Source organism: Orussus abietinus, unplaced genomic scaffold (genome assembly GCF_000612105.2).
Source record: "Orussus abietinus isolate OABI.00-Male unplaced genomic scaffold, Oabi_2.0 scaffold2, whole genome shotgun sequence".
Lineage (NCBI taxonomy): Eukaryota > Metazoa > Arthropoda > Insecta > Hymenoptera > Orussidae > Orussus > Orussus abietinus.
This window is the reverse complement of record NW_019396012.1, coordinates 3,704,340-3,775,039: the sequence shown is the minus strand read 5'-3', so window position 1 is coordinate 3,775,039 and position 70,700 is coordinate 3,704,340. Positions and strand designations below refer to the sequence as shown.

Sequence of the window (70,700 nt, the reverse complement as noted above, 5' to 3'; positions counted from 1 at the left end):
CGGGAAAGTCGATCCGTATCCTGCCCTCGGCGCCGCGGATGGGGAGGCGGGGAACGATTTCGGGCCGAGGCCTCCGACGAGCGATCGGCAGCGGGCAAGAGGTGCTCCGTGCGCCTCGAGTCTAACTCTAACCGACAAAAATGCGTAACACCTCTTGCTCGGTAGTACGCGACGCGATTCGAGCATTGGCATAAAACGTACATTTATGCGCTACTAACGGGAAAAGTGCACGACGCGGAAGCCGATACGTCAGGAGTTTTTTTTGTTACGAAGAACGCGGCCCGTCAGCCGATACCGGCAATATCGAAAGTCCGTTCCGGAGGGACTCCGGTTCGTCCGCGCGACGCGCGGAACGTACGGCGCGTCCCGCGCTTTTACGCGATCGTTTCGCCCTCCGGGGAAAAAATCCAGCGGCGGAGTCGTGCTCGCGGTCGTTCCCGGAGTTAGGGTAGGGGCGTAAACGCCGGATCGACTCTTACCCGGGGCTTTCCTCGGGACCGGCGGCTCCGATAGTCGCGACCCGACCCCGCCAATTAAGGTCGGTCCGCGCCGGCCACTTCTCGAAGTGCCTTCGGAGTCATTAGGAGGTAAACTCGCGCGAATTCCCTTAATGACGAGACTCGCGGCGGATCCGCTCGGACCCCTCCCGCTCCCCGGGCACCGGCGTAGATTCGCCCGTTCGTCCGCGCCGGGAAGAATCGGATCTCTCGCCGCGAGGAGGAGGCGCGTAAAGGACAAAGTGCTCCCGACATCTGGAACTCGCGGTCCCGTCGGGACGTAAATGGTTTAATGGACGCCAGGCGGGCTCTTCGGAGCGTCCGGGAGCGAAATCTCGGCGGTTCGGCGTTCGCTCGTCGGGCGCGGATCGGAAAGCTCTCGGAGAGCCGGGAGAGCGAGTTTTCTCGCCGCGAGCGCGTACCGGGAGGGGAGAGTTCCGTCCCTTGCAGCTCGCCGTAAACCTCTTAAGAGCTTTTTTTGAGTCCGTGGTTCGCCGCGCCGTAACAATTAACGACTTCTAAGGGGTTGGAATAGTTTCCTCGAGATATCGCCGGGCAGCGCCCAACAGCTGTAAACGTATCCGCGCGTTTACGCGTCCCTCCTTTCCGCCGCTTTTTTTCCTCCGACCGTCCGCGGCCGGTCGCGAGCTACGCCGCTCCGGCTCGTCCGGTAGTTAGGGCCTCGCCAATGATTTTCCCCGTCCTTCGGGAAAGAGCGCGTTTTCGTTTTACGAGGAGCGTCGCGTTAAATCCGCGGGATCAGCCGAAGCAACGTTTTCTCTTCGGGCACCGGTTATAAAGCCGGCGAAATATTATCCCGCGTAATAAAGCCATCTCGAGATAACTGGGCGGGCTATATCGCGATGTTCCTTGTTTGCATACGAAAGCGTAATATCCTTTGAAAATTTATCCCCCTAGGATACAATCTGCGAAATGCGAGGAGGCGGGAAAAGTTGGCGGCGGAAAGGACGCGCGGTAAAGGGCGAAATATCCGTGTCCGTCGCGGACGGACGCGGTCTTTGTCGCGAGGACGGCCGTATCTCGAAATCGACTTTTCACCCCCGAGGTCCCCGGTCCTGCTCTCGGCCCAGACCGAACGATCGAGTCATTTAATGGAGGGAAGCGACGTTCCGTGTTCGGATCTACTCATTTGCATGGCGACCCTTCCAGCGGCGTCGAGTCGCGGTATTTCTCCCCCGATTTTTTCTGCCTATTAGAGCTCCGCCGCGTTCCGAGGCGCGGTCGAAATTAGGAGGGGGCTACCGGCTTTTTCTCTTCTTTTCTGACCGTTGAACCCGCGCAATTAGATTCCTTTTTTCACGGACCTCGCTTCCTGTTGGTAAATTGCTCGTTTCCTTCCGGCGCGTTCCCATTGAATTCGCCTCGAGCGAGCGCTTTGGCCCTTCGTCCGGCCGTGATCGTTTTCGGTTCCCTCTCGCCGGAAGAACGAAATTACGCGTCCACGTTGATTCGGGAAAGGAACGTCTTGGCGGTGGCTTCCTTCCACCTTCGAAAAATGTTTCATTTAGGACGCGGCGTCGGGCTTCGGTTCGAAAGACTTTAATTAACGGAGAGCTTTTAAGTACGGCCTCTCTCGCCGCACCTGGATCGATTCCTCGGAAATGGAATCTTTAAATATGCGGACGTTTTCTACGAGGATCCGGCCGTTTCGGTCGAGTCGGTTGCCATTTCGTTTCCCTTTGCCGGTCGCCGCTGTGCGGTCCTTCCCCTTACGCGATCGTTACGATTAACCGTATTTCGGCCGTTAGCGTTCCGAAACTGCCAACGTTACGGGCGTTACGAACGTCCGGTAATAATCTGGAGCGATAAGACAAATGCGGAAGAAGTCGTCCCGCGAGGTGTTTGAAACTCCGGTCACGTAGCGGAGACATCGCGTGCAGCGTGCGCCATATAGTCCCTCGAACGTTGATTATAGCCCCAAGTTTGGAACGAATCAATCGTCCACTCCAATATCCTTACACAGGGTCCTTACACCTCGTTTCGCTATTTTCGACATTTCCGATCTCCCCTCCACCGCTTCGAGACCGGGACGAGCGTATCCCCGAAGCACCCTCGAAATCCAAATTTGCCGATGCTCCGACAGCCCTTGACATTTCGCTCGCTCCCTACGTCCACGTTTTCCCCCGAGGTGCATCGCGAGTCGGCCGACCTAGCGCCTCGAGTCTCCCGGAGTTGCCGAGTAAGGAGAACGACCCCGCGAAGCGTGACAAAGAAACAAGCGAGCGACGCGAACCTATTTTTCTCTACCCTCTAAAAAATGCGGTGCATTCCTCCGCGATTTCCCGCGACGCGTCCTCGTGCACGGAAGACGGAACGGCGCCTCGACAATGGACCCGGTCCGATCCCGCGACAGACGAGAAACCCCATTCGCGGTCGCCGGGGCCGCCCCGGAGCGGGTTAGGGTGGGCTCGAGCAGGGCGGAGGAAGAGATACAGGGGTTGTAGCCAAATAGGAGGACAATGGTCGAGGACAATGCGTCACTCCGGGCTCGCCCGCGCGAGTCCCGGGACCGTCCTCGGAGTCGCCGGCGCGGCCGGAAATCGGCCGATAGCCGGAAACGGGGCCGCTCGAGGCGAGAGCGGTCGAGGGATTTCCGGATTTCCTCGAGACCCCGCGAGATTCGTCTCGGAGCCCGAGGCCGCGTCGACAACCCGCTCACGTGCCGCGCGTCGCGGGGGGCCCGAAGAAAAATGGAGACGATACGATTCTTGAATTTGGAACGAGACGCGCGCGATCCGGGGCGACGCATTGATTTATTTACGCGGCGGCGAATTGATTCGCCCGGCGGGCGGCTCGGGGTAAATCCTCCGGCACTCGAGGGAGGGCGCCGAGATCTTCGGGCGCACCCGCGCGCGCGAGATGGAGCGGAGTCTCCTCGCGCGCGCGCAACGGTGGAATAAGTAATGGATTTGGGCCGGCCCCGATTCGAGAGGAATCGATCGATCGGTCCCCGGGCCCGCGCCCTTCCCGGGGCGCGGATATTCCGCCTCGTAGGCGTGGCGGACGGGGCCGGATAATCCGGGTTGCGAGTGCAGCAGTCGAGCGCAACGCCGACCGATGCGCCGGATAAGCGAGGGGAGTTGTCGCGGTCGGGGCGGCGGCCTCGAGTTCTGGGACGAGGAAGAGGGATTACCGCCATATATAGGCTGCCGTAATTATCGAGGCTAACCTCGTTCGTTGCTTCCGTCATTAATCACCCGCCGAGGAGGGAGTTTTCGCCGGCGGCGGCGAGAAGAGGCGCGAGCGTCTTCCATCGTGGGCGACCGGATCGTCGGCGGGTCGCCTTCCAGGAGGAATCCGCGCTCTCCCCGACGAGCGGGCAGCGGTAACGGACGACCGACGCGGCCGAGAGTTACCGACGACGAGTCGTTCCGGGGCTCGGGAGGGCAAAAGCGGGATGCTACTAAATGCGAGGAGTCGCGCGTCGGCGTGATCGACGCGACGTCGCGGAAGTTACGGACCCTGCAACGCGTTCGTTTCGGGCCGAGGCTGCCGCTCTCCGCGGCGACACGCAAAGTTCCGCCCGACAACCCGAGGCTCGGTAACAACCGGGATGACAACGGATCGTCGAAATCGCTCGGCGGAAGTTGTACCGGAGTTAATAATTGGAGCGCGGCGTTTCGACGCCCCGGGTACGGGTGGAAACGAAGGCGGCGCCCCCGGCCGACTCGGGGATGCGCTCGAAGGAAACGATTCCTCGCGTCCGGTTATCGGCGAGAGATAAACCCGAGCGCGCGGCCCTCCGGGAGCGGATTGCGCGCGGAGCGGGAGGAACGCCGGACGCGATTCGCGGCGGGCCGATAAAACGAGCGGGCGATAAATCTCGGGGGAGAACGTCGCCGAGCGGGCAATAACGGCGCCTCGTGGCCGAGGCCGACCCGTTCCGGACCGGGTCGGTCGTCTCGGGACCGGGTGGCCGTTGGCGAGTGCCCCCGGCTGGAGGAGCCCCGCTCTCGGGGGAGGGCCCGACGTGACCCGAGACCGGCGCGCGCAAACGGGACGCTTCCCGCGGGCGAAGGAGCGGATCGGTCGAAAGCTGGAACGAGAGCGACGCGGTTGCGTCCGGCCGTTCGCTCGTTTAACGAACGCAGTCGAAACGCGGGGATGCGGTGGTGACGCTTGTCGTTTGCCTTCCGGCCGCAACTTTTGCCACCGGGTTTTGCTCGGCCGAGATAGTTTGCCGCGAAATGAAAGTAACCAAAGAGTAATTTTCGCGTAATTGTTGCCGAGCGGTGCGGTCCCCTTTGGCGAGAGTGGCGCAAACTCGCCTAAATGCTCGTTTCAGTTTTGATACGCAAAGTTGGACCGTCGACGGTGGTCGAAACGGCAGGAAGGTTTTGGCGAAAAAGTTACCATGCCTCGGTTTTCATTTTTTGTTGCACTCGCGTCCCGGTAGGCACGAGGGGCGTTCGAGCGATCGAAGCATCGAGCGGGGGCGGACGCGAGGTCTCGGACCGCAGGGAATCCGGAATGGAGAGAGTCGAGGGAGGCACTTTGGAAATTTCACGGACCCCGCGCGACGAGAACTCGTCGCTCCTTCCGGCGACCGCGCTCGTTGGCCGCGTCTCGGCGAGGCCGGGAGGAGGACCTCGTTCCCTCTCGCCTCGCAATGGAGGGAACGGACCTCCGAGACCGGCCGGCGCGCAAACGATCTCCCGTAAACGCCCGGTCCGGGAATATCGGCTCCCCGGACGCCTTCCGAGAGCGTCCATCGATCCGCCGAGGCACGTCGGGATACCCTCGGATCCGCGAGATTCCATTTCGCGTCCGCCCGTGTTGTTTATAAGTCGGGGGTGCATATTCCCGGGACCTCCGAACAGACCCGGTCTTGACTCGCCTCTAGAATTTCGCATTCGAATTTAGCTCCACCCACCTCCGCAACGGGGAGCTTCCGTTGACCGCGGTATCTCGGCTGTGGCGATTCCGGAAATCGTCCTCGCCCCGCCGGACGCCCGCGGCGACGCCGCTTTGGAAAGTCGCGATCGGCGGGAAGAGGGGCGCGCTCCTCGGACGGGATAACGAGACAGCGGACGGATCCGCCCGGAACGGTCGGGAAGAATTCCGTCCACCCGCCGACTCCGACGTTCCGGGGTAAAGGAGACGGCGCATTCCTTCGCGTTTTCTCCGAGAGCGCGAATGGCCTCTCGTCGTTTACTTGCGCGCGTTCTTCGCATTCCGGGCGGAATGAAACGCGGACGCGCGGACTAACGGCGCGTAATTCCGCCGGCGTGATTTCGGCCGCGACCTTCGTTCCACGGCGAGTTCATCGCCCGCGAGGCTCTCGCCGTTTCGATCTCCCGAAGGCGCGTCCGCGGCCACCGGCCCCCGGGGCGACGCTCGAGGCCGAATCCCGTCGAGAGCCTGAAAACGGCGGGAAGCGCGGCACGGCGAACGACTCGCTTGCGGAAACTCGGCCGTAAAACGCCGAGCGAGATTTCCTCGTATCCGCCTCGTTTTCGTATTCACGGTTGCTCCTCTCGCGCGGCCGAAGTACCTTGAAATAATTTCGAGTCCGCGGAGAGAATCGCGACGAAGGTCCCGCGCGTCCAAGCGGAGCGGCGCGCAGGGACGGACCGGTCGGCGCGCCGCGTGGCCTAACGTTCCGCAATGCGTTCCGCGGCGGCATCGATCCGCGCCCATCGCCGGGTTAATGAGTCATTAACGGAGCGGTACCTGACAGACCCGCAGTGCCGTCGGATTGCGCGCGTTATGCACCCCCGCACTGTATAAGCATCTCTAATTAACGTAGTGATACATAACGCGTCGCTTCAACTCGGCGCCCCGGGCTTTCGGAAGGTGCTCTCGCGTTAATCACCGATTCGCGCGGGAACCGCTTCCGACGTCGATCGCGCGAAATCGGCGCCGGCGGCGCGAGCGGACGAACGCGGAGAGGGACGACCCACTTTATTATCTGGCCCTCTCGGGGAACCTCTTCGTTCTCGTCTCCACGCATTCCGCGCGCATTCCGCGCGCATTTCGCGCGCATTCCGCGCGCATTCCGCGACCCGACTCGCGGCGGAAATGGAAAATGTCGCGAATCCGGCGAAGTGTCTCGTCGCGCGGAACCCCTACCTCGGTCGAAGCAATCTGCGGTGCCGAGCCGTTGCATCGGGAATAACTTCCGTTTCTGCGATTGACTGCTCAAAGAGTGGGCGCCCCCGGAGCGAAGTCCCTCCGGAGTTCGATACGGCGCCGCTTAATCGATCTCCGGTCATCTCGACCTGGCCGCGGCTGACGTCGCCGTCGCCGCCGCCCGCGCTCGAAACGGAATTGGAAGTGAGTCGCCAAAATACCGGGGTACGTGACGTTGGGGCAACAATGCGTGCGTAATGTAAAATAAATACGGCTCCGGCAATGCGGCGCGTAGCCGACGATTCGCGATCGCACCGTAACGATCCAAATGTTATTCTCCGCGCGGAGCGCCCGCTCGCCCGGTTAAACGTCAATAAATGTAAATGCACTTTAACGTCGCCCGTACTTCGGGAGCGACGAGATCGGTCGTCAACTTTTAATGAAATCACGCGGAAAATAATTCCACCTTTCGGCTCGGCGTCGAGTAATTTACACCGAGGGCAAACCGTTAATTTATCTCGAGTTTGACATTTAAACTTTGCGGATCGTGTAATCGTCATCCGAAAAAGAAGTTCGTCTCGATCGCTATTCTCGTCCCCTTTTCGGCAGCGTGCACCCGAACGCGTCCGCGAAACCGTGGATATTTTCGTCCGCGTCCGCGACCGGGGCAATATTAATTTCCCCGCCCCGCTCGCGGCGTTCGTTTTTTTGCCGGGCGTCCGATAGAGCTCGTATCGAGGAACGGTACGCGCGGCGCCGGGGCGCGATGGGGCGAGACAGAAGCCTTCGTTTACGGAGAGAAGCCTGTATCATTTCGAAGCCGCATCGCGTATCGTCCCGGCGGATTGATGCTCCTGCCGGGGGAAAAACAAAGAAATTGGGACATTACGTCGTCGCGAGTTATCCGCGTCCTCGTCAATCTCCGAGCAGCGCCGATACGTGACCGGAAATCGGCCCGAGGGGCGGAAGCGCGCGCGCGCTCGCGCCGCCTGCCAAATTCGACTTCCCTTCGATTCGATTCTCTCGAACGAGCGATCGGAGCCACGTTCGAGTCTCCCGAAATTCGGCCACGCGTTGCCGCAATGAATGAAAAAAAATTGATTTATCAGTGGACGCGCCTCTGCGCCGGCATCGCCCGAAACGGTAATCTCTGGTTGTCGGTCGATTGTACGTATCGAATCCTGCGGAGCCGGGCAATTCATCACGCGAGATCGATGAAAAAAAATTGCAAGGAAGCTTCGTACGTTAAACACTGGCACGAACGCATCGGTCCATTAATTTTTCACACGAGAGGGTGCTTTCGAACGCGCGATATAAACTCTTTGCGAAACGGGCGTGGCGTGCCGCGCTCACCGCCCTGGCGGAAAAAGGAGCATACGGAGAGAGCGCGCGGGAATGAGCATTCGTTGCGTTCAATATTCGAGTGTTTACACTTTTCTTGCCATTTTGCCGCGCGCGGAACGACCGCGATTCCGGGACGGCGGGCCAGTCCGACCCGGAAGACGCGAGGAAGCGACCGAGGCTCGGGACGTCATTGAAACGCGCGGGAGTTACGTCGCTTAACCGGCTCTCGTAAACCGGCCGTTAAAAACGACGTCGAGACGTAAACCGAGTAAAATGATTTAGAACGTCGCACTGTCCGCGGGCTGCGTCTCTTCGCCTCGTCTCGCCTCGCTTCGCGTCGCTTTGCTCCGTTTTGCGTCGCTACGGCCCGCTCGCAGCGCCGTCGTCTCCTCTGCCTTTACTTAGGCAAATTCCATTCGAATTGCAAGCAGAACGAAGCGGCCAAGTTACCAACTTAATTACAGGTTCGTTTCGAAGTGCCTTTCACCGACGCTTACGGATAGACGTTTCGCGTTATTTCGCGTTCCGCGTGATTAAATTAAATAAACCGGAGCTACGCCGATCGCCGCTCCGTTCCCGACGGGAAGGCTGAATTCGCAACTTCTCGAATGCTTCGGGGTCTCGTCGGGCTCGAGAGAGTCCCGACCTCGTTCCCGCTCCCGATCCGCGTTCGCGCAAACGGACGTCTCCTCTTCCCCGGGTCGCGTTCGTCCGCGGGCTTTACGACTCGACGAGCGTCATAACCGACGAACTCGCAAAATCATTCCCGCATTAAGCTCCCGCCGCGTAGGTACGCCGCCGTGTAACGCTATCGTTAAGGTCGCGGTTGCGGCGTCCGCCGCGCGTATACGCGTGCGGCACGGAATTACGTTACGATTGCGTTCGCTTAAACATTTTTAATCTCGTGTCAGCGGCAGCCTCCGGCCTGGGAGATTAAGTGCACTCGTTAGCGAGCAATGCCTGGTAATGTCGAAAGGATTGGAGTTAACGCCGTTCCGCCGGCCCTCGCTTCCTCGCCCCCGCGGCCCTTTCTTGCCTCGACCCCGTCGCGCCCGAGCGATCCCGACGATCGACGCAGGTTCGGACACGGGGCATCGATTGATTACGATCGTAAACAGCGATCGCGCTTCATCGACGTTTACCCGATGTCGCGGATGACGGATGCGGGGACGCGCGGCGTCGGCGTCGGCGTCGGCGTCGGCGTCGGCCGAGAGCGGATCGCGCCCATCGATCACGGCACGCGCTGCCCGGTTCCTAATTCGCGGGGGCGCGTAAGCGTCGGCCACAGTTTATTTCGGATGGGCACGCGCGTTGTGCGTTTGACAGGTGCGATTTAATTAACGCCCCCGACTCGTGCCGCTCGGATCTTTGTTTCCCCGGCAAAGGGCCGCGCCCGTCCGCCGGTGATTAAATTATTTTTAATGCCGAGCGCGCCCGACATTCGCCCCAGATTTTTAGGCCGATTCCCGCTTTATTAATGGAGGCGTTAGCCTCAAATTGGAAACGTAAGGCGCGAACTCGTTAGCGGGCCGGAATTGCGCGAGCGGTGCATTGCACGCTAGGCCGAGCTCGGCCTCGACTCTCGGCCGGATTTAAATAACTTTCGGAGGTGATTAACGTCGCGTTCGGGCATTGCGCGATAAGAGCCGCGAGTTGGGGACCGGCCCGAGAGGGACGTCCGGAACTCCATCGGCGGGGGGTATCCCTGCGTGAATCGGATCCGTCGACTTTTCGATATCTCTCGCCCGAACTCGCGAACGCGTCCCTCGGACTTTCGGCCATCTCGGCAGCCGACGTGGCCGGAAGCCAAAACGACTGCGGGCTGATCGCCCCTTTAAAGAGCCGGTCGAAAGGCCTCCGATTTATCGAGGTTCTTCCCCGGCATCCGGGTCGGCCCTCGACCTTTTCCCGAGGCCGACCGTCGGAACGCACCGGGGAGATCCGACGCGGAAGCCGGCCGGCGTTGGCGCGCTCCGAGCTAATCGATGGGGAAACGCCGCGCCTCGTCTAGGCACGGCGCAAATCCATCAAATTGTCAGCGCTCCCTGGTGATTTTGAGCGTAGGGATTTAAGCCCGACGCTAAATCACCCTGCCTAACCGCGACGGGACTCGTTCCCAAACTGCGACCGAGATCTCGCTTCCTCGACGCCTCCGACCGGGCCGGAGACGTCTCTCTGTCTTGGCGACTTGGCCCGGTGACTCGCGAGCCGGAGATGCCGGACGAAGTCGCGTGCACATCCCGCGGGGTCGTAGGCCGAAGGCAACGGTGGCGAAACGGGTTACGAGATATCTCGCTTTGACTCCGCTTATCGTGATCAACGAACGGCAGAAAATGTATTTGTCACGGAGGGCGCGCCCGCGGAAACGAACGGCGAGACCGAGAAGAAGACGGAAAATAATATCGGGTACGTCGAGCGGGAGTCGCTATCGCGCAACGTCTCGCTTGAAGGATGGTAGGCCGTTTCCTTGTAACCGACGATCGCGAACGTTTCTCACGGGCGTCGCTCCTGCGATTCGTCCCGCGGCGGTCCGGAAAAGCGCGACGTGGATGCATCGCCGGCTGCTCGTGCGGGCATCCCGAGCACCTCTCGTCGGATTCGCCTCCACCGATCGACTCCCGATTTCCGCACGGCCGCGGTCGGTCGATCGCGATCGTTCGACGAGGATACCTCTTGGATTCCGCGAAGCTTTTCGAGAAAGGCAAAGAGACCCCTGCCGCCGATCTTCCGAAAATGCAATTACCGATGGCCGGCGCGTATCTCGCGTATCTCGCGTATCTCCGGGGTTTCCGTTACGGTCGCGAGCCGAGCCGCCGAAGGCGATGTTCCGTCTCGACGAACGACGAGCTCCGCTTCCACGCGTCGTCGATACGCAAAACGCTCGAGTTTTCTCGACCGCGTAGACTGCGCCGACCTAGATACGCCGTCGACTCGGATAATGGCTATTATAGGTACATCGACGTACTACCTGCAGGGTCTACCAGAGATACGGTACGAGCAGATATTCGCGCGCCTGGAAGCGGGGCGAGCGGGATGGGAGTAGTCCCCATTGTGCGGCAGGACGTTTTATCCCGCTGCCGCAGCGATTCGAGTATAGAAATTCCTCGATAGGAATCGCGCGACCGGTCAACCCCGCGATTTCCGACCGTTCGTTTGCCGCGACTCGGGCTCCGCCGTTTCGCTCTCCGTTGCTGTAATAACTCGACCGATTGCGTTAATTCGCTCGGATTCGACGTCTCGACGATGGGTTTCTCGTGGCACCGTCGTCGTCCCTCGAGGGGCGTGCTCGCGACGATATCGGCCCGAAGAAGCGGAAAAGTTGGCTCGGGAAGACCGACCGAAGGGGGCATCCTCGAGCGAGGAGCGACTCCGACTTTCTCTCGGAAGTTTCCCGCTCCCGGAGGACGACCAGAGTCTCGCGGGACTCGGATATTTTATGTAGCAATAACGGGCAATAGCACGGAAGTAACGGGGATTCCGTTGCGGAGACGGGCGGCGGCTGAGCCGCTCCGAACTCAAAAATGTCGGGGGATTCCGGCCTCTCGACGTACGTCAACGGCTATCTCGATGCACCCGGAGTACCTCCCAATGGACGGCCGTGGCGCTGACGATTAATGGGTCGTCCGCCGGATTCCGGGTGGAGTTGGATACGTGCCCTAAAGTCGGAAGTCGCCGAAGAGGCGAACTTCCCTCTCTCGGGCGGGAGCTCCTCGGGAAGAAGTCGTTAAATTCCGCGCGAGCGTTCGAAAGTACGCGTCGGAATATCATCCCCGGGTCGAAGCCTCGTAATTCCGCGTTCCCCTGGTTTCCGGCCCGGAGAAGGACGGCGTCCGTCATACGCGACAAGGGTCCGAGAGGATCGATCGTCGCGTGACGTTACGGCTAACGAGATCCTCCGGGATAGGGGAACACTGTAAACTTTTCCCAGATACGGAATCCCCGGGGTATAGGTCCTAAAGGATATTTTACATCGGTTGTAAAAGTTACGAGGCGATGCGTCGCGCGACGGTCGAACGATTTCGAATCGTTTTTCCTACGAAGCGTCGAGTGTCGTAAACTCGCGCGGATAAAACGTCATCTAAATGTCGCTAAATTTCGCGGACGCACCGAACGCAGTTCATATCGCGGGTAATGACGAACGCGAGTAGCTCCTTCCGCGCGGAAACCCCGGATGGACCGTTTCCGATACCCCCGTCATTCGCGAAAACGAGTTCGTCCAAATTCTTGCCGAAACGTTTACTCGAGATCTCATCGTTCGTTCGCCGTTTAATCGGTACCCCCCGTGGGACAAGATCGGGGAAGCGGATGATTTATCCCTTGCGTCGCGATCTCGGAAGATGAAGATCGCGGGGTCGAGGGACTGGTCTTCGTTTCGTAAAGGGGATCCGCGAGGCCGGGGGTGTTTTCACGCACAATTCATATTTTGTCGCCGAAAACTCATCCTGAAATATTACTCGCGAGAAAACGGAGCACGGGGACGCTCTCCAGAAGACAATCGGACCGTTTTCCTGGGCCGCGACGCCCCGGCGCGTGAAATTTGCGATTCCACTTGGAGGACTCTGCTTTTACGACGAGAGGACGCAAACTCGACGTGGAACCAGAGAGAGGAGGGGGGTGACGGGCGAAGACGTTAAAAAAAATTTTTTTTCTTTGCTTTCTCGTCCGTCGCCGGAACTTTGCGTCGTTTCGTTTTACGCGATCGTCGAACCGTTCCGGATCGGTTAGTCGAAATCGCGAGCGCAGGTACACACGCGTTCGGCCATTTCGGCGGCACGAACCACCGGCATCGTCCCGCAATGGCGATAGCACCGGTCGAATAGGAAATGAACGCTGTTACGTCCAGGGACGATACGCGGTCCTCGTCTTGGATTAACATCCTGAGATACGACCCGACTGGACGTTACCTATTATTCGATCCTCCCCGAGGCTCTGATCCAGGTACATAACGCGAAATGCATTCACAGTTCGGAATCGGTGTCGGCGCCACGTGTGCTTCCCAGCGCGAGATCGAACCTCTCGATTAAGGGATGCGCCGGACTCGCTCCAACGTATTTTCGTCTACGTATCGAATTCTCGGGAGAACGACGAAGGGAAATTCGTGAAAAATGTCGGGTTCTTCGAGGATGTAGTTGCTCGACGTTTGAAACGCTTGCCGAGAGGAAGAATAACGGTCGCAAAATTCTGCAAATGGCATGGTTACGTGATTTTCCCGGTAGTGGTTATCTTTCCGGTTGAATCACCCTTGATAGCGTTACTGGCGCGGAGGAGGAAAGTCGGTGAAATAAAGGAGAGGATGGCGTGAAAAAAGACGGCAAAGGCCGCATTCGCGAACCTGAGGGGATACGGGGGAGGAGGAGGATGATTTATCGCGCCAGGGAATAAGGTCTCTTTGTGGCAACTTGTTACCCGCTGGGCCAGCTGCCCTGGCCCTTTTGGCGGTAACCCCGTATAAGTTGAGAAACTCGGCGCCGCCGCGGCCGCTGGAGTGGCCCGGCGCATCCGCGATTCCCGCCGACGTGGCCGGGTCCGTCCGCGCTCCGGCTATAAAGGTCGCCCACTTTGGGGCATCTCGGTCATTCGAGCCGTAGTCCTCGGCGCTGCCACTTCGCCACGAGGTCCGCCGTCCGTGCCCCGACCGGAAGAATGGTTCACGTTGGAGCACCTTGGCCATTCCGTCCGCAGCTCTTGGCGCTGCCATCTTGTCACGAGGTTCAAATCGTCGCGATTAACATGATGAAAGTCGTGCGAGGACCAAACCACGTTCATTCCTGACCTCAAATTACCCAGGCTCGCTTGCACGCACCCGGGTGCAATCGCGTTCGACTTTGATTCCGATCGACCCCTCCCGTTCGAGGTATCGTTTCACCCTGGAACCGGCTACCTAGACGAGCGGTGCGGGGAAATTGCCGTTCCGCAAATGGAAACGTGCGATGACTCTTAACGAGGATCCCCGGAGCCGTTTCGGAGGTGTGTCCTTCCCTTTGAGGCAGTCGCGAGCGAGGCGGAAAGACTTACGGGAACTATGCCGACGGGGTTCGAGAAGAGTCGAACTCGCGACCGATATTTCCTCGACGCGATGCTCACTATTTCGACGAGTCCGACTCGCGAAGCCCGTAATTTGTAGCCGATCGCGCGTTACCGCTGTACCGTATGTACCGAGCAGACGGACCGTAAAATTTCTCGTTTCGAGCGAGATTTCGTTCCGAGGGAGCGGAATCCCGGTTCCCCCGTAATAAACGCGGCCGGACTTGAGTCCCGCTCTTGCGACCGGAACTCCGCGTGGAAAAATCCAAAGTCGATGGAATTCGGTGCTCGCCATAACGAGAAAGCGTCGCCGTTATCGCCGTCCCTGGCCGACGTCTGCACTTGATTATGAAACCCGGTTGCGCGAAACCGACGGACTACGAAATTTCTCATTTCGACCGAGCATTTGATTCGTCGCTTTTGATACCGAACTCCGAATGGAGGGACGCCCGGAATCTCCCCGGCGCGGCGCGGCGCGGCGCGGCGCACAGGGATAACAGTTTATGCGCTCTCTTTTTGTTTCTCCGGGCATCGCGTTAGCGCTGGACGCAAAACTGATTTTCGTCGCGGCCCTTTGCGAATGTCGCTGTCGCGCTGAAAAAAAAAAAATAGCGCAAAACGAAAAAGCCCACTCCCTCGGACCGGAAGAGGCGGGAATTTTTTCCGGACCGCGGGAAGGGAAACCCGGTTGCGGGCTGCGTTTGCGTTTCCTCGTTGGCCGCGCGGCCCGCGGGACAAAATGCCGTCGCGGCGCGCCGCATCGAGCAAAGCCGGATGCGTCGCTCTTTTCGATGCACTGCACATGCCGGAGGCCGCGTTAATTCGATTTTCGGAAGCAAAAACCAAATGCGGTATTTCGCGGCGAAGCGCCGATGATTGCGCGAAAGCAGCCCCGTAAAATTACAATTTCAAATCAATCTCGTCGTTAGTCCGTCGACAACGGCACCCGGATTGCGACGAGGCTCTGGTTTATGGCCCTGGCAACGCACGCAACGAGCGCGGGGCGGAAAAGTTCCGAGCGATGCTCGGGTTCTGCTTCCGATTTTTCGAATCGCGTCCATTCGATCGGTCGTCCCTCGGAGGGATTTGATTTTCGCCGATTGAAAGGGGTGGTCGATCGTCGCGCCCCATAAGGTCACGATGCACGCGGCGACGCGGAGTCCGCTCGAAATTGGCTCGTTTCTTGCGCCAAGCTCCGTTCGGTCCGCCGGGAGATAACGGCAGGTCCTGTAACTGACTACGCCGACCGCGAGGGGTTCGCTCTTTGAGGGCTCAAGGGCGAGTCGACCGCGGGCGGCACAATGGGTTCCGGGAGTCCTAGCGGGGGCGACCGGCAAATTCGCGACTCGGAGACTGTCCGGCGGAATCGCCCTAATGGATTCTTGGCGGGGCGCTCGATAGCGGCGTTTTGGAAGCTTCGGCCTCATCGGCCGCTCCGGATTCCTCGGTCGTTGAGTCCGACCGTCCGGGGGAGTACTCTCGACGGGTCTTTTCCTCGGGGAACGTGCCCCGTTCCGCTCGATGGAAAGGGAATAAAGGGGATCCTAATGGGATTTCGAGCCCGGTCGTAAAGGCGAGGATCCACTCTTCACCCCTTTTTCTATGGGCTTGCTAATCGACCCATATTAAGCGCGGCCGGGCGCCTTTTACGAGAATCCAGGAGGGAGGATAGTCAACCGAGTCGATCTTCGGCCGATTTCTCGCCGATCCCGGAGATGTACCGCGACGGGGAGAAGCTCGGGGCTGTCGCAATGGAGTCGCGTCGTCGGAATTTCCACCTCCGCCATTAAAGAGCGCGAACTCTTGTAATTTACGCCCATCCTCGCTCCGCGAAGGCCGGCAATTAGCATTCGAATCATTTTATAGTTTTCCATTGTAACGGCCTCCCTCGACGCGCGGAAGGCCGTCCGTTCCCTCGGCGCTGCCGCTGGCCCCCGGATTTAACGCGCGAGTCGTTTATCTCGAAAGCGTTTCCTTTTCCCGAAACTCGATTCTCCTAGGTACTGCTACCGTAAAAAAGTCGTTTGAGAAATTGGATAAATTTGCAGGAGCCCGGGGTGAATTTCCGCGCGATAACTCGGTCGTCGCGTACCGCGTGTCGACCCCGCGCTGCCGGGTCTGCGGGTAATATTTCGTGTTAACGAATAAAGAATGACGCGACGTGTGCACCGGGTGCACGGCGCGGGACACCGCGTGGGTTCGCGCGTAACGAGGCAAAAACGGGCGCAGCTCGAAAGAAAGGAAAAAATGGGAAACGCCCTCCTCGCGCCGGTGACCTCGAAATCCGTGACGGGCGGCGCATTAACCGCGATCGAGTTCGGATGCCTCCAGGCGGCGAGCCCACCCCGTGTCCTCGTATCTGCTTTACAAACGTACAAGCCGCACCCCCTGCCCCGGAACGAAGCGACGGGCGAGGAATCGGATAGCGGAAACGCTTCGGCAGGAGTCGGTGCGACGATGTCTTTCGTCCCCACCCTTGACGACGATTTCCAAACGGTTCGATCGTCGACGCGGACGAACTCCATAGAGAGCGTAAAAAACCCCGTCGAGGAGTCGCCGTTTCTCCCCGAGGTTCGAACTTGCCGATTGGTCCGCTCGGAAGCTTCGACGGGGGTAAACGCCCTCGCTCGCTGGCGAATAATTTCCCCTCGGGGGCGGAAATGATTTCGGGGACTTTGGCAATTTCCGAGACGAGCGCGCCCGGAAGCGGGGTTTGGATGTCGGAAGGGCCGCGTTTGCCTTCGGCGGGCTGGAGAAGGCGCCGACGAGCGTCCCGCGTGCGCGAGTCGGTTAAGTAAATGACAAAGAGCCGGAGTCGCGAGGTCACGGGCCAAAGGACGGCCGAACTTTCCTCCCGCCGCGCCGCGCCCGAGGAACTCGGCTCCTCTGGGAAAATTCAGCTTGGAGCGTTGCCAGAACAATTTGGCACTGGCCTCGTCAATGGGGTTTCGAGTCGGGGCTGGGAATTGTTTCTCCTTGCCGCGAGATACGTCTTAGCTCGAGCTCCAGCTGCTTCGAACTCGGCCCGGGACGGTCCGGCTTCCGCTCTGGCCCGCCGAGATTAGGAAGATTAGTTTCGAGGAACTCCCGGGACGTTGTCCGGGCGATCGGCGGATCCGATACCAGGCTCCCCGAGGAGCAACGGGACGCGAATCGTTTGATTCCGCTGCCAGAACCTGGGATTAGACTCGAAACGGCGGCGGACGCGATCGTTGGACCCTCCAAGACGGACCGTCCCCCACGGTTCGTCGGGGAACGTCGGAACGACGTCCTTTGCCCGAACGTATAGTCGGAGGGATTACCCGTCGGTAGCCGCGATGCTTATTTCCAGGCACGAGCCGGCGAAGTCGGGGCGTCCCTTCGGCGTCTCTCCGCGGCCGGGGGCGGAGGACGCGTCGCCCCGGGGAAATCGGTTCGCGTACCTCGGAAGACGTCGAAATCGTTGGAGGGCGCGACTGACCGAATCGTGGGTCCCCTGCGTCCCGGTAATCGAACCCGCGCAACGAAAACGAATAAAATTGCGGTCCGCCGATCCCCGAGAGGATCGTCGGTACTTAATAGGTCGTTTCATTATGTACCGTCGTGCACTATAAACGACGTCGCTCGTATTTTTGACGAGCCTCGGCGTTCGCTCTCCCTGGACGCGCGACCGGTCGAAATTTTCCGTGCCTCGAGCGACCGCCGCCGAACGCTGGAAAATTCCCTCTTTGAAATATTAAGTGAATCCTAATGACGTTATTACTCCGATTGGTCGAATCTCGTTCCCCGATTTTCCGCTCCGGGTAAAGCGTCGATTGAATATTTTACACCTAATCCGGGGTAAAGCGGGAGGTTTCGCTCGACTTTTAAGCAACGACGGGACTCGCGCCGAGAGGCGACGCGCGGCGTCGATTCGCGCTCCACCGGGCGCCGCAACGCAATCGGCTAATTCTAATTGAATCGGAATCGAAAATTATGGAGTGAGCTCGAACGATGATAATTAGATTACATTGGGTGAGCGCGTTCAATTTTAACACCATAATGGCCGTCATAGGGCCTTTAAACGGCTTAGCTCGAGCCGCGTTGCATATGTAAGCAAAAGTTTGCCGTCGAACGGGCACTCGAGGGCAGCCGGGGCGAACCTCCAAAACGGGCCGGAAGTCCGCCTCGGTTTCGATCGACGCCCGCAATCGATCGGTGGGTCGTCGCGAAGAGCGCCTCGACGCGGCGGGAAATCCCGAAGAATAAAAGATATAGATTTCCCCGCGCGAGGGAAGAAAAAAAAATTCCTAGCGCGATGGCATCCCGGATCCTTTGTATGCAAGGAGCATTCCCCGGGAAGAGCGAGTCTTCGAAATGGCTTTCCCGTGGCGCGACGAAGTGCTCGCTCCTCGAGAGCCGAGCTTAAAGGCCGGCATAAACGAAGCTTTCGAGGGGAGCTTTTCGGGCGGGGACGGTGACGAGACGCGGGTTTATAAATAATTTTATCGACGGTGCCTCCGACTCGGGGAGGGTCGCCGCCTCGCCAAGGACCCCATCCTCCCGAGGAGGGCCGATCGGTCGAATCGATCGCCGGGCGAGCGGAGCGGACATCGGCCAGCGGCGCGTCGGGCGAATAGGTAATCGCCGATAAAGGCGGATAAATAGCTGCTCTCCGGTCGATTTAAATTAGATCCCGCTATAACGTTATACGCCGGACATTGAATTATTTAGCCCGATATCGGCCGACGCGGCCCGTTCGGTTCGCGGCCAATCGGAAGTCGCTCCGTCGGAACGTTCATTACCCGCGAGCGAGGGCGCGGCCAGCCGCAAAACGCTCGCGGAACGGCCGCGTCGTCCACCGCGTCGACTCCCTCCGGCGGATTCCCCGGCCGAGCGGAGGACGGCAACGTCGACGGTACGTCGCGATTTCGAAAACGGTAGCCTCGACATTAAGGGCGTTGCCATCGAGCGCCCCCGTCCCCCGCCCTCTCTTCCGCTGGAGTATCAATTACCGAGTGACGCAACCTATTCCGTCGCGCGGGGAAAATGATTTCGAAAAGGTTCCCGGGCGATTCGACGGCACGATTCGACGGCACGATTCGACGGCACGATTCGACGTAACGATGCGGCCTCGAGAGCGCGGCTTAACGAGCTCACGGCTCGCGATTCAAAGCGGAACGGCGGAAAAAGAGGCGCACCGGCTATTAATTAGCCAGGACCGGGGAAGCTCGTTCCGCGCGAAATCGGCCGGCGAAGGGCCGCGGTTTTTCTCTCGCGCCGTCGCCGCCGGTCCGAGGGAGGGTGGACGGAGCTCCTCCCGCTGCCGCGTAGAATCAAGGACGGTCGCGGAAGAGCCGACGGGGGGGACGGGGTGGATACGAGACGCGCGCTATCACGCCGGAACACTCCCCGACCGGCCGGGACCGAGAGTGGCAAAGTATCCGCGGGAAATTCGGTGCATCGTCGACGGATAAGCCGCTTAGGGCCCACTCCCATATAGATTCGCTTCGGCGTCGCCGCGTCGGCGAGTCGGTCGCGGATGCCGAAGTTGCCGCGGAAACGGCAACGAGGGGCGAGACAGGCGGCATCAAATTATTGCAAACAATTACGTTTAATGAGAAGGTTAGCGCCGCGAGCCGTGCCGGCGGCGGAGGCGCGGATGCAAATGTGCCGACGCCGAGTAATTAGCAAACGGGCGCCCCTCCTTCTCGCGGCCGCGGACGATCCGGCGATCGGCTCCTCTCGAGCGGGACTCCGGGGCGGTCCGAGTTCGCTCGCGGATCGGCGAACGTACTTGGCGGATAACTACGAAGGCTCCATAATTGCTAACGTACCCTGGAGCGGAGCGGTCGATATCCGGCTCCGTACCTGGGGTCGAGCCGATTAACGGAAATGCCTCGGAAACGCGCCGGATGAAAGGAGCTCCGATTACGCGCTCCAGATGTCGCGCGCGCGCCGCGAAGGGATCGATCCTCCGAGTCGGAGCTCGCGAAAACGATTTCGCGACTTTCTCGAGTCGTCGTCGACGCGTCGGAACCGATATTAATTGGACGCGAGAAGCGGAGCGAGAGGATCGTCCCGAAGCGCTCGTGAGCACCGAGCGTGCACCCTCCGCAATTAGGAGAGACCGCCGCGGATCGCCTCGCGAGGAAGTCGCTAACGACGACGACGTCGGGCGCCTCGCGAGCGCGAACTTGGTTCCACCCCGAGTTTCGTTATTAACCCCGCGAAACCGACACGGCAACGCGGGGTCGGGGTAGAGGTAAAGGGAACGTAATCGAGAGTCGCGGGGCCCACGGTCCGTGTTACGCGGGTTAATGGTTTCGCGGCGTATCCGTAGGCAGAAGACTCGAAACATCATGGCGCGAATTACTCGATCCGGAGGACGTTTGTCGCGAACCCTTCGCGATCCCGGGGTCGAATGCGCGATTTGTCCGTTTGCCCGGATCTCGAGTTCGCCAGGTAACGTCAATCTGGCCGAGGGAACGTAATATTCGATATTAAACGGCACACCCCTTTTAGGGACGACAAAGGAGAATGCGCGCGCCAGGACGTATGCCGGGCACGGTAAAAGGACGCACTCGGCGGGCGTCTTTCCTTTTCTCGCGGCGATATGTGCTCGACGCCCGCGTAATAAAAGCTGAAAATTCAAAATGCGCCGTACGCTTGGCGTAATACATCATTTTGTACGTATCCGGGTCAGTAGCGAGCTCCGGGTTCCTCGCGGCGCGGCAACGAGCGGAGACGCGCGCGGAACGCGCGTGCCGGCCGGAGCGAGCGGAGCCGAAAGCGGAACGCCACGGTTCCCGATCCGCGCGGGGAAACGGCCAAGTATTTAGATGGAAATGAGTAATTTTATGAAATTAAACGGAAAGACGGGAACAGTCGGAACGTCGCCGGCCGGATGTGCCCTGAATGGGGACGAAAAGTCATTAGGCGGCATTCGCCGTAATTATTCGTGTCCCCGAGATGAATGCGGAGGCAGACAGGAGTTAAGTCGGGCCCGGGGGAGAGCGGGAAGAATCGAGAGAAGGGTTATTTATCTTCCGCTTTCTAACGAGACGCCCGGATATTACGACGTTATTACCGAAAGCTTCTGCTCCGAATGCAAGAGTGAAATCTCGGTTCCGCGACGCGGCTCGACGCGTGCACGGTGTGGGCCTTGAATCGAATCGGTCCGCTCGGACGCGACCGAAACGCCGGCTGCAGTTTCACCCGAGTTGGCGGAAATTAATTAACGAAATTTAACGAGCGCCTAATTGTCGGCTAAAATTACCTTTCGACCGGCGCCGTGACCACGGGTCGATAAACGCACCGGCCGAAATAGCGGGAGCGGTACTCGCGGCGCAGCGTCTTCGACGCTCCTCGGCGAGCGGAAGGACGACGGCACTCGTGTTTTCGTAGGCCCCGGGCCGGACGTCGTTTTCGTTATTACATTTTGCATGGCTCCCGGAAGTCGAGGAAGGACGTAGTCGCGTAACGCGGAATTACGTCTAGAGGACGTTTTCGAGTGAAATGTCTTCCGTAACGACGTGTCCGATGACGTCGTCTAAGTGGGCGCGTCGGGGTGCGATTACGCGTCTTAACCCAGGCAGGACGATAGGGGTATCATTACAATTTCATCGGCGCGAGGTAATGGCCATTCCCATTATCGTTCCCCTAATGTCACACGTTCCCCCGACACCGTCTAGAGGAACAGAGGGTCGAGATGGCCAGAAGAATCTCTCATTACCAGAAATTCCCGGAACGAATGGGATCGTTAATAATCCCTAGATAGGGAAATTACCGGACGCTCGTTCGGCGCGTGAATTCTCCGATGCGCGCGCGTTAAAGTAAATCGATCGAGTAATCGCGTAATCGCGAGATGGACGAGGTCGATTACGACGAAGCCCTGGAGCTCCGTTTCGCGCCCTCGATTTGGAGAGGATACATGCGCGGAACTCGGCGTCGTAAGCGGACGTTTCCGAAAATTGGTCGGCACGCTTGGCCGAAGTTTCGGTCGCGGAGCGTCGATGCCATCGACGGGGACTCGGGAGGTTCGGTCCGTTTCGAGGGGAAATCGAATTTTCCGTAGGCGCGATGTCCGGTATCATTAGTTTTTCGATATTTCCAGGGGCGTCTGTACGGCAGAATTCGCTTCTCTCCCGTGAAGCGTCAATTTGCAGAAGTGGCGAGGTGAACTCGCCCGAGTCCCTCCGCGTCGGCGGAAAAAGGTCGAGGAGAATCCTGATTAGATAGATTCGAGGACGCGTCGCTCTCTTCGTCAAACGAGGAGTATTCTTTCTCGGCTCGTGCAGTGGAGATATTCCTCCTGGCCGAGGAGGGTTTTCTTACGATGCGACGTATCCGAGGTCGTCGGGTCGAGAGGCGTCGATCCCGCGCTCGGCAAAAGGTAGGATCGAGGTGTTTGCCATTTGAATTTCAAGTGCATCCGGACCATCGATCTCTCGCTCACGCCGACGCGATCCCGTTATTAAAACTAATCCCAGGAAATTCCGCGAATCCTCCTCCTAGTTTAAGCCGCTCCCGGAGAATCCTCGGGGAAAATGTCGAAAATGTCGAAAATGTCGAAAATGTCGAAAATGTCGAAAATGTCGAAAATGTCGAGAAGCCGCGAGAACGCGAACTCGACGGGGATTATCGAAAGGTGTGCCCATCGATTGTTCGTTATTGGCAATCGCTCGGACCCTCGTCACGTGAGTTACGGCCGATTCGAGGATCCCGCTCGAAAGCCTCTCCCGAAGTCGGAGCCAAGTTTTCTTTACGACGGTATTAATAACGCCGATAATAAGTCAGAAGAGCCAGGGCTTTCGGCATCGTTGAAAGGGAATTCGCGATCGATCGGGTCGCATTTCCCGACCGAGGTGGTTTCATGGTCCGGCCCGACTCGGGCTCCGCCTCGTGGAGGAGCGGCCGGGACGTCTCTTTACAAGGACGACTTTCCGTCCGCTTTGAGAAATAGTCCAATTACGTCCCCCGGGACAGGGGGTCCTCCCGAACGGCGACTTCGTTGCGGCGGCCCTGGAAGCTCGACTCGAGAAACGATCCGCCTCGTTCCCTTTCCTCGCCGGTTTAGGCTTCCAGCGCGAGTTTCCCGAGAGTGGCGGATGCGCGCAAACCCGGATGACCTTATACTTTTACGGGGACGCCGTCGATGATACCGCCTGGAACACGCCATCGATTGGTTCTCTCTAATGGATGGGAAAGGGGGCGACTCGGAAAATTATTGATAAGGATTCGATAGGAATTTATATGGCCGATTCCAGCCGCGCCTCGCAAAGCTATCCCGGCCGAACGACCTTTCGGAATTTCCCTCTGTCGGTATTATTTGCGGAATCCGATCACTGATCTGGCAGGGACAAAACGAATAAAACTCGCGAGCGCTTCCATAGATTTCCGTCGTTAGATGAAACTTGGACTTTTTATTCCTGCGCTTGTTACGCCGAGAGAAACGTCAGCTAGTGAAGCCGGAGGAACGGGTGATCGAAGCCAAATAATGGAGCGGCATTAGGCGCCTCGTTACCGAACGGACTCGGAAATGTACCTTTATTTTCGGGCAACGTCGAGCGGGAAATAAGACGCAGGACTTGGTTCGAACCGGTTGGGTCGAGCGCCCAATTATTGCGAGCTCGGAACGGAGCGACCCATGGTCCGTTCGTATTTTATTTCGCGTTGATTTAATATGATTTAATTAAAATTTAGTCGCGGTACGCGAACGATTGGAAAACATTTGGACGGTACACGGGATATCGAGGAGACGTAATTACAGAGAGCCTCGGAATTTCTCGATTCCAATAAAATATTCGGGCGGTCGATCGACGGCTACCACTCGTCAACGAGGTCTGGTAAATTCACGTGTAAATGGTAATTCCGCCCTGCCGAGAAAACTCTGAAGTATTCAAATGTCCCCAGTGGCGTTCCCTCTCTCTCTCCCTCGCTCCAAAGCTCCTGCTTTTATTTTTTCCAAAAGGCCGCGTTATGAGCGGTAAGGTCTTTTCAGAGCCGCATCGCGAGATGCGGCACAGAAATGCCCGTGTCTATTTAGACACGAGAGATGGAGCCGCGAGAGAAGAATCCGGTCAGTTGGCCTTTGCACGAGTCCACCGGATAACCCGAGGGGAATGGCTCGGGCTTTAAAGTTTCTGAATTCTCCCGCTGATACCCGGACCGAAATAACTCACTTCTATCGGCTGCTCCTCGCAGAGGATCTTCCGACTTCTCCGTTCCGGCTGCTCCGTCCAAAGTAACAAACGGCGTCGGGACGATTCTACGCACGTAGGTTGTTTTTTTTTCTTCTTTAATAGAGACGATAATTAACGTCTCCGCATTACCGAAGGAACGGTATCCCGAATCTCCGTTCTTATCGCTGGCTTTCCGTCATCGCCTTCTTAAATGGTTATTACGCCCCGAGAGTGCGGTCTAGAGGAGCGACTGCACACCCAAGAAGGACGATCCGATTAGTTGTCCTTTCTTCGCATAAGCACCGCAATATATCCGGTGGTACTCGGAACATTGCGGTAAGCTTAAGGCCGGAGTACAAAGAAGTCCCTTTGGCCGTCGGGACGAGAGCTCCTTCACCGTCAACGATTCTCCGCTCGTTTCCGCCCCCTCCCCCCTTCCCCCGGAGGAGCGGATGATCCCTTCTACTCGGACGGTACCGCTTTCTCCATTTCCGCGATTCCCCTCCTGCCTTTGTCCCGCTCGTTGATTAGCGATTACCTCTTGCCCGTGTATTAGACGCGGCAAGAGGTAAAGTTAAAAATTGCGACGCGCTTCCGGTGAACCGTGGTTTCCGATAAAGAACCTTGAAGGGTGCCGGGGTCGGCAAGCTTCCGCGGCGGTTGGCCCGCCGTCGCTTCTACGACCGCCTGTAAATCTTGATAAATATCGTTTATCGCCTGTAATAGGCGTAAGGCGTGCCATTTAACACCGGCTACCCAGCGGAAACGTCGCTCGGGGATTTATGGGTGGCGTTAGTCTAAACACGCGCGGTAACCTATTAAGGCGCGAATACGAGACCGCGTTTCCTCCGCTGGGCTTTGCGGTGCCTCGAAACGTAACGAGGCCCGACGTGTTCCGCAAAAGCCGGAGCATCGACGGGCGGACCGGACAGTCGCGGAGGACGCCATCGACGAAGGGAGCGCCGCGGCTCCTAGGACTAGTCGCGAGGGCCGATAAATATCGCTTATCGCCTGCAGTGGGCTCGAGGCGTGCCATCTAACACCAGTTGCCCAACGGAAACGTCGCACCTGGATTTACGTCTAACGCCGGTCTACCCTGCGCGGCCCCCAACCTACTTAGGCGCGAATACTAGCCCGCGTTTCCGACTTCGGGGCGGAGAACACCGGTAACTTCGGGGGAATAAGGGGCTGCCCCGCTCGGCCACGACGGAACCGTATAAAGCACCTGGCAAAGTGCCAGGACAAACGCGACCGAAATGTCACATTCGAGGCTGTTGAGTTTTCTCAAAGGGGCTCAAGAAACTACCTTCGCAAACGCCCGTCCCGAGCGACTCGAACCGGCGTGTTACGGGGCCACGCGAGAATGGAAATGCTGATGCGAAGAGGGCGACGGCAACGAAGACGTCGAAGACGTCGTCGTCGGCATGTCCGTTCGAGCCGCGACCCGACGACCGGGATATTTTGACGTAAAGGATTATTCTCGGAGTTCCGCGTCGATTCCCAAAGGGACGAGCCTCCGAGGTAGGCAGGATTTCACGGGGTAGTTTCCGTACGATGGAAATTGGAAACGAACGATTATTTGCGGACCGCATCGATAGCGCGGGTTCGGTTGACATTTTCCGAGGCGCTGCATTAAAAAAAAATATGCATATACATTGGTACCCAATCGACTCGAAATTGACGTTCAACGGGCGGAAAGCCGTTTCCGCGATTTTCGATCGCTTCGCGGGTGTAATTTTTCTGCGATGCGAATCGTCGATCTTGCGCCGTGTGGACCGATAACACGGACACCGCGCGGACCGCGCGGACCGCGACTCGCCTCGTCGTCGCGGATATTAAACCGAATGGAAATTACATCCTGTTTACGAAGAGAACGCGCGTGCCTGGAATAATATTCAGCCGCGCCGATAAAGCAGCGGGACACTTTTACTGCGTCGAATAAATATCCCGGCCAAATTAAAAGCACTATTTTACCGCGGAAAACACGGGCGGACCGTTGAGCTCGGTTGAAACGTCATAATTCGCCGGACACGTTTACTCCCCGTGGCGTTAATTCACGGCCGGCGGTTCCGTCGGCGAGCTTCTGCCCTCTTCCACTTCGCTCTTTTTCTCCCCTCTCGACGCGAATCGGCGTTCCGATCGGCCGAGAAACGAAAAAGCTCCCGGACCTCGGGCGGATCGATACGTTCCGCGATTCTCCTCCCGGCGGCTTGCGTTTAAACCGTCTTCTTCCTTCGATATTTCCGGCCCCGGCGGAAGCTCTTCCGGCAGCGGTCCGCGAGATTCCTCCGTCGAGGGATCGTCGGATCGACGAGCGTCGCGACTCGAGCCGAGACGAGGCCAGCGAGTTTCTCTTCGCAAGTTGGTTCGAAAGCGACCGCGAGGGCGCGAGGGCGCGAGAGCTCGGAGACGCGTCCTCGTCTCCGGGTGGTAACGGCCGCTAACGGGCGTCGTTGTATTTCCATCTTAATTGGCTCTCCTCCCCTCGGCGGATTTACGCGGGCCGCCTAATTCCGCCGAGTTTCTCTAAGGAAATTAGAATAATCTCACGAGCCACTTGACGCGGCGGAAAGAATCGCCCCGACTTTTTCAATTTACGTTACAACGCGGCCCGTCGAGGGCGCGGAGGAGTCTCCCTCGAAAGTTTCGCCCTCGAGATGGAGTGTAACGAACTCGGCGGGGTGCTCGAGGAGGTTTCTCGAAAACACTCGAGCTCGGCGCTGCGAGGGGGAAAAAGTCAAAAGAGCGGCGAGATCGCTGCCTTTCAAAGGGATCGGTTTCGCTCCTTCCACCGAGCCGATCGCTCGGCCGAGCCGCGGCGGAATGGCCGGAGATCCGGGGGAACCGCGAGGCCGTTGCGTTCTCTCGGGGCCGCCCTCTGCGATCGCGAGTCTCGCGAAGCCAGGAAGATGGAAAAGGAACGGTCGCGTTAAGCGCAGACCCTTCTCCCCGCGCGGTCGCCTTTTTGCGGGTTTCGCGACGCCCTCGCGTCGTCCTAGCGCGAATCGGCCGCAGCTGTCGCCGCGCCGCTCGCAATAACGGAACGGAGTTTGGCCACTCCTCGAGAATCGCGGGGTCGTCCGGTCTCGCTTCGCCCCAAGACGGACCTCCCCGAAGGGGCGATCGTTTAGATCGGGCCGATTGGCGCGGTTAGCGCCGGAGGTTTCGAGCGATTAGGATGATTCATGGACTCCTAGCGTGCCCGGCGACCGTAACGGCGGAGCGACGCTTCCTTTTGGCGAATAGAAATTTATTGAAACCGCGCGGTTTCATTGTCTCCGTCTGCCCCCGCGGCTCGCCCGGGGGCGGCTAACAACGGGCTATTTCGGCTATTTATTCGGTGGGCGTGCGCGAGTTTACAGCTTCCGCCGACATAAATCCGATTCCCGTCATGAATGCCGGCCGCTCGCTCGTTTCGAAGGCGCGGCCAAGCCGAATTTGCCTTCGACCGTCCGCGGCCGTCCCCGCGGCCGTCCCCGCGGGCTCGGCGCGCATCCGGCGTCACGTCCGGCCGCCGCGCGTCTTCGCGACGGACCGCCCTGTCGGAGGCGGCCTTTCCTTCCCTCGTCGCCGGGGTGGACGAGGCTCCCCCCGCGGCGGAGTCGCGTGCCTTCGATTTGGCGGCTCGAAGCCGCCTTCGCGATCGATCTTACGGCCTCGAGGCAGGGGCGGGGCGGCTGGCGATGTCTATTAGCGCGCTATTTCACGAATAATGGAACGCAACGATGAATCGCGATGGCTATTAGACGGCCTCGCGGGTCGAGGGAATAGAGGCCGACGGGACTGCGAGTTTGCCCGATCCGAGGGTAGAACGGTAGGAAGCAATTAATAACTTTGTCGTGGCAGGCTGGCAGGCGAGCGGGCACGGTAAGGCAGCTTCGGCGCAATAATTACGACGTCACGCCTCCTGCCCAACCTAATTAACCGATGCTACGGTACTCTCGCTGCCGCTGCCGGACCTCTTTTATTTCGACGGGTTCGTCCTTTTCCGCGAGCGGCCGGTCTCGAGGAAGAGCTTCGCCGCCGTCCGCCGCGGCCGCATTTTCGGAGCGATCGCGAGGCGAAAAGTTGCTTCGGCACTTTTGATCTCGATCCACTCCGCCCGGGTGCTCGGATTCGACGTCGACGAGCATTCGCGCGTCAAAGGATTCGCCGTCCTCGTTATCCGAGGACTCGGTCAAAGTAAATCTCGATTAAACCGTCGGTTGCCGCTCTCCCGGCCGGGCGATTAGAATCGGCGATCGCGTTCCGGCATTTCCCGTCGCGTCGAATCGTCCGCGGTCGCGGAACGCGAAGCAACCTCGGTCCGGGTTCCTCGGATCGATTCGGCTCCCTCGATGAGCCGATCTCGGCCGGCTGCCGCGAGAACGTTCCGCTGAAAGCGGAGGATTCCTTTGTTCCGGAGCGATCGCTGCCCGGCCGCCGATCGATCGCTCGACGACGCTATCGTCGAAACGAAGGCCCGATTTTTCGCACGGCCTCTTCTTTTTCGTCCCGTCGCGTCGCTCTCTTTCCCGAAGTCCGATCGAAATTGCAACGTTGTAATCCCCCGGGAATCGAAGATTAATTGTTTCCAGCTTCCGCTTTCCAGTGTACCGTCAACGCGTATAATATCGCGCGCGGTGATCAACGTCGAGTTCTCGCCGGGATGGATCGGCGCCCGATCGGCGTTTGCGGAAATTTATTCGGGACAATGGATACGGCGCGTCGTTCCGACCGGATCCTGACGGATCGATCTTCGGGAGGCCGCTTTCTCCGTTTTCCTGGGTCCCTCCCTCCGGGAGGCGGGAAATGGCCGGACGAGCACTCCGACCCTCCTTATTTCGAGTCGCGGTCGAAAATCCCGCTGCGAGGATCGAACGGATTTTCGTCTCGACGCGGTGGCGCCGAGCGGCGTCCTTTGACGGCGGGTTCGATGGCTTCCGGAGCGATTTGGACGTCGGAGCGCCCGACGAGTGCCAGTTATTTATGCTTTAATTTCGCGAATCTCGACGCGACTCCGCGAACGTTATCCGGGCTAATCCGATTACGTCCGGCGATCGCCCCGCTGCCGGAAATCCTCCGTCACTTCGGGCCTCTCGCTCGCGTCCGCGAGATGTCGTTTACTTGCCGCTCGGATGAAACGCGATTTTACGCCGACTTCAAAGCCCGCGACCCGATCGCCCGTTGCAATCGGGAAATGCTCTCCCCGACGTTTTATTTAATTCCGTTTTATCTCCTTTCCTCTTTTTCCGCGAGCCGCCCGCAGTCCGCTCCGGCGACCATTCATTCTTCCCCGCTGAAAGCCCGGATTTAGCTCCGATCGGACTCCATTTGCTCTCGCATTTTACGCTTGTAATTCTATTAATCCGTGGTTCGATTTGGATTACCTTCGTCGGTTCTAAAAATACGCGGGCCGATCGCTCGACGAGTTCCGGGCGCGGCAAGACGTTAACGTCGGGAAGGATCTTATTTGTCGCAGCGGCTGCCAGGGTGGTATTCCCGGGTCCGTCAGGAGATAGCGCCGAGCCCCGCGGTTCGCGGAGGGAGGGAGACATCCGGCGCGGACCGACCGGCCGAGGGAGGAAGAGGAAAGAAAAGTAAAGACACTTTATAATGAACCGAGGGGTGAGGGGCGCGATTCCAGAAACTGGCCGAAGTTCATCGATAACAAAGTTCGGGTTCGTTCCTAATGAAAATAACTTCGATCGGCCTGGAAGCCCTGGAACGCCTGAAAATAATGAGTTCCGTTACCATTGTCTGACGGAGGTACGAACTGCACGTATTACGGGCCCACGGAAAGAGGAAGTGGCGGCCCCTTTTTCTTTTTCATTATACCGGATCCCGCACGAGTCTCTCGTAAATCCAGATATCACAAAAGAGAGAGAGAGAGAGGGAGGCAGGGCGTCCGCGAAACGAGATTTGCCGGAGAGATCCGCCCGACGCGGTCCTCGGGAAGCCGAGAGAAACGAGCTCGGAATTTGCGGAAGGTTCGACCGAAGGTGGCGGCGGCGGCTCCTCCGGGCGAATAAAGGGAGGACGATCGGCCGCGATAATTGCTCGCCGAGTACACTCGTGGCCCCGAGGAGCGCGGGGGAAATGACGAGATTCGAGCCGTTAAAAGTTCCGAGTGGAACGAGTTCGGGGACTTAACGAGTGGCCGAGGCGGATGACGGGACGCCGGGAGGCAGCCGCGATAAGGGGAGGGAGGCGCGATAAGGAGGAGGGAAGTACGACGCGTAAGTGGGAAGTACGATATGGCCGAGTTAAGAGGTGTAAGTAACGAAGAATTCCCCCGAGGCTCGGAGGGCTTAACGGCCGAGGACGGGGCCAAGTTTCTCGGCTCCCCCCAGGGACCTTCCCGATGCTCCCTTTTTCTCCCCTGCGGAATACGCCCGACGCGGACACCGACTCGTTATCGGGGCGCCATTCTAACGAGCGTTTCGCGTTGCTCCCTTTCGCACCTGCCTTTCCCTCCGGGGCCGACTCGGATTTATCGCGATCCGTCGCGTCGTCCTTCCGATCGGACGGTCGTCGCGCGTCCGATTACGATTTTCCGTCGGTACCTTTCTCGGCGCGGCGCTCCGAGGTGTTTCAAGGGCCCGCGAGAGCGACGGCGATAACGGGTGATCCATCGTGGTCGCGGTCGTCGCATAACTTAATATTAACCGCGAGATAACCCGGCGAGTTCGGTCCCGTAGATCCCGCTCTCGCGGAGAGGACTCCCGGACGAGGCCACATGAATTTCCCCGCGAGCGTCGGCTTCGCGGATTTTCTTTTTGCGCATTAACGCGGAGATAAAGTAAGAGACATTACTTCCGTCCCCTTCTTCTTCCGGGATTAATAACTCGTCCGGCGTGCCGACGACTCGAAGCTTACGAAACTCGCTCTCGTCGTCTCGATTATTCCGGGGAGCGCCGTCGGGAAAGTACGGTTTCATCCGGAACGTAAATTAATCGCGTTTCGGGAGAAAAAGGAAGCGGAGGCGTCCCGCGCTCGGCTCGACGTCCGGACGGTCCTCCACCAGGGCGGAGGGGGTGGCTCGATCGAGATCGGCCCGAACTTTCGGACGAGAGGGAAAACGGTGCCACCGCTCTCGTCGGAACGTCGCGCGGCCGATCGGCCGGAGGCATCGCGTTACGGTCCCCGATAAACGAAACGCGATATTCCGAAGGGGTTCCGGTCATCGGGCGTAAACTCGGATGTAACCGCATCCCGGTCCCGGCCGAAGCCCGTTGTTTGCCCGCCGGGGAGGAATTTAACGCGATTACCTCGAATGCACGTTGACGCTGCAAATTCATTCCCCCCGGTAGCTTAAACTTTTTAACCGTTCGGCCCGGACCCTTTGAAGTTTGTCGGACGCATTAACGTTAACTCCCGACTCGCTCGGGTAATTTGGTCAGCTCCAGCCACGAGCCGGGAGCGCGTGCCGGCGGAGCCCGTCGGCGTCGATCGCGGAGGAGACCCGGAGGAGACCCGGAGGAACCCCCGGGGGCGCTCGAGATTTCGACGGGGCGCGCCCCCGCGCCGTGAGAAAAATGCCACTTTTCCGCGGAGCCGTCGCGAGTTCCCTCCTTCCGGCGCGGCGGACGGCGTTACGCGAGCGCTACCCGCGGGTCATGGGGGGAAAAGTCGAGATCGCTCGAGAGCGGTTTACCGAAAGCGCGCTCCAACCGCTTTCGAGAGGCCGCGCGAGGGGATGGAAGGCCGCGCCGCGCCAAGTCCATTACGGCCGATCGCGATGGATGCCGAGTGCTCTTGATTCTCGAGTGGGTTGTAGGTGTACCCTCTCGACCTTAGACCCGCCAAAACTTGGACGATAAATATCCGGACTCGCCTCCGGCTCGGAGGAGCGGCCGGACGCTCGAGGCGATCCGGGATCGACGCCGTCGCGGATCGGCCGCGCGTCTCCGGCCGGATTAATGTTTATTTGCTTTTGCTCCATATTCCGCCGGCCGCGCGCCCGCGGTCGGCCCGTGCGTCCTCGCCCGACTCGTAATGTATTACTATTCATAATATTACGCGGGCTAATCTGGAAAACGTGATTCCGAATAATGGCAATTTACGCGCGTTATGCGAATCTCCTCGCGACCCCCCGTGCACCCTCGCGTCGGGGTACGCCGATAATTCCCGTTATAATTGTCGCCGCGTGTTGCCCGGAGTTTGCGAGCGTTCCTTTCGCAATTATCGCTCCATTGCGAGTAAGCGCGCCACCGGACGCGACCCGGTCGCTTTCGGTTGCGTCGAGCGAGCGTTTGACTCTCGCCCCGTGGCTTCCTTCGAGTTCCTTCGAGTTCCTTCGGGGGCGCGATCCTTTCCCGCTCCCCTAGTCGCGGGTCCCTGGATATACGTACTCTTTTTGGCCCTTCCGCTCGTTACGGCATATCGCGGGAATCGAGGGTCGTCGAGAGAACAATGCGGAAGGGGCATTAAACGTTAACGCTCACTTGCCACGGTGTCGGGAAGACGAGACGACATATAATCCTTGGAACCATTTTGCATTACCAGGCGCGGCTGATTCCGCTACTTTTGTAAAGGTCTCCCCGCGAAAGCGCCGGGATATTCCTCCTATGGCCCCGCCATTGTTCCCGTTAACCGGGGCGTTTTTTTTATCCGTACCGGTCGGCGAAAATTTCCGTCGAAACGATGCGCCAAGATTCCGCCTTGCCGAACGATGGGCCCGAAAAGGGCGGCCCTTGGCGACCGAAGACGACGAATTTGCCGAATCGCCGCCCTCGGGCGTCCCGGCGCGGACGAGCGCTATCGCGTTTCCTCTTCATAACACTTACCCCTCCCGCATTTGTCTTCATTTCTTGCGAGTACTCCACCCGGATACGCGGTCGTGATTTAGTGCTCGAGTTTCCCCGAAGCCGCTTCCGGGCTCGGTCGGGGGTGCGTTCTTCGTGAGTTCGAGGCTTTTTGGGGAGTCGCCCGCTCGCGATCTCTCTCTCTCTCTCTCCGATGATCCTCGGTGACCGGAAACGGCGAGCGCGCGTATCGCGGCCGGCCGTCGCGAGATGGGAAAAATATCGCGCGACGACGCTAAGACGGGAATTTAGGAGCACCGAGTTTGCGAAGTTAGCCCGTGTCGCGGTTGATGCATAGTCAATGAGCGACATCGGCTTCGCGGATGTCGCCCCGAGTTCGAAACGTTTTTGTGCGCGCGCTTAATATATCCCCCGGCCCACCGTTGGCCCGGATCCTCGCGAGTCGCCGACCGAGCTCGCGTTAAATATTTGTTTTAACGTTATATTAGAGGAAAGTTGCGACGCAGTTAAGATAATCTCGCGGGCTATTCCGCGTGACGGAGATTCCGCTGTACCGGGCCCCGGGGCTCGACGGGCGGCGCACGCGTGGGAACGTATAATTAGACGATAAAATATGCGATATCGCCGCGGAGGGCCAGGCCTCCTCTTTCCCCCGCGAATCGTTCTCTCGTCGTCGAGCTCGTTATCCGGTCAACGCGCGCAGCGACTCCGAGAGCCGCTTCGCGTTTAACCGAACCCGGTCGAGGCCGGCTCGTCTCCTTCCTCGAGGCGGAGGGTGCTTTCGTCGTCCGGGGGTCGGCCGCGACCCTCTCGGCGCAGAAGCTCGCCGGGCTGTGGAGGGTCGCGGAGGGTCGGTGGGGGCGCATTCGGCCAACGTAAGGGTAGCGGCACTCTGGCGGCGGACCCGGGAAACTCCGGCAGGGAGGCTCGCGCGAGCTCTCAGTCGCGGACGAGCCGCCACGCGGAACCCCACCGACCCGGCCGTCGACGTACGCGCCGATGCCGCCATGTTCGCGAGCTGCGCGTTCCTCTCGCTCCTCCCGGATTAACGGATTAACGGATTAACGGATGACGCAGGGACGATAAACGGTAGGTCGCTCGGGGTTGCCCGAGCGTCGACGGATGCTCGCGCCTCCTCCACCCGCGGGCTCGTTTCGGCCCGTTCGTCGAGAAAGTGAGTTCCGGCTTCGACCGGGGTCGTGGATCCGAAGGGTGCAATTTTATTTCTCGTCGTTCCGCGGGGGTGGCGAGGAGTTCGCGGTGCGTCGATCGACGGCGCCAAAGTTGTTCTCGGGGACGACCCGCGTCGCGGGCAGCCGATCGGGAGGGCCGGGTCGAAGTCGTTTCGGGGCTCGCGATCATCGTCGATCTCGCGGCACGAGGATCCCAGGGTCCCGGCGGCCGCGCTCGAAAGTCCTTCCGAGGCGACCGAAGTTGCGTCTTTCTCGGGAGAGAGCGTTCCGTCGGATCGTCGTCTCGCGTCCGATTTGGAATTTCGGCCCGGCGATGACGGACGGTAATCGACTTGCTTTTTAATCGATTACGCGGTTAATCACGAGCTGCGGATAACCGGGCCAGAGTCCATTAACCGATAACTTGCAGCTGAGCAACCGGGCACTCGGGGTGGTAACTCGTCCCGCGCATTCGGAGCGCGATCGTTAATTAGTCGACCGATCGCCCGATGTAACCGATCGATCGTCCCGGAATGCATAATGCGTTTACAATTTACGACGGAGCGGGTCACCGTCCCGATGGCAGCTGCGCAATTACAACTAATTGATTTTTCTGCATTTCGCCCCGGCTCGGCGGGATTTGCATCTCATCGTTAATTCCATTTCGTTATATAATCTGCTCATTAGTATGCCGAACCGCGGGAACGGGATCCGTTTTGCGCGGTACTTTTCGTTAAGGGCGCATCGTCGACCCGGTCGATCTCGTTACCGGGGAGGCGCTCCGCTCCGGAGCGACTTCTCGACGTCGCGTCGAGGCGAAACGTCCCGAGAGTCGCGACTTCGTCAGCGATTTTTCGATTCGTCTCGTCGGGGGAAGTATCGACCACCCTCGCGCGCCGAGTCGACCAGTTCCGAGGTCGAGTTCGTTCCCGCTCCCGGGAAAAAGTGACCGGGGAAAATCAACCGTCGATTCGGGAGTCTTCGCTTGTCACCGGCAGAGCGGCTGGCCGCCATGTCGCTGGTGGATTTCTGATTGACGGCTCCACTTTGGCCCCGAATCTACCTTTTCCCCGGGACGAACCGGCCGCTGAATATCGACCGATGATTACTCGACCGTCGAGCGTTCCGCTCGATCGCCGCGCGCACGAATTAATTGTCCCTTCGCGAAAAAACCCGCCGTTGCGTTACGTTTTCGGGATCTTTCGTCGAATTCGCTGCCCGCCGCGAGCGCCGACGAGATCCTTTGCTTTCGACCTCGGTCGCGATTTTTTGGGTCCGAGGGTCGGAACGATACCCGCCGCCATCCTCGTGGGCGAGGGGCCGTTCCAGTTTATTCACCCCTGGACGGGAAACAACGCCGGAAAAAATGGGAAATCGCCCCTCGTCGCTAACGGTGTTCCGGCCGCCATGTCGCCGGCAAGCTTTTGATCGACGGCTCCGCGTTGCCCGGCTCTATCCGCCTGGGGGAAAATCACGCGACCTCGCCGTCTTCCCCTGGAATCGGCCATCGCGGATCGACTCGGCTCCTTCGAGTATTTCGGTGCCGAAGGGGCGGCGAGGAGTGTCGGCCACGAACCTCGCCGAGTCGATTCGGGCTCGCGGGCAAGTTGGACCGACCGGCACCTTCGCCGGCCGTTGGCAGCGCTCGGACTGCCATGACGGCCGCGTCGACGGCGATATTTTGATCGATGGCTCGCTCCACTTTGCCCCGAATACTTTCCTCTTGGTTTTGTTTTCCTCGGGGCGGAACGCTAACGCTCGCCGGCACGACAGCGGAATTGCCGTTTAATCGTCGAATGTCAAACAACGGAGGGCGATTACCCTCCGGATTTTCGGGCTCGTAAATCCGGAGGAAACTGCGGCGCCAACCGCTGGGAACCATCCGTCGATCCGGCGTCGCTTTTCTGGAATTCCGAGCCTCGATGGCGTTCCCGGAAAAGTTTCGGGATTACGATTTTCGGGGCCCTCCAAAAATCGAGCGGGGGCGCTTCGTGTAATGCCGCCGGTCGATCCGTTACCGCGAGGAGAACACCGAAGACCAGCGGGAGGGACGCGTTCCGGTTTACAGCGAATCGGCCAGCCGGGACGAACTTTTTCCAGAAAAAATGCAACGCTGCAGCGCTCGTTTTCCACGTCCTCGGCGACTCCGGTGCACGCGTTTGCCAGGTTAAACCGCGCGTCCGAATGTCCAGATTCGCGGGAATTACACGGTTTCAAAGTTTGAACTTTCGGTGTCGCTTTGCCGACAATCCCGGAGTCCAAAGCCCTCCCCAAAATGCCTTTCGCGTCGTCTCCGCGACGACGCTCGACACGGGACACACTTTCCGAGCGCGGATCTTCCGCCGAATATTTGCGACCGACTCCGCTGGGAAAAACGAAGCGCGAACGATTAAGCCACGGATCGCGAGACGAGTCGCGCGGTTTACGACCGCCGACAGCCGATCCGGCCGGCGTCGCGGCGCCCGGCGAGCAATCGATGCAGCCGCCACTCGACGAGCGGAATGGGAAACCGTCTCTACCTCTTCGTCTCGCGTCCCGAAGAAATTGTTTCCCCGTTCGGAGAGAGTCTCGGGGTTTCCCGCGCTCTCCCCGGGGGTGGTTATCGTCGAGTAAAAAGAGGACGGGCACCCTCCCGGTGTCCCGTTGCATATCTCATATTTCTCCGGAGTAACGCGCGTTCGAGCGTCCTTTCGCGTCTCCCGTGGGAGCGGCTCTCGTTCCCTCGAACGCTACCCGGTCCTCCCCGCCCCGAAATTATTTCGACCTCGACTCCCCGTTGGCCGGCGCTCGAGGTGTCGACAAATTCGATTCGCGGGAAGCGACGAGACAACGGGCGACGACCCCCGGCTCCGGCGGTGTCGGTGAAACGATAACGCGACACGCTTAACGAGGGGCAACGGCGGTCCTCGCGGAGCGACGCTTAACGACTCCGGGCGTCGGTCCAACGGACGAAGCAGGCGAGTCCCGAAACGCGCGATTACGATTGCGAGTCGAAATCGCGTCTCGTGGCCCCCGTCGCGTCGTAACGCGACGCCGGACGACGAGAGCTGCGACTTTTCTTTGCCGAAGGCGATCGTACGTCGGAGTTGCATCCGAAATCCGAATCCAGGAGGTCGCGATCCTAAAACTCCGGGAGTTATAGGAGGTCCCTCTTGCGCTTTAGCACTTTAATCCGGAGCCCCGAGAAGTGCCGGAAGACGTTTCCCTGTCCCTCGGGGTCGTAGCTCCGGAGACCCAATTACATCTCGTTCGTGCCGGATTGGACGAATACGCGAACGGGCTCGCTCCCTGAAATCGTCGACGTCCTCGTCGCCTTGGCACTCGATCCCCTCTCGATCCGCGGAGTCGAGATTCGATTAATCGACCTTCCGCCTAGGATTCGGCTGACGGCGGGTTAATCGGGTTGACGCGGATGTCCCCGAGGGATGACGAATCGGTCCATCGATGTACGGATATCCGGACGAGTCGATCGTCGAACGCTCCATCGACCCGATCGCTCCTCGTTCCCTGACTCTTAATCGACCTCGAGGACCTTCGGCGATGACAAAGTCCTCGGATAACGCGTCTCCGTCGGTCTGGGTCGTTGCTGGCCCGCTTTAAATTTTCTGGGACCGCGGACACGAAATTCGTTCGATCGAGCCATCCCCGCTCGCCAATTTGTACGAACCGCTCCTTCTCTCTCCGGTTCCTAATAGGGTCGCCGTCAAGGGGCTCTCGGTAATAATCAGATCGGCCGGTAACGCTACGTGCTTCCGTTTTCCGCGAGCGAGGGGAGGAAGCGAGCCTCCGAGAGTCCCGAGAGCCGAAAGGAGAGAGTTTTGCGCGACGTTCTCGCGATTCGTCGCGGCAGCGGCCGTTTTTGGTACCGGTGACAGATTCCGTGTCGAAAACGCGCCCGTTCGCCCGACTAGGACGCGTTTCAATTCTTTTCACCGACTTACGCGGACTCGCTCTCTTTTCTGTTCCAGGCCGCGGAACGACGACCGCTGGTGCAGCTCGGGGATCCGCTCGGTAAATCATCCTCCGCCCCGAAACTGGACGGGCTTCGAGGAAGAATAACGTCCGAGGATTACCTTTCGGCTAATTAATGCCAGGACGTTAACCCGATGGAGCGGAATTCCGAGCGCGGCGCCGCCGCCCTCGACCTCGCAGTGGCGCCTCGATCCTAATCGTCCATTTTCGCCGTTTGCGATCGATCGCTTTCGGCGGTCGCGTGGCTCGAGGAGGCAGAGATGGACGCACCTTCGACGGGCCAGTGAAACCTCGGCGGAGCCGTCAGCGGTCGCGGGGAGCGACCGACGCCGACGATGCGTCGGGACGAGGACTCGAGTGGCCGTCCGATCGGACGTTGACCGGACGTTGACCGGACGTTGACCGGACGTTGACCGGACGTTGACCGGTTAGCCGGCAAGGCGAGGGCGAAAGAGGTTCGGATAAATCCGGAGGATGCTTCGATCGGTGACGTTGCGGAGCGAGACGCGCGTTTCCGCGAGGCGGCATTGAATGACGGCGATGCGGCCTGGACGTCCCGCGGTGCCGTCGAGTGACGGACGATAACTCGCGGGAAAGCGTCGGCTTCTCCCGATTCTTTCGGGAAGTGGCAGAAACCGGACCGTCCACCGCTTCGGGATGAGGGAGACGCGCGGAAGGTGGGTGAGAGCCCTTCTGCCCCTGGTTGCCGTCCTTTGTCATCACTCGGGTAAGTCTTTCGTCCGACCTGGCGAATTACGCGATCCGACCCGTCGACGCTCCTCGCCGCATTCCAGTCCGGAATCGCGCGGACTCTCCTCCGAGCTCGATGGCGCGTTTAAACGCGACATTAAGTGCAAATCGGTCGCACCCGACACCGCGTCCCGATCGTTCGGAAGTCGGAGCGAGCGTGGAGGAGGGAAGGGGCGATCCCGGAAGCCATCCCATTGTATGCCGCGATTTAATGGATAGCCTACGTGCTCCCCGATTGGAATTTAATTTTTCGGTGCGTCGTAAAGAGCGGAATCGCTCGCTCCGGGAAATCGCGGGAGGTCGGGGCGGCCGCTCGCTTCGAGATCGCTGGACCGTAAGAAGGTTGGAGCGTTTTCCGGAACGCACGGACGGTGTTCGCGTTGCCGTTCCTCCGAGCGGGCGCCTCGATCGCCCTGTCCGTTTTCTCGCAAATTGAACGCGCTACCGTCGGCACTCCAGTCCGGACGGCGAGGACGGGGAGGGTCGGGGCGCTTCGGCGATTGCCGATCTCCGGAGTGCCCGGGCAGTTCCGGGGCTCGGAGAAGCAGGTGGCACCGTTATCCGGCACGGCTCGAAGACGGATACCGCGGATTTATAATACCGGCGGACGTCGAAATTTATGAGGGCTTTCACGTAATTGGTTTTCGATTACGTTCCCGGAGACGTCGCAGAGACGCTCCGCGCCCTCGAGGCCCGGAAGGAGGAAGGAGGAGGACCGCGCGAGCCCGGCCGAGCGAGACGGAATTTCCCCGGGATCGGAGCGCGTCCTCTCGGCCGTCGAGAGCCCGGTGCACCGGACGTTTCCGCGATCTTATCGCCGGACCGAATAAATTCCGTCGATGCCTCTTCGCCGATCCGGCAAGCGGAAACGGAGCACGTCGCGGCGATTCTCCTCGATTCGCGAGCTCGCGGCCGGGGGAGGCGAGGGGAGCGCCCTCGAAGAGCAATAAAGGAAGGAGCACTTCGCGGAAGAGATTTCCGTCGTCTACGGTTCCGTCGTGGTTTACGTTTTTGAGAAAAACGCGTTGCCAACGGGAGGAATGCCGCGACTTCGGAATCTCTTCGTTCGCGACCGAATCGGAAGCGACGTCTTCCTTCTCGTCCTCGCCTCCCCCTGCCCGGGAAACTCGGGGGCGAGAGTCGGCCGATCGCGTGACGCCTCGCGACGTTTTTCCCGGGATCGACCGTCCCTCTCGAGCGGCATTCGTGCGAGTCTCGGAAAAAAGCGAATCCACTCCGCGAAAGCGCGGCGCGCCCTCGGCCGATTCGCTCGGTCGGGCCGCGTGTCGCTAATTACCCGCCGCGTCGAGTCGAGCTTCGATCCGCCCCACGACCGTCTTGTTCCCCGTCCGAATTCTCCTCCCGCGCTCCCGTAATCCCGGAAATCGAGCCCGGAAACGGCTTCGTTAAATTCCATCCCGGGGACCTTGCGGCGCGGAAGAATCCCCCGATGGCCGAGCCAAAGGGGTGGAACGCGATTCGTTATCGGTTCGGCCGGCGCGAGGGCGGATTCTTTCCCCGGAGCTAACGATATCGTTCCATTCGTGCCGGGGGAACGGGAATTTTCAGGAAAACGCAGCTCGGGAGTCCGATAAATTCTTTTCCCTCCCGGCCCCGTGGACGAGCCTCGATCGGATTCCGCGTTAATCTCGAAGACGTCTCTCCGTCCGGACGTTAACCCAACGATAGCGTCGGGGGCGGATACGGCGCACTTTGTCAGGCGGTTCGCGCAGGTTGCGTCTCTTATCGCGGTGAGGAGTGGCCGCGATCCCGAAACCCCCTCGTTCCCCTCTCCCGAGGGAACCCTTCCTCTCGAGCCACGCTTTGCCGCGTCCACCTCGTCGATAGCCGGGTCCGTCGAATCGGCGGATCGGCGGGCCGGAGCGTCGCCCGTGACTCGCGGCGCGCAGTTTGAATCAACTCCCGGACGGAAGTTCGTTTCGCGGTCCCGGGACCATTCCTCTTCGACTTCCGGTTCACGGGGCCGTGCTTCCTCGCGACTCGAGGGTTTCCCGTTGCTCTCTCTTTTGGGCGATCCGTCGACGCCGCGCGACGAGGACCGATCGAACTCGGACTCGGCCCGAAGGGCGCTCGATCTCCGTCCGCCGTCGAATCGGGCAACTCGTTCGTTCGTCGAGACGGAAATCGATGTGACATCGATGGGGGACCGCGATCGATGGTTCCGGAGTTCCGGAGTTCGGCAGATTTGGCAGATGGGGGGTCCCTTTGGAGGAGGGACCCCAATTCCTTGGCGCGGAGTGGACCGCCTTTCTTGGAGCGCCCCGGGCGACCCTTTGGCTCGCCTCGCGAACGAATCGTCGGAGGCTGGCCGGAGTCGGCGCCTTAAACGTCCCGGGGAGAGGAATCGCGTACTCCGTAAAGCTTCCCCGGAGTCGCGGAGAACATAAATTTTCAAGCGAATCGTGCTCACGGCAGATTCGCGTTCGAGTCGATGCATTTTCCCCGGGGGGCGCCCGATCGCGTCGTCGCCCAGGTGCATCTTTCGCACGAGTCGTCGACGGTTACGCGGTCGGCCGCCTTCGCGGATCAAGGCGAGGACGAGTTTTGAGTTTTATCGCGGCACGCAGGAAATTCGGGGTTGGGAAAAATTGCCGGTAAAAGGCATCGCGGACGACGTTAAAGGGACATCGAAAACCCGACCTTAACCCCCTTTCCGAAATCCTTTCGACGAGAAAATCGCGTCAATTTTGGGGGTACTCGTCCGGGAGAGGACGTTTTCAGCGACCGGTTCTTTTTCCCGTCGGTACATTTTTCTTCCCTTTTTGTTTACGAAGCGGTGAATACGCGTTTCATTAATCCAAAGTACTCGACGCTTTGCCGTTCGCGTGTACCGACCGTCCGCCCGGGCGGGAATCGCAGGTGCGCGCTCGAGGACGGTTAAAATACGCGAAAATACGCGAAAATACGCGAAAATACGAGAAAATACGTCCTCGAAAGCGGGAATCGGCCCGGCACGATGCGCAAACATTCGCGGGCTCGTTGTAATTACGCAAGTATTTCATTTGGCGACGCCTCTCGCGCGCGCGCGCCGAGGAAAAAAGGGGGCTGCGCGGGGTGGCGTTACGTACGTCGTTCCTGGCGGAGTGCCGGAGCCACGCACGACCCCCGTTCTCCGCAGCCCCGCTTCTCGTTAGGCGGACAATGCGTTCCTTCGAGCCTCGACGTTTCGAAATCCGCTGCGAGCCCCGTAAAATCGTACCTTCGACGTTCCCGGGTCCGGAACTCGCGTTCGCGACCTCGGCGACGGGAGGCCATGCGATTCCTTCATTGATCATTTCCCGCTCCACCTTCCTTCGAAACGCGGCAAAAGTGGTTTCCGTGATCGCGCGGGATATGCAGGATTTCCCTGTAATTACTCCCCGGGAAAACATTCTACGTCCGAGGGAATCGAGGCGGTCAAAGCACAAAGCTTGACAAATGGCCGAGGGCCGAGGAGGAGGCGGTAAATCACGAGACATCCTCGTTCCTGTCGGATTATAATGTCCGGCATGTCGTAGCCAACGCGTACCGTATTTCCGTAACGATCGCAGCGTTTCGGTGTCTCGTTACTCGTCGCCGTCGACGAGAAGAATCGCGCTAATCGCGCTAATCGCGCCGATTGCGCCCCCGCCCTTCCGAACTTCGTGCTCCCTTTTATATCCGGACCGTAACTCGGGACGCAAGTGCCGCTTTTATGATTTACCACCACCTCCGAAGACGGTAAATCACGGGATATCGTCGTATCCGTCGGACGATAACGTCGGTCGCGTTGCGACTGCATCCGCCGCATTTCCGTAACGATCGGCGTAAATCTTTGTCTCGTCGCACCCCCGGAATGAAATTCAAGACGCGTCTCTTTGTCCGCGCGGCGGAATCGGCTTCCAGAACGGGGACGGCCGACGAGCGACGACCCGGTCGAGGGCATCGGCCAAATTGACCGAGACCGTTATTTTTCCGCTCGCCTCCTCGCTTTGGGATCGATCGAGTAGACGCGAAAAAGCTTAATCGCGGCCACGACGGAGTTAGCGGCGAGCGTCGTCGTCGATGGACTTTTAATCGAATTCTCTGGTACATCCAGCAACGGTCGCGCGTATCTCCCGCGTACATTCCCCGGGTAATGGAACGTTGCCTTACTTAACGGAGGCATTACCGCCAACCGCGATCGAGCTAATATCGACCGATCGCGCATTCGCCTCGGCGAGTCCCCTTCCCGCTCCCGGGCTCGCGGCCGAGTGCCGTCTTTCCCGGCGAGCGGATTAATGGAAAACGGTCGTCGGAAGTTTTCGACGTTTTTCCTCGGGGAAGAACGGACAGCCGCAAGAAACCCGGGGGAACGTCGTAGCTCCGCCGATATTTCCGCGGGCGCCGTGGCGGGGACGGGTTCGCGTTGCCGGCTAACTCGATGATTGACCTCGGGACAAAAAGCGGCACGCGGCCTCGGCGAACGAGGTACGGAGCCGAGTTTAGGTAACTCGATTGCGCATCGACCTCCTCGGGCCTGCATTCGTCGCATAAAAGAACGCCGGTGGCGGCGGCGGTGAACGAGCGGAAACGGGGAGAAACGGGCCAGTGGTTCGTGGAGGCGAATAAGGAGGCTCGAGGGTGACTCTCGACGCTGCCATTCCGGGCACGTAGGGGCCGACCGAACGACCGTAACCCTTTCTTCTTCGGGTCTCTTCGTTCTCGCCTGACCGTTTAAACGAAGATCCCGGCGGTGCTTCGCTTTCTCCGCGCTCGTCTCTCGGGTGCTTTCCTCGACCCGGCTCGAGCTGACTCTCCCGAGTCCGGAAACGTATCGTCCAAGGTCGCGCGTCCACCGGACGTCGGCGGGAATCGATTCCTCCCGTCTGCGTTTAAATTCGATAACGAGGGAACGATATATCGGGCCGAATCTCCTTCGGGAAGGAAGTGACATAAATAAAGATCGCGCGTGTCGGGGCGGGACCGTTCCCGTGATTTATGTAGCGCGGGGCTGCAGCGGAGCTCGTAACGAAAAAGGGGAAGATGACTTCTTGCCGTCGGGGTAGGAGCCGCGGCACCATCCACTCTCGGTCGGTCTACGGCAGTTAGGGTGTTTACGCGGGGGACCGTCGACTGGATATTCCCGGGGACGCTTCCGTCGCCCATCCTCGGATAAATTTGATCGCGCTCGACCTATTTCCGCGTCCCCTCGGGCGGAAGACCGGCGCCCGAGCCGGTTTTCCGACAACCTGTGGCCCTCGGTCTCGCGGAGGAGGCGCGACGGATCGGCCGCTCGATGCGCGCCAGGATCAACGCGAAACGCGAATGCCCGGTCGGAAGCGCCCGCGCAACTTTCCCGAAACGCGGGCGACGCGAGCCGCTCCGGCGCTGCAGTTTTAATCTGGAAAATGAGCCACCGCCCGCGTTGCTCGATTTTCCTCCCTTTGCGATCTCGTTTTCCGCAGCCGGACGCGTCGGTACACTTTTTCGCGGGTCCGGAACACAGAGTTTCTTCTCCGAGCTGATAGTTTCGAATGAAAACGTAAGAGCCAGCGTGAGCTCCTCTCGAACTTCGGAAAATGTACTTTAAAACTGGTCACCTGCGTTTCTCAAAGAAGTTCCCACCTAGTTACGGTACTTTGAAACTTCGCTATCGAGTTGTAGATTTTGTGAGGACATTTTTTACCGAAGAAAGGGTCCGCCATCGGCTGTACTCCGGCGATCGAGAATTCGGTAGCTCCTCCCCTCGGTGGCAAAGGTTTCGGGAAACGTTCGATCCCCTCGGAAGCAGTTCGTGCCTCGAGCGACGAGGCCGGTTCGAGGTCGCGTCGGAGCACCGAACGACGCTCTCCTGCGACGTCGACGCGTCGGTTCGTCAATTTCTGCGGTAGACTCGGGCAGAGCCACGAAGCTTCCGCATTCCGAGTTTTCGCCCTTAAACCGCATCCCTAACGCGAAGGCGCGGCCTTTGGTTCGCTCGGCGGCTTAAAAGTTTCTGCTTCGAGAGGCGAGGGAGATGGAAAAAGGCGGAGTTTCCTCCTGATTGACGAACGGAAAAAAATCCCTCGCGGCCGCTCGACCCGGTCGTGGGTGGCAATCCTTTTAAAAGCGACGTCCCGTAATCCTGCGATCCGAAAACAAAGTTGAGGCGGCTCTTCCCTCTTCGGTATGCAACCACGGGAAGCTTCGCGGCACTGTTTAATCCCGCTGCTGAGCGGCGAGTACTCGGGACTGTCCTCGTCCAATCCCATTTGACATTTGCATCGCGAGGACAGGGACTGCACTCGTCTCCGCTGCAACGTCCGTTTCGGGGCGCTCGCGATTACCATTGCAGAGGTCGGCCGCCGTGATTTTCATGCGGTGCTGATTACGTCGGGTGCAAACGAACCTCCGGACCTTGTTTTACGGGCACGCCAATCGGAAAGCGGTTTCGCCTCCTCCCGCTCCTCGGAAATTTCCTCGCAGATTCGGCGGTTCTTCGAGCCGCCATTGGGAAACGAGTCGGGCAGTCGCGTCGACTTCCGTCTACCTCGTTTTCGATCGCTTTCCAGCCGAGGAACCATTTCCGCTGCACCGGGTGCGGCTCGCGCGCGAAACGATCCCGCGAGCGTGCGTCTCCAATTGTCGCGCGTGAGTCTCGTCCCCTGCTTGTAAATGCTCCCAGGAAAAAAAGGTGTAAAAAGTATCGATTGACGGCGCCTCCTCGCGTTGGGGCGCACCGGTGCAACGGATGGACAAAGAAAGAAAACCCCGACACGGCGGGTCTGAAACGAGCGTCGAGTCGCACTTCTCTCTTCATTCATTCGCGGATGTTTTATGGAAATTGCTTCCGCCAGCGTCGCCCCGTTTCTGAATTACTCGCGCGAGTAGGGCGGAATTTATATTATGACTTTATTTGTGTACTAAGCCAGCCCTTTCGCGACTTCGCAGATTTCCCTCGCGTGCGAGCTTTACGGAAAACCAATTCGCGTTCTGCCGGGTAAAATTAGTAGCCGCGTTTGCTCGGTCGGGGCGATATCTCCCAAGAGCTTCGGGCGAGATTCATTTTTGACGGGCGATCGCGCCGGAGTCTCGAGTCGGCCGTTGGTCGCGAGGCGCTTTCGTGACCGTGCGAATTTCGCCTCGAAAACGCGATCGTATCGGGGCGATCTTTATAGTCCCCCGGACTGGCCTATTCGCACGTTTCGAAAGAGATTTATCGGCAGCTCGTAAACTTAACGCGCGTATCTTGTACGTTTCGCGAAATTTACTGCAGAAATTGTTGCAACCTTTATTCTTTTGGGCGAGCGACTCTCGGGGGAACCTCTGCGCCGCGGCTTGGATTTACGAATCGACTCTGTTTCAGCTAATTGCGTCGGACGTTCGCCCGAAGTCGTTGGACCGATCGCGGGTTACGTTAATGAATCCCAAAGTTCTCGCGAACGGAGCAGAGCTCGTATCGTGACTCGGGTCGCGCCAAGGCGGCCATCGGCCCATCCTTCCGTGGCTTTATGGAGTTCGCCGCAAAAATGCTACCGTATCCGCGCGATCTTTACGATCTCGCAGACCACGGACTGCCTTATTGGCACGTTATGCCGGAGATTTATTGGCTCCTCGTAAAATTAGTAAACGTATCGTGTGCATTTTGAGAAATTTACGGGCCACGAGATTTCCATGCCTTTACCATAATTTTACCATAATTTAACCGCCGACCGCCGACCGCGACCCGCGATCCGGATACGTCGAAACGATTTCTTCCATCCCGCGACTCTCCCCGACCGTCCAAGTTCTCGGCCCGAGTAAAAAGCGCTAGTTGGAGAGGTTAAAGCGCGTATAAGTTGAGCATCGAGTTACAGTTCTTCAAAGAATCTTTCGAGCTCTCCCTTGAAAGGATGCTCGTTAGAGCATTCAATCGACGGACAAGAAGTCCCGGGTAATGGACTCTAATATGATTTGCCGCGCGACGGGTCTTACCGGAGGGTCTCGAGGTAACGAGCCGCCTCGCGAGAGCTCTCGCGGGCCCTTCGGAAACTCGTAAATCGAGATCGAGATCGCGTCTCGCGAGGTGGGTCAAGGAAACCTCGCCTCGAGGTGTACGATCCGTTTTCGGGGAGAAGGAAAGTCGGACGGCCAAAAAGCGAGACGACAACCCAGCCGGCTGGTTACGTCCGTCTATAGGGAAAACCTCGCCGAGGAGTGAAAAGCCCACACCATTTATTTCTTTGACGTTTGCTCAGCCACTTTGACTAACGAACCACCCGGAACGAGGTGGAATCCACAGGGACGAGGCCTGACGCGCTTTTCGCAAACATCAAGCTTTTCCACGGTTTTGCGACGACGTGGACCGATGAATTTTCCTACCGCCAAATCCTTGAAAGAGAATTCGCCGAGAGAGAGAAAGAGGAGAAACGCGATGCATCTTTCCGAATTATCGTATCCTTCATCCGGTATCTACCGTCCGCTGTTGCGCTCGAAAGAGACGCGTTCGCGAGGACGACGTCGATGAATCCGCGAGCAGAGTCGAATGGTTCGCGAAGAAACTGCGACCAACTGCCTCCACTCTCGGAAAAGTTACGGCACGTTCAACTTTTAACGCGAGAAACGGTCGGTTCGGGACAATCGCGTTTAAACTTTGGCAACGATTTAACAAAGCTTTTTACCGAGAAAATTAAAAGCTCGCCGCTTCCCCGTCCTCCGGAAACGGTAACGTCGATCCGGTCGGAAAGATTCGCGGGGTCGCTCGGTCGCCGAGTGGCGAGGAGCGAAACGGTCTCGCAGGTGCGCGCTCGTAAGTAACTCGCGCACCTATTCATAAGGCCGAAATTTATGGTGGCGTTATTCCGTTATCCTCGATCGTGCCGCGGCGAGTCGAGCCCGGGCATTATCTCGTATAAACGGGCGCGCCATGCTCGTTACCGGCATCGCTATTACTTGGACGGCACTTGTCCGGTGGACCTACTAAATATAAGTGCCACCGGGGTTAGGCATAAGTCAGTCGACCTAATCTAAGGATAAACCGGCGCCACGCCACCGCGGCGCCGTTATCGCGGGTAATTTTCTCGCCGCTGCCTCTCGCCCCCGAAGCTCTTTAGCTCTTTCTCGTTCCTCCCTTCCCGCTACTTATCTCGGACGAGCTCGAGTCGACTCGACTCGAGCTCGGGTCGCGTCGTGTCGCGTCGCGGATATCGGGCCTCTTGAATCCTCCGGACGAGAGTCGAGAGGCGGGTTTCGACTCGGCGAGCGAGCTCGGGTCTCGTTGGATTTACGTCGTCGCGCGTTTGCTCTCGCGGCTGCTCAAAGGCGACAACGGGGCGTGTCTTTGACGGGCGTCTGTCCCGAAATTTCGGGAACATTTTGTCCCCGCGCTAATTGCTCTCTCCGTGGCACGCATCTCGGATGCGGACCGGGGCGCCAGGAGTCGAGCTCGACGGCGCGCCCGCGGAAAGCTAAACTTCCAAGAAGCCGCGCGCGATCAAACGTAAGCTCGACTAACGCGAGCTGACGCGCCGCTGTCGGCCGTTTCCCGGAGTTACGAGTTCGCGGCGATATGTAACCGAATTAGCTCGTAAACTTGGGCTCTCGGTTTTATAAAATTCCCGGGGCGGGCTCCGAACGCTCCGGGAGTTCGCGCGAGTTGGCGCGAGTTGCCCACCGGAGGAACTTCCGACGTCGATCGAGAGTCGCACGCACCTCTTCCGAGGCGCGGATCCGCCCGGATACGTTAAGGGAAAAATCGATTCTCGCCCTCTCGCGGAAGTTTCGCTCGGTATTCCTTGGCCGCGCGGCGGAACGGACGCGATTCGAGCGCCGGTCGAGTTTGACTCTTTCGAGCCAAAAGCGCGCGTTTGCGTTCGCCACGAAGCCCTTTGCCCCCGGTCGGCCGGACGAGCTCGCGGTATTAAATCACGTTTACGTTCGACTCGATCCCCGTACTCGCGAACACCTACGGGCGACGTCGACCAAACGTTCGCCGATCACGCGATCGTCGAAGCTGCCGTCTAATCGGCGATTCCTTCTCCTCTTGGACCTTTCCTTCGCGTAATGAACTCGTCAGGGGAACATCGCGTGGCCGCGGACCGGGCGGAACGATGATTGCTCCGAAAAGTACGTACGGAGATAATTCCTCTCTCGCCCCGGGGCGGAACTCGAAAGCCGAGCGCATAATCGCTCCTCGGCGATGATTCTTTCCCGTTTCGGCATCGCGTTCGAGTAAATTTGCATCGGGTACTGGCATTGATTTATGCGCCGCTCGCGGAAGCATCGATCGACGAGGCACGAGGATAGACCTTGCGATGCTATTCCAATTTGGAGTAATTTAGCGATAGGAGGGCAACGAAGGAACCTCCGCGAACCGAGCAACGAGGGTGCATACATCTTACGACCCCGTGCCGCGGACGCGTTATGCTGGATTTACGACCTCGAAATTACCAGATATATCGTATCGAAATAACCGGCATCCTCCGGCTCGTCGCTCGCCTGTCCCGACTCGTTGGACGACACCCGTTTGCGGATCCGCTCCGGGCGACGAGTCGATTTCCGCCACCGAGCCTCCTTTGATCCCCGAGCCCTCCGCGCAAGCAAAGCGTCGAGAGATTCCGACCGCGTCGTAAAAGTTTCCCCCCCGACGACTCGGTCTTCGGGAGCTCGCGACTTCGCATCCACCCGAGAGGGGCCGACAGGGGACCGCGAGTCGTCCATCATCGCGCGATTTATTCGACGACGCGCCGAGGCGGGCATCCGTCATCGGCCCATCGGGATCCCGTCTGCCGAGGTTGCCTACGTCTGTCGCAAACGGCTCGGATGCGGGAAAAATGTCCCCTCGTCGCGGCGGCAGCGATTGGCGGTCCGCGCGGAGGCAAGGGCACGACAAAGAGGGCCGCATACCGGGGCTCCGGCCGCGAAACGCGGAGCAGGGAGAACCGAAGGCGGTACTTCGGGACCCGAGTTGCAGGCTCCTTCGTTCTTCTCGGAGGGCGTCGCGACGCGTAGCTTATGGCCCCGACTCACGCGCGCCCCTTCGAGAGTTACGACCCTCTTAAATTCGTATGCCATCTGATCGGGGTTAATTAACTGGCTAATTAATTGCAGAATTTATTGGTGGACGCGATAAGCCGTTGATTTAATTCGTCGCGCCACTTCGGCCGGCCGCGAAGTGGAGCGACGACGTCAGAGCGGGCCGATAGGGCTGATACGGCGCGCGCCCTATCTCGCGAGGGCTCGTCCGTCGCGCCGACCCGTGAATCACCGACTCGACCGGGCGATCTCGACGGTCGATCGGGCAAGGGCGGGCCCTTCGTTACGACCGGCCGGAGAAAGGAGGAGCGCGGCAAAGGGGCCGGGGAGTGGAAATTGCGGTCCTGGCCCGCGTAACCTCATTTCCGTAAGTTACTCGTTAAATTTCGCTGGCTTCGACGGAGGATCTCGTCTTGGAGCGCCGCCAAACCTATATTTCGGAACGGCCGGTCCGCGGCGAGGCAGGGCGAAATAGCGCGAAGGACGCTTTGTCCCGCGGAGCCGCCCCTCGCCCGAGGGTGCGACCCGCCGACCGCTGGCCGCGGCGGAGTCTTTCCGACGGCGCCGCTCGCCGCGGTGTCGCGAGGGTCTATCGACCGTGCCGAAAGCGGGATACGCCCGGCACGGCGTAAACGCGCAAATTGACTCGACACCGATACAAGGCGCGATTGGCTTAACGAAACGCGAACGGCCAAGGCGAGAGGTCGATCGATCCCGGCCGAGGGATCGAGTCTCGAGTCGAATCTCGGCTCGGGGGTGCACTGGATTAAGGCGAGCGAACTTCCCTCGTAAAGTGCGCCCGCCTCTCGATCGGGTTATTTAGCGATTTTTCATGAGGCGATCTGCTTTGCCGATGCCGTGAGAAACTCCCGGTGCAACCACGGATACGCGCAAGGGTGAAAACGTGCGCGCGGCCACCGGAGGGGAGAGGGGGAAGCTCGTTTGGACGGTATTAATTTTTAAGCGAATCCACCTGCGAGCGCGCGCGAGCCGAAACAAAAACGAATTTCATCGATGCGGCGATGGGCCCGGAATTCGCTGCGAGTTTTACTTTTTCCGGCTTACCGATCCGTTCCTCTCGGTCTGTCCGCGTCTCCGCAACGGGGCCGCACTCCGATTTTCGGGGTACGGGCTTACCGGGTCGTTTTCTAAAAACCACTTCTCTCCGGTGGGAAGCTCCATCGGAGATCTCCAAATCGAGGAGGCTTTTTCGGGACGCTCGAATCCGTCGCGCCATCCGCGTCGACATGGATTTGAAATTTATCGAAACGGTGCCCGGGGCGCGACGGGGCGACCGTCGAACGATTTACGCGTCCGCGAAATTCTGCGGACTTCAGTGGAGTTCTCGCCCGCGACGTTTCTTCGACTTCGGATCCCGGTCATTAATTTTAGATATCGCTAAGTGACAAAATGTGATTTATGACCGCGCGATACGGCCCCTTTGTAACGTAGCGACCGTTGGAATTAATGGTTTCGATGGAGAAGAAAAAAGGGAGACGAAAAAGGCGAACTCCCGGGGTAAGGTTCGCTCGGCGAGCTCCCCGCGCGCGCCTCGCGATGCGGTTTCGCTTCTCGCGCGCCGCGCCGGGCGAATTTCGGTTCGGTTTTCTCCCGAGAGAAAGAGTACCCCAGGAAATAAAAGAGCGAGAGAGCGGGAGGGGTCCGCGTTCCGCGGAGGTAATGGAAAAAGAAAGGTGAACCCGGAGAGATCGGATCCGGGGTTTTTCCCTCCGGTACTTTGAATCCTACGAGGGTTGATAACTGATAAGCGGCGCTCTTCGTGCCGCGATCTAGATACGACGTTCGGCCCGACTTACCCCGAGGTTTCCCCCCGCCCTCGGCGTCGTCGCCTGAATACATAACTCGATGTAACGCCCGTACTTACGGACTCCTCGCGAGCGTACCTACGACGTCCGCCGTCGTCCGTTGGGCGTCGGAAATGCGCCGAGTGACGTATTCGTGATATACGCCCGACGCGACTCCCGGCGAGGACCTCTTTTTCGTGGCATTCACGGGACGTCCCTTTGGAGGGAGAGCGCCTCGGCGTCGCGCGAACGCCGTCCCTAAGAGCGAATCGTCGGCGCGTACTCGGCGCGGGGCGTGCGTCCCGACGGGGTAATTGCGGCGGACTCGCTGGCGACGTCTCCGCGCACCTTTCCGCCCCGATGTATTTATGAAAGCTGCGCGATTCAATTACCGACTCGCCGAGGAGGGAGGCGGAGAAGAACCGCTCGGCTGCGCCCGCGAAATCTCTCGAATCCCGTCCCTTAAAGTTTCCCCCGGCCCGGGGCTGCCGAAGGGCCGGCCATTGAACGCTCGGGGGAGTCGACTCGGCGACGGGCGACCATTTCGAGACGCGGTCTTCTCCCGATCTGGACTCTTTCCCCTTCTCGACTACTTCGGCTTACTTACGTTTTCATTGTAACGCTTCCGCGATCCCCGGAGGACTTTCGAGGAGTCGCCGAGCGGCGCGAGTCCTCGAGTCTTGGCGCCGCGTTTAAGCGACCCCACCTCTCGCTCGAAACGCGGTGTTACGGCACCGAGTGATAAATATTTCAAACGTACATTTCGAAAAAGAGCCACCGAGACTCTAAGTGCCGACTCCGCTTCTCCGAACGACGAGGCGTTTTCCCCGCCTCGCCGGCGCTGTCGCGTTTGAGTTAATCACGCTCCCCGGAGACGGTTTCCGGGAGATGAGCGTTTTGCCGTTCGGTTCCCGGCGAGTTATTTGCCCGATTCGCAGGGGGTTCTCTCCGATTTCTCGGCCTCGCTGCCCTCTCGGTGTTCCGTGGATCCCACCTCTCTTTCCAGCGACCGCGCGACGTCTTCGCGATATCCCGGTCTCGTCTCTGGGACGCGAAGCACGTCCCGAAGCAACTTATAATTGACCGAACATTTGTCCGTGACAGTTCTTGTTCCCGGCTCTCTCTTTACCCCTTTGCTCCCCCCGCCACCCTTGCTCTCCGTTTCGCGAATCGACGAAATTACTAGGGTCTCGGGTCGGGGAAGGAGAGCCGCGTCGCTTCCGTAATGCCGCGCTGTTTACCGGCCGCTTAAGGAAGTTTCCCCGCGTCCCGGTTGGAGCCCCGAGATTAGTTTTACGGGCGGAAACGCGTTAAGACGGGGCGATTTCGCCGCCGAGTCCTCGATAGCCCGGACTCTCCGAAAACGTCCCCCGAATAGGGGACTCTCGGGGCCCTCGAAGGGCGAGCATCCGGCTGGGCTCGAGGGAAATGGGAAAGGATAAATTAAAGCGCCGAGATTGATTTTACGGCAGGAGATCGGTTTAAGGCGCGTAGATTCCAAGGCGGATTTAGAGCCTCGAACGGCTTACAGCGCGGATGGCACGCCGATGTAAATTCCGCGCGATTCGTAAGGCTCCCGGAACGGCGCTCCTCCGGATGTGACCGAATGGCCATTGGAAAACTATACCCCGGGTTGCGAAACTTTACGACTACGTGTACGCGACGGGCGACGCGACGCGGCGCCGGGAACGCGAGTCGTCTCGCGGCGGATAAACGCCTCCTCGTTAAGAGCCACCGGAGTCGCTCCAGCGGGACTCGCGAGGAAATTGAAACGGTCACCGGGGCAAGAAGGAAAACGTCTCGATTATGAAAATGCGCCAGGAGCGCAGTTCCTAGAAACGTGCCCCCTTGTTCGCGACGTACTTCCCCAAAGTTATTTGCAATGGGTTGTTTCCGAGTCGTAACGAGCACCCGTTTTGCACGTTCCCCCGTTTCTCCGGAGGAGCTTTTTGCAATTTCTCAGAGTATTTCGAAAGCGCGGCCGGGGCAATCTTCCGGATGCGGAGGAGGTTTTTCGCACTTTCCGGGGGCGGTTTCCCGCTTTCGCGGCGGGATCGTAAAACCGGCCGGCTCCTCGATCTTCGACGGAAGATCGAGCGGCCCTCGCGTAGCCGACTTTTTATTTCGTCCTGTCGGGGCGACGTTTGCGGCGAAATAAAGGTACGACGACGCGCGTCGCGACGTCGCATCGAGGATGTAATAAAAGAAACGTATGACTCCCCGGTATACTTATCGACCGAGTGCTCTTAAGCTTCGGAAGTACTTCCGCGCGCAGTTCCCGGAAGGCTCGAGAAATTATGGTCACTCCGTCGAGTCTCTCGACTTTTTTCGCCGAGGATTGAAAAATTACTCTCGCGCTCCGTCGGACTCGACGCGTGGCGCTCCTTCCGAGACGCAAAGTCTGCCCCTTTCCTCTGGAGTCGACTTTTTCTCGGATGCGCCTCGAGTTCGGTCTCACCGTTGTCGAGGCAAGAAAAATAATTACGTGGCGTCCGTCTACCGGCGAGGGAGCGGGAGCGCGAGTCCACCTCGAAAATGCATGGAGTTTCGGTGGGAAAGGTCGATCGATAAGGAGGATTTTTTTCTTCCCTTTTTGACAACGTCTCTCCTCCGAGCGACGTACCCCGGTGTATTTCTCTAAGAAGCCGCCGCCGTGCCGAAAAAGCCAGTTTCCTCGGTGCAATTTATGTCGGTCTCGGTGCATTTCACATTCGGCCGTCGTGTCGCGTCCAGACGGAGACGTTATCCCGGGCTTCGGGTAAGACATCCCCCGAGAGAAGATGAAACCGAGAAGCAGAAATGGCGGAAATCCGAGTATCTCGAGTGCCGAAATTGACATTGATCCTATGGTAATTCCGAGGAACGTCGCGGATTCGCCGGATATCGCGGACTTCCCTATTCGAGCCCTTGTCGGTGATTTATGTCCACCGTTGGGACCGGAGGACCGAACTCTGTCGGCGGCCGTCGAGGAAACTTGGCGTGGAAAAGTTCGCCCCGAGTTGGACGGAGTCGCGGACCGAATTCTTCGTACGGCGCAACGGGAAAGGCAAATTCACCTTCATTTTCAACCGACGGGGTTCCGTCGGCCGGATATCAGGGGAGAAGAGGACATCGATCCGCGCGTCTCTTCGAGGGTTCGTTCGAGCCGAAGCCGCGAGCAAAGTCAATTTTCCGCTAAAGACGTTTCTTTATCGCCGAGGCGATGAAGAAATTTTCAGAAATTGCCAGGAAATTCTTTGTCGCGCCGTCAAAACTCGACCACCGAGGAGCGACCGGGGTTTCTCTTCCGTGAAGAAGGACGCTCGGAGGGTGAACGTAAATTGAGAACGTCGACGAGGGGGTGCACGGTGGACAGAGCTAAATTCGAATCCCTGGGACAAAGAGCTGAATTTTTTTTTTTTTTTAAGGAGGGGACGGGACTCGAATTTTCCAGGAGCTCATTAACATTCCGTACCGACACGGCCGAATTTAGACAAAGGACTTTCCACCCCGAACGGAAGATGTGTGTCGAGACAACGTAGAAATTCCGGGGCATGTCGTTAAAAGCAACTCACCGGGAGCAAAGATTTGCCCATCTCGTGGATTTCCTCGTGGGAATCTTCGGATCGAATTTTCGACTCCGCGAGAACCGAAAGAAGAAGCATCGATCCGCACGGCGAATATTCCTGGCGGTACTCGCGGATACCGTTATTGGGGTAGGAAGCATCGATCGATTCCGTATTAAAATTCCTACATTTGCGGCCCCGTATCGAGAGCGATACGATTGCCGCTCGGACCGGTTCGTATTCGACGTTCATCGCGATCGCTCGTCCGATCGCGCGATTTATAAGCGGCAGGAAGGAGATGTCGTTCCGGGCCGCGAAACGACGCCGCGGCTCTGGGCCAAAAAGTGTCGTCCGGCTCTCCACTCTCGGAGGGCTCTCGGAGTTACTCGAAGCACTCGAGAAGCGCGGCTTCGGCTTCGAGATACGAGGGAAACGTCGGTCGGTGCCGAGCCGATTCGTGCGGGGCGAGGGTTCGGCGTGCACGCGCGCAATTAATGAACGCCTTCCCGGTCGCGTTTTTCTCCTCCCGCGGCGCATCGCCGCCGCGTTCGTCTATCTTGGATGACTAATGAAAGGCAGCGCCGAGGGGGGAAAACGGAGCAACGGGCTGGATGAGAGATAGCTCGATGGATGGATGCGTCTTCTGGGGAGGGCGGGATATAGTTGCAACGTTAACGGAGCGCGATCATGCGTCTGTGCGTGAAACGACGACCCGACTAAACGGGAGAATAAAGTGGCGCATTAAGAGAGAATTGCCGGGAGCGAGGAGAGACACGGGTTCTGAATTATTGGCGTCATTGTCGGTACGGGCGGAGCGCGGGGTGTACGCGGTGCCTACCGTTTAGGGAAAAATCAATTACAACTGGACGGCGACGTTGCACCGATGATTCCGAGCACGGCGCGTGGCGCACCCACCGCCCTCCTGCCGATTCGATAACGATTGGACGCGACTCTCGTCGATTCGTTCATTTTCGATTTAATCAGGAAGAATGTTGCACGGGCGGCGTAGCGTGTAATAAATTTAATTGGCCGCCCCTCTTTCCTCGTGCCGCGCGTATTCAATTGTGGCATCCCCGGATATGGCGAGCGGCCGCGGATCCGGTCGGATCGTACCGGCGCTTCCTAGTTGCCCATTTAATTATTTCCCTATCGGAATCGGTAGTCGCTGCGGCGATACGGGTGCACGGTATACTTACTTTAATTTGGCAGGGGTTTTGGCCAATTACTCGAATTGGCGAGCACTCGAGGAGGGAGCACGCGGCGGGGTCGGGGACGTCTTTTCGGGATTTCTTCGCGAGTCCTAGGAGAGATTCTCCGCGGGCAGGAGCACATCCGCGTTATCGGTTCGTGCCGAAATTAAGTGCCTTCCCTCCTGTAGCGTTCGGGAAAAGTACCCTTCCGGATTCTCACGGTAGAAATTTATGTGGCCTTCCCATCTCCGCGCATTTGTTCCTTCCTGGCTGCATTCGGGAGCCGAGAGCAACCGGTGCGGCCGCCGAGAGGAGTTCCCTCGTAAATTTCGGGGAAAACGTGGCGAACTTTTGCCATCTAGTTCTTAAGGTTCGACGTCTCCGTGACACGCGATACCGTCGAAAAAGTACATCGAAGAGGTAGTCGCGTCTAAAAAGTAATATCTTCTTTCCCGTGTTCCAGGGGAATGCGATGCCAAGAGCGGGGGCGGCTCGGTGGTGGAACATCATTCGTCTTCCTATTGGGAGCAACCCTTCAGTCAGCCCTACTTTGACAACACGACAAAGAGGGAAACTACGACGACGGTTGGCCAGTCGGCTTACTTGTACTGTAGGGTCCGCAATCTCGGAGATCGCGCGGTAAGGATTCGGCTTTTCCGCGGAACTACGCGACTCGCGATACGTTTCTTGTCTTTCCATCGGGCGCAACGTACCCTTTATTTTCTACCCGTTTCGCCGTAACTCCCCTGAATTTCAGGGGCTATATATTTTCAGCTACCGCGAAAACCTGCGTATTCTCGCCCGCTACTCGGAAATAGTTGACTTTACTTCGGCGAATTTCAAGGCTGTACATTTCGAGCCACCGTTAAAGTTAGACATTTCTACCTATTACTCGGTAATGGCTGTGTCCACCTCCGTGATTTGCGGAGGCCATAATTTTCTCCAAAGAAAGGAGTACGGGTGAAGTCTGCACCCTCTTCTCTAACCGATGCACCGCTTATCGGCAAAATTCGATAATTCATTTTTACTTCGCCCGATGCGCGGAATCGCGAGGTTCCGGGGCCGGTACGGAACTCGTTCCCCCGAAAACCCCTGGCCAATTCCCGGTTGTCCCTGGCCGAATGGCATTAGCGACTCCCGCCGTGCGATCGCGCTCCTGCATCGGCGATTGCCGCGATTGCCGCGATTGCCGCGATTGCATGGGAATACGCCGAATTGACGTCCCCGATAATAAACGTATGCGCTCTCTTGTGAAACGATTGGCCGGTGCCAATCAGCGATCGACCGAATTCGCCTCGTCGTCCCGGGCATTAGGGACACGTTGGAGAAATTAATTTCCCACCGATCGTTCGTTTTCCGGAAGGCCACGGCAATGCTGGATTCTCTCGGAGCAGTCGAACGATTACATCGGGTTCGGTTCCCCGGGGCAAAGGAAAAGAAAACCCTATCGATCCCGTCGTCCCACCGCTCCTCTCGTCCACCCCGAATCTCACGCAGGCGCTTCGTTGGATAACAGTTGGCACGTGAGAATTCGATCGAATGTAAACTTCGTTTATGCACTCTGCATATTCATCGGTTGACGCGTGCACGTACGCACGAACGTGGGGAGGTATGCGCCGCACACGATAGGTCCGTAATCCCGCGGTACCTCGGTCGCGGTACCGCGTTGTCATTCCAGGAGAAAAAAATACTTGCACTCCGACTAATAAAAAAATCACCCAACGGCTATCCCCCGCGCCAGCACCCTCCGGGCCCCCCGCTTCTCCCGCGCGACGCTCGATACTTGGAAATTAAAAACGTCAACGACGCGTAATGAGCACTTTAATCGTTTCTCTGCCCTCGAAATCGAACCGCGATTCCGGAGGCACGGTCGACCGACGAACGGGACGGTCAAAAGCTCGGGATTTCGGCGAAATTCGCTGCTTAACGGTCGGCACGTGAGAATCGGACCAAACGTAAATGTCGTTTATGCGCTTCGCCCGCTCATCGGTCCACGTGGACGCCGCACCTCCGCGATCGGTCGGCCCGAAATCACCTAGTTGACGTAACAAAATATGTTTTAATTTTCGCGCCAACGGCCGGACAAATTTGGAGATCGCGGTGGATCCGCCGTCCCTGGGACGGCCGGAAGTAATTTTGCGGACTCGTGCGCGAAGGCCCCCCGGGTGAACGGTGACGCGTTACGCAGGTTATCTGCCTTACCATGCATCATCGGGTGACGCGCAGAATCCGTCCCGGTCCGATCACCGATCGTAATCGACTATAAATCAAAGTCGGCCCCTCCTAGCCGTGGTGTAGCTACGGGCCATCTACAAATTCGCCGTTTACCCTCGCGCTGTAAAATCAATGGCAAAACATTCGGGTCGCTCGACCACGGTTTGGTGGTTTACGGTGCTTTTGTCTCGCAATAGCGCGATATCTGGACCACGGTAAAAACACTATTTTCCAAGAGTCCGAATATGCGGTCCGATGACATTCGGCCGAAATGCATTTTCGCGGAAAGCCATCATCGCCCGGCCGAACGAGCTTCGCGTTTCGATCGGCTCGTCCCGCTAGCGGCTTCCGTAAACGCCGGTCCTTTCCGTTCCTCGCTTTTCCCTCTTTACGCCGCGACGAGACTCGACTTAATTTGACTTTTTGGCGAGGACCGCTCGGCCCCGGCAAAAGGGCACAAACTTGGGAAATTGAAGGCGAGGTCTGAAAAATGGCCGGGAAATTATCTCCCGTTAAATCCCCTTTCTTAACGCTATGAAGAAGTTCCACGGTGCTTCGGCCTCCAAATTGCCAAGACGGGAGTCGAGTGATTAATGGTCCTATCGATTAATCGGCGAACCGATTAATCGTCGGAACTCCGTCGAGGCGACATCCGATGACGTCGGCTCTCTCCGTATTTGACGCTAACTCGCTAACTTAACGCATTTGCATTTCCGCAGGTGTCGTGGATCAGAAAAAGGGATTTGCACATCTTGACGGTCGGGATCCTGACGTACACGAACGACCAGAGGTTCCAATCGCTGCACAGCGACGGCAGCGACGAATGGACGCTCAAGATCAGCTCGCCCCAGGTCCGCGACAGCGGGATCTACGAGTGTCAAGTGTCCACCGAGCCCAAGATCAGTCTGGCCTACAAATTAAGCGTAGTAGGTCCGTACGCGTTTCGCGTTCTCCGACCTTAGCCAAGGAACTCGGCGCGATTCGAATCGCCGCGGCCATATTCGTCGACGAAGCAATGGTCTCGGAGGGACACGAGAGGTCTTTCATTTCGGCGCGATTCCATTAAAAAAAAATTGCCAGGGGAACCCGTGCACTCTCGTACGGCAAGTCCGAAATCGAATCTACCTCCGGCAAATCAATTTCCGGACATAACTCGATTTTTTTATTACTTTTTCGGTATACACGGACTTTAATGCGGCCCAGAATTTAATTTACGTTTCATAATTCGAAAAATTACTGCGCGCATTTTCAGCGGACTCGCGGCCTTCGCCGGTGTTTGTCGATAACGTCGCGATTCTTGTTGCGCAGTGTCGAAGGCGAAAATAATTGGTAACCCGGAGTTGTACATCAAGAGTGGAAGCGACATCAACCTAACCTGTATCGTACTGCAGACACCCGAGCCGCCGTCCTTCATTTTCTGGTGAGTTTAATTGGGTTTCCGCAAGTGCAATTCCCATCGTTACCCTCCCCTGGCCTCCCCTCTCCCTCCTTCGCGCGGATTATAACCGCCAGAATTCGTCTCCTCATTAACCGAGCGCGATTACGAGTCCGGAATTAATAGGGAAACTTTGGAAACTCACAAAGCGATTTGCCGCGCATCGGCCCAAGAGGGTTTGGCGTATTTTCGAGAGCCCATCGAGGACTCTTCGCCTTTGACGCGCGTCGCCCTTGACTCGCTTTTGCGTCGCTCCTGCCTCGCTCTTGCCTCGCTCCCGCCTCGCTCCCGCCTCGCTCCCGCCTCGCTCCCGGCGACCCGACCCACTGAGCCGGTGCGTTGACTTTCCAGGTACCGGGGCGAGCACGTGATAAACTACAGCCAGCGGGGCGGCATCAGCGTCGTCACGGAGAAGCAGACCCGAACGTCGCGGCTGCTCATCTCGCGGGCGGTGCCGGTCGACTCGGGCAACTACACCTGCGCACCCTCCACGGCGGAGTCGGCCAGCGTCCTGGTCCACGTACTCAACGGTGGGTGAGTCGCGCCTCCCCGCTCCGGAAGCGAGCCCCGGAAGCGAGCCCCGGCGGGAGTGGACCAACTTTGCGCGGCCACCCCGGGGCGGGGGGCTCGAAGAGAATATCGGTGTACTCGGGCCGTGTAATAACGCGAGGATGGGATCCGTGGGCACCCTCCGCTAAGGGCCGAAGGCCGAGTAAGGGAAGAAAGCGAGCCTCCTCCAGAGAGGAGAAGGTAAATAGAGAGTCCGACTTTACGTCCGCCATAAATCCCGCGCATGTACCGATAAACTAAACGGTGAAAGTCGTAAACGCGCGCCCGAGGAAGTGGTCGGAGCGACGACCGAGTGGACGTCGCGGAATAAATCTTTCGCATCCGTCCTCGCCGCAGCTCCGCGAGAGACGATCCGCGTCCGGTCGCGGGAAAGTTTGCAAACGTTTCGGAGGTCGCGAGCGATCGATGGATGGATGGCTCGAGACGAAGGAGGAACCCCCTCTCCGTAACGAACGGCAGGCCGGTGTCGATGCGACGCTCCGTCGTTAAAGTTTCACGGACGGATGATTACGTTACGTTACGGCGCCGCGACGTGGCCACGGAAGGCCGCTTAAATTCGCCGGCTTCTCGCTTTAAGTGGCGACGACAACGGACTCCCGGCGACGCTTACGGTAGCCGCTTACATTGAATTCGACCAAAGAAACGACGGACTCGGAGTCTTCCGTCGTCCGTCGACGACCGAGCCGGGTCGGAGTCGGAGTGGGCCCGGGTCCGCGAAGGTCTGACGCTTCCCTCTGACTTCCCTTCCGTGGGCGGGGAAGCCCGGAAGTATTTATCGTTTCAACGCCATTGCGGTAACACATAATTCCTTTCCTACGAGCGCGTTAACGATAAAATTTAGCTCCTTGCAGGGCCATTCGTCCTCGTCCGTTTCGTTCGTGTTTATCTTGTTCGAGCGGAACTATCGTTTTACTAGGTCCCGGCGCAGCTGCAGCTGCGCGGCCTGAGTGATTTGTGGCTAATTGCCAGGATTTTACGGCGTGGCGGCTTAACTTCCCACCGAGAAACCGCGAGCCGGATCTTGGGAACTTTCCTTACGGGCACGAGAGTCAACGTTATAAATCAAAAAGCCTCCTCGGGAGGAGGGACGGGGACATGGCCGAGTTAATTGTATAATTAAATTTGGCGGGACAACGTTTGCGCGAAAATTAATCAACCGCTCGCGCAAGAGGGCTCGCAGTTTTTGCATAATGGAGTAGCTTCGCTCCGCGTGGAGCTTCCAAATTTCACCGATCGCTCAATGTCGGCCAAGTTACGGGCAACGGGGTCACCCGCGTTGCCGGACGACGCTTCGAACGTGAAATTTCGCGAAAATCTGCTATGCGAAGGTGTATTCCGGGAGTTATTTAGCGGCGGCTGCGGGTGGATAGCTCGTTTCCGTTCGCTTTCTCCGGGGACGTCGCGTCGTATATGACGAGCGACTAATAAGGCGGTGGCGCGGTCTCCGTGACTCCTGACGCGTTCCGATTACGGGAAACGCATTATACGTCATTCGGATATTCGATACGTTCCGATTCGCATGCGAAATCTACGGTCTTCGGCGTATGCGCGCCAGGACCTGAGGATGGAATTCGAGCCGGCTTAAAATCTGGAAGCGCTTTGACGTTTCGCGAGCGCGAAGCGGAACTGTTCGCGAATAATCGCGGGAAGCACGTACGGTAATGGAAACGTCACCGAGCAATTTTTCATCCATTACGGGTACTTAGCGGGAGAGTGCCTACAATCTGCCGTTTTTATACTTCGGCCATTGTTCGCGGTATCGATAAGTGGGGGCGCTGAAACGCCAAGAGGTAAAAAGAGTCTCCTGAAAAGGGTGTCCGTCGGAAACGGGTGACCGTTCCCTACAAAGTCGACTTTAAAAGCAACGAGCCCCCGGAGCGAACCTCTCGACCCGTAATAAATATCCGTTCATCGCGCCTGCCCGCTCGTTTTGGTCCGTCCCTTAGAAATGGACAATTAGCTCAACGATTGGCGCGAACGGGCTCCTTCGATCGAATTCGAGCCATTCGTAATCGGCCCTACCGTGCGCGACTCGGCCCAAAGTTCGGCCCACTTTTCTGCTCTCCGCCTTTATCTCCAGCTTCCGATCGCCCCGACGGAATTTATTAACGACTCCGAGAAGCAACTTTTGGAAAGAAGGAGTAGCCGTACAAATTGCTCGCCAGGGTCAGAATTTCACTCTATCGCTTTCTATTAAAGAGAAGAAACGTTTGCGAAACTCGATTCGGTTTGAGGGCATTTTGAGTGCGGTCTGAACCAATTTTAAGGAAGAAGCATGTAACGGCTCGATTCGATATCTTGGTTTACGGACCAAGCAAAAGGTAGAACTTTTTCGTGGGACTGGATACGATATCGCGTCGGAGGAAACGCCGAGGTATGGATTAGAAGGGTCGTAGACACGGATTGGAAACTCCCCGACGAAAACGGGAAAGCAACGCGATACTCGCTGAGTTCGCAATTGAGTTCGAGGATCCAATAACTAAACCAATTATCCGGCGCCCGTGAGAAAGTTTTAATCCAGATCCCTCGCGATCTCGCGGAATTATTCTTTTGAATATTCCAGTCCGACTGCGGCCCGCCGGGAGTGGAGCTTCGAAATTAATGTCAGATTCGACGAACGTTCGTGGCATCTGCCGATTTTGTATGCTTTCGCGGAACCGTCCGCCGGTGGCGCGGAAAAAACACCGGCGATCGATACCTGCCGATTTGATTTTCCAAATTTTCGACCCGCCCAGAATGAATTGAGGCGCGTACCGAAATCTTCCTCGAAAGAAACGCGCGTATCGATCGAACCCGTGCGACGGCGACGCCCGTAGTTAACGCGTTCTTACGGCGGGAGAATTTCGAAACGAATTTCTAGAATTTTTGGGACGCGCAAACAAATCGAGCGATACACTGCAGCTCGATGGGTTTTCAAATTTTCCATCGGTGGGACAGAAAACGCGCAAAAGCCGGTCCCTAGTCGGATTTTCGATAATACCCTCCTACGGGCGAATCGGTTGGGAAGCTTGCTACGTCACGGGATTCGTCAAAAGTGTTTCCGCCTCCCTTCCGGACGGTTTTTATTTATCCGGCCACGAAATTGCAAAGCGATAGGAATCGAAAACGCACGGCTTGGTTCGCCTCGTCGCCCAGCGCGGAGGTTCGCTTAATAAGCTCGCGATTCGAGATAAAGCGGCCGGTGAAACGTTCGATTTCCCGGACAGTAACCGACCCGATAAGAGGAATTTTAATAACTGGGCGATCGATTCTACCGAGTCGACCGAGCCCGTCCACCGAACGTCCCGGCCAAGCGCGCGCGCGTCCAAGGAAGAGAGAAGGAAAACGATTCCCCCGATATCTCGCGAGTCGGGGTCCCACGTGCCAATAAAATATCTAAAGAGACGTCTAACGACAAATCCCTTTTCTACGTGCTCGGTAACGAGGGAATCGTCCTCGGCAAAATGAGAACGAAACACCTGTTCGATACGTGGTCGAGCTCATTCCCTTCTCGGAGCATTACGCAACGGCGCGGGCGGATCATTATTTTCCAACGGGACCCGGGATTTGTACCGCGTCGGTTGTGCAGGTGCACGGGGTACCTAAGTAGGCCGACTTACGTATTATGCTGGAATTTCGAGATCTCTTGCCTCGCTGGTGGTCTCCGGAATACCTGGGAACGCGACTACAAGACCGGAGAATTCCCCTCTGCCGCTCGCGGGCACCCCGGATGTGCGCGTATATCTAAATATCCCTTTCCGTCGTTCCAGGGGATGAATTTAACCCTTATTTGGATTATTAGGGTCGCCGCGACCCAATGCTCTCTCGAACTCCGTGAGACCGAAATCGATAATCCGGACAAGGCTGAACCACGTCCCGGGACCGCGTTTTCCTTCTTCCAGGTCCCTGGTTCGATCAACCCGGTCGTCTCCCTTCCCGCCCGGTCGATGGAACGCGAGGTCCCCCTGTCCTCCGATCCGCGGGTATCGATGATAAAAAATCACCGTCCAGGAATACGCGATCGCTGGCGCAACTCCGATGCGACGGTCGGCGAGGTCGCGTCGATCGAGCAGGTGCAGGCGAATCCCGACCTCGGGGGGTTCGGGCCACCGAGGTAAGGAATTCTCCTCGGCCTCCTATACGTACCCATGACGTATACGCGCAAACGTATATGTCCCCGTTCTGCCGTTCTGCCGTTCCAGGGTTGAACTTAACTACGTCCCAGGGCTGCAGCCTTCCTTCTTCTCGGTCCCTGCCTTCGACCTCCCCTACCTCCCGTGCCAACTTACGCTTCCGGGCGTCGTCGTACTTCCTCCTTCGAGACGAATACCTCCCCATTCACGGTGTGCTCTGCCGGCATCGCGTTACCCCGCACATGCCGCGACGATACCGACTTCCTCCAAGGACGAATCATATTTCCACCGGTCCACCGCCTTCTTCTACCTCGAGGCACTCTCGGTCCCCCGACGAACGTCCAGGCGCCGCGACGTCGGTGCCCGACGAAAACGCTCTCGGCCGCGATTCCATGATACGTTAAAACCAAATGCACAGGGAGAGGAAAGAATTAGCATCGAGTTCCACGCCGTACCTGCGTACTTCGAGGCGACTCGTTCGGTAGGAGAAGTTGCGCGTCGGGAGAAACTTCGGAAGGCAAGCCCGGAGTTCCTCTCGTCGTAAAATAGACGAGATCACCTGCACGAAGAGTCCTCTCGAGTGCGGGTTCTTGCTCTCCGATTCTATGAGCATCTCGCTTGAAAATGCCCCTCTTCGTCTCTCTCGGGCATTAATCCGAGCCTCGGCTTACCTCGAGAGATTTATTCCCCGCGGTTCCGAGATCTTGAAGCGCCGCAAAAACGAGTCGGTCGTCGCGGGTTTTGCAAAAGAAGCGCCCGAATACCTTTCCGACTCTCCATTAGGGAGGATAATAAGGTTCGGCCGAGTTCCTCCGATTTCGCGACCGATCAAGGGTCGAGATAATTTTAATAATGGAATATTTATGAGGCGGAAAATTAATCCGATCGGAGGAGCTCTTCCCGGCCCTCGACCGGTAGAGGCATCGCGCGAATTAAACGTATACCGCGGTCACGGAAAAAGATCCAGAGGGACTCTCCATTCTTTGCCGGAATAACTTTGCCGGTGGATCGAGGGAATTGGAAATAATTTCCGATATTTCGGATGACCTTTCAAAAGGTAGCCCGATGCGCCCGATACCCCTTCGAAAAGGGTATCGCGTTTTCGTTCGGCTAGCGCGGGCGGCGGGGCAACGATAATTTATGGATCCGCGGGTTTCTCGGCTTTCAGGGGAGCATCCCGCGGCGATGCAGCACGGGAACTCGAGCAACAGCGGCGCGGCGACGCGCACCCTGGCCCTGCTGTCGCTGCTCCTCCACGCGGCCTTTTTCGCGAGGTGACTGCTCGACGCCCGCCAGGGACCGGCGACTCCGCTCGACCGTCCGCGCGAGAGCCGCTAGGCGGATCCTCTCCGATCCCTCCGAGAAGGAGACCCCGCGCGGGACAAGGTAACTCGGGACCTCGACCGACCACCGACGCGTTCCGGGCGCCTCGCTTTTTGTATATCCCCGCAGAGTTTTCGAGTTGACGCGAGAAGGAGGGAGATCCGCGGCCGAGGCGCTCCCTTCGAACCGAGATGCGGCCGATCCGCGTCCGGGTTGCGCCGAGCGAGCACGCCGAATGGCCCGTCCAACGGACGTGAAGGACGTCGAGGGCAGAGAAGGAGGGAGTCCGATTACCGATCGATCGTCAACGAGGACGTTTCTCGTGTTTCGCCGAAGAGGATCGAGCTCGCTCGGCACGAGATTCGTCGGCGAGGCGGAGGTTCGGTCGTGGAACGCGGCTCGTTCAAGTTCGATTTTAAAAAAAAATTATTTTGGTCGATTTTGAGGACGACCTTCTTCCGATCGAGTACCCGGAAATCGAAGCTTCGACCGTTGCGCCCGTTTCTGCCTTTTCCGCCTTTTCCGCGGTTCTACCGAAACCGGTCGAGTTAATGTCCGAATCTTACGAACGTCCCCAGAAATCGTTACAACGCGATATCGCGGGGCATATCGCGCGCGGTTGATCGGTGAAAAATTTAATCGTAGCCGTTCTCGTGTCCGCGGGATCAAATTTCAAATATATCGCCGGAAAATGATAGCATATCCCGTTTCGGTTGTAGGAAACGGTATCCGCTGAAAAATGTGATGAAAAGCGTGGTTTCAAGCCGGGACGGAATCGCAGTCGTCGGTGTCGTCTAATCGGAACGATGGAACCTCCGACGAACGAGCTCGATTCTCTTGTGCGGATTTTACGATTTAATTACCTGCGCGTCCATCACATATCTATGTACGTTATAATAGAGTTTATAAGTTATAATTACTAGAATACACACACACACACACACACACATATATATATACACATATGTATCTGTACACTCCTCTAAGTCGATCGGGGAGGTTCGTGGGATAATATGCGTAGGTGCGTTGACAACCGATCGTTTTTATATCTCCGAGTTCCCATCGAACGCGAAAAGACCGATGGGAAAATCCGTCGATTCGCCTTTCTCCCTCCTTCCACCTGAACGAGACGTAGTCGAGAAGGTAATAACTTTATAGAAAAATGACGAGAAAAGTTTCTAAACGTATGGCCTAAAATTACGTTACGAAGAATTCTTGTATCTTTCGATTCCGCGTTTCATCTTGCTAAAAAATATAATTTTCAATTCCGTTATCGTTGCCGTACATACCGAAGGGTTGCGAGGGTGAAGTAAGAGGTATTTAGACGTTTAAGACTCGAGGACAATTCTTTTTCATAAAAACTCGAGCTTCCTTATTCATGAGAAGAAACAATAGAGTGAAGTTTTCAAGGATTAAGCTAATTACATGAGCATAATATGAACGCAACGACAGTCGTCTGCTCTACCTTATTACTTTTAATTTGCTTACTGGACCGTTTGCGCGTAATTATTCTCGCGAAAATAGCTCCCGGCACAATCAAGAATATTTGAGATAAAACGCGGAACAAAGTGCACGGACAAAGTGCTGTACATTCTGCAGTAAATTGGTATAATATCATTACCCGAATATAAAATACGATTCGTAACCAGCGCGCGCGAGCTTTTGAAATCACGCTTGCAATCCCGAAGGAAACGTACCCGTGGATTAAAATATTCGGCAAATTTATCTTTTCCACTTTTTAAATACAGCTAGATCCGGCTAATTCTCCATATCACAAAACATCTGTATCCGAGGCTACATTATACAGTCAATGTTTTATGATATCGATAGCTGATTAAAAGAATTAACGTTTGACCGGTTAATTTTCCCACTCGACAATTCGTAACGAACGAAACGAGACGCGAGTGAGCGCAATCGCATGTTAACGATAATCGCGCCCGACATTCTTCACGCACCCCACTTGCCATTTACCGGGTGCGCGAACGCTGAAACGGACGTGGGGGCCCTCGTCGAGGTATCGTTAATACTTAAAGTTAATCCCATAAATAATCGTAATGGTCTATTCGTGTATACGTCATAGATACCCGAGGCGGACGCAACGCACGTTTACGCGTCGCTGGATGCGAGGCGTGTCGGAAAAATTGGGAAATCGTGGTTGCGTCCGACTTGCTTAGTCGTAACTTGTACATATGTACCTTAAGTTAAGTAGGACGAGCGATTACTATAATCCTCCGCAGCGCGAACGAGGAGCGAGTCGAGATCAGCGGATTACTACGGCAGGGTTCGCCGGGGATTTCTCGGTTAATCCGCGGATCTCTGTGTGAATAATATTTAAGATCGTATAGGAACCCTCGGCACAGTGGCCGTACTTAAATCGTAGCTGCATCGCTCCGCGGGAAGTGCATTCCGTGCATGCGAACGCACTCTAAACGGAGCGCCCGTTATTTCTCGATGAATTACCGAACACACGTCGACGTAACGTAATTTCCGAGATAGTTACTTGGCTTAACTGTGATTTACTTGGGTAACGCGAGCATGGATATACCAAAAATTGCGCTTATTCGTAAGAAGGAACACGATTTTCCGTGCGATCGTTTTTCCGTTTCCCTTTCGTCCACGATATCGATTAAGACATCACCTCAAGGTACGCGTGCAATCGTATAGGTAGATTTCGTGCAATTTAAACCTCTGCGCTGTAGGTACTCGCGGCGAGGAAAATCGTCGTCCTTCCTTTTCCGCAAAGCATCGCAAGGGTAGGAGTCACGTGCAGAACGCGATATTAATTTATTGACCAAGGTCTGCTCGATGTAGGATTGGTGTGCTTTAAATTGGCAATGCGCAACCGATGGCTAGACAATTATTAACGATTTCGTGCTCGTCGGGAGAAACGTTTAGTATTATTTTTAAACAATGCAATAAAGCGATAACCATCCGTTATCGGCATCGTTTACATCTTGGGAGATTCCAACGATTGCGTTAACGTTAATAATGCATCGATAAATAAACTACACCGAGCTTTAATTTCCGGGCAAGAGTACAATGGAAGTATATATTGACTCATATTTTATTACTTGTTACGATGTCAAAGATTTTATTGAAATATAATTTATATCAAACGAATAAACCCGACTCGACCGAAACGTAGCTCGACTCGACGGCAGGGTTACTCGAAAATCTTGCGAGCGTCGACGAGTCACGATTCGTCGTTTCCAAGGGCGAAATCGGATTCGGCGTCGGCACACTCCGGGAATCGTTCTCCGAGAGGACGAGATCGACAACGAGCGGTTGCGGCGCCACGAGATTTCATTGACCCAGAAGTCGGGAGTCGAAGGAGAATCGGCCGATTTCCGAGATCACGCCGGTGCCCCCCCGACGTCTCCGCGCGCATTCATCGGCAGGTTAAATGCGGTAGCACGAGGCTAAAAAGTGACGATTGCGGCTCGAGAGCCTTTCCAGTGAAGGGGGTGCAATTAACTCGATCCCCCTTCCATAGGTACCGGGGCGCATCTCGGGGATGAATTCATCGGCCGATGAAAACGCGATTTCATCGCGATCCCCCATTACGCTCCGCAGAAAGGCGCCGTGAATCGACGCGGAGACGCGGGGGTGGCGCAGGGTGAACGCTACGTAAATGCTTCGGGTTTTTGGGACCCGGTGAAAGGGAGCGAAAGAATTGTGGAAAATCTGACGGGGGAAGGGAAGAAAAAATATTTGAAAAAAAAAGGAAATATATAGATAGAGGGTTACGGATGGAATTCGCGCGCTAACGACCCTCGCGAATCACGGTCAGGAAGAGCGAGCACGTTCGCTCGAAGGGGCGAACAATCGGTAGCTTAATTAGTCTCAACAAGTACAATTATGCAGGTTTGCGCGTCAGGGGGTTTACGCTTACGTCGACTGCGTTTACGGCGCGCGTCTCCCCGATTCCGCGGTTCCGCCGACTCCGCTGAAAGGCGGCTAATGGAAAAAAAATATGAAGAAAGGGAAAAGGGGGAAGAGCAAAATGGCGTTTCCGGTCGCGAGTCGCGGGTCGCGCCGAGCTTCTTTTATACCGTGAACGAATCATCCCTTTTCACCCCTGCATACGTTTCAAAGAATCGCGCGAGTGCGCGCTCGATTCGAGACCACCCGGGTACATTCCGAGATCATTCCAGCCGATTCGCGAGCGTAGGCGAGAGAGGACGAGTGCACCCTAATTTAAGTTTTAAGATACGCGAATGACTGGTAGCGGTAAGCGTCCCCTTGTGCGAGTTCAGTTGTTAGAGCGACCGATAATACCGTATTACCCACATAGCGACGCTAATCGACGATGTTATTAAATCATTAAGTACTACCCGTGTACATAAAGTAACTCGTAAACGACGAAGTCGATTATGTTGGATCCAATTGTACCAGAATTCGTATAAGGCAATTAAAAGAATACCGATTATTTGTGGGAAGACTGACCTGACATCGTCGTTGACTCATCGATTCTCCTTCGTACTTCCAGGCATCCATCCAGTGCTCGAGTACCGATTTTACGGTTTCTCCCGCGATGTCGTTGCGTCGAGTAAAAAAGAAAAGTTACTCCCACGACGGACGAGGATCCTCGGTTGCGGCGGAAGAGGCGTCGTCGTCGTCCCCAGGTCGTGAATAGACGTCGATCTCCGTCCAGGGTTCGGGTAGCGAGGTACGGGGCGGAATTTGCGCCTTTCCTCGGAACGGACCTCGCCGTCGAGACGCGATCTCTTCGATAACGAAACACGGCCGGTCGGGTGATCGCAATAGAATCGGAGTAAGTACACCCCGGGTTTCGAAAATACCGAGGGGCAA

The 70,700-nt window shown here is 57.8% G+C and overlaps 1 protein-coding gene across 1 annotated transcript; it reads left to right on the top strand.

The window, feature by feature from the left end:
* The first annotated feature begins 38,626 nt into the window (after positions 1-38,626).
* Positions 38,627-65,843, top strand: LOC105700468. The gene is made up of 6 exons (XM_012426305.1): positions 38,627-38,718; positions 56,698-56,873; positions 59,168-59,378; positions 59,757-59,868; positions 60,235-60,413; positions 65,734-65,843. Exons 1-6 carry the CDS (start codon positions 38,649-38,651, stop codon positions 65,841-65,843), a joined length of 858 nt encoding a protein of 285 aa, XP_012281728.1. The 5' UTR covers positions 38,627-38,648.
* The last annotated feature ends 4,857 nt before the right edge of the window (positions 65,844-70,700 follow it).

Bases quoted from the DNA above. Each gene is read 5' to 3' on its own strand.
- LOC105700468 (XM_012426305.1), top strand. From the start codon at position 38,649: ATGAGGGAGACGCGCGGAAGGTGGGTGAGAGCCCTTCTGCCCCTGGTT. The intron at 38,719-56,697 runs GTAAGTCTTTCG...CCCGTGTTCCAG, and splicing joins CGTCCTTTGTCATCACTCGG to GGGAATGCGATGCCAAGAGC. The intron at 56,874-59,167 runs GTAAGGATTCGG...GCATTTCCGCAG, and splicing joins GCAATCTCGGAGATCGCGCG to GTGTCGTGGATCAGAAAAAG.